Below are 69,928 nucleotides of genomic sequence, written 5' to 3'. Positions count from 1 at the left end.
GGCGGAGCCCACAATGAGCTCCGCCCAGGCGACAGAGGGAGAGAAAAAGAACACAAAGCAGAACTTCTCAGGAAACAACACAGACGCAGCCTCGACGAGGGGAGACAGAGCAGCTATGGACACAGAAACCATAGACAGAGAACTCTAACAAAGAAAGCAAAAGACCAGAAATGATCAATAATAATGTCACACTGCAAACTCTGGCTCGACGACCCAGGCACCTGAACAAATTTGACATGTTGATGAGTTTTGAGAATTGTAACTTTGCTTGACTTGATTTTGTTTGCATTCAGTCTGTGGATGTTTCTCACATGTGATCGTCTCTCTCCTCAGATGTTACCGTCTCCTGCAAAGTTTCACTACATCTTCAACCTGCGTGACCTCAGCAGAATCTGGCAGGTAGGAAAAATCACACATGGTTTTATTTCTTCTTCTTTTAATCCTGAATAAACGTTTTGTCCTTTTTCCTGAGACTTTCTCACTCGTACATTTATCCTGAAGCAACTCTCTGACCCGGCGATGTGAACGAGTCCCTGTGTGTTTCAGGGGATCCTCACGGTGAAGTCAGAGGTGTGTCAGAGCTCTGAGCTCCTCTCCGCTCTCTTCCATCACGAGTGCTGCAGAGCGATCGCCGATCGATTCGTCGACAGCGGCGACAGACGAGCGTTCGGCAGCATCGTGGAGGCGGTGTGTGCGCTCTGACATCAGCACTGTGGCCCTCAGTCACAGCTTACAGAACAGAAAGAACATGACCTGCTGCTTGTTTTGGCAAAGACTGAGTTTCCTTTTTACACTAAATAACTCAATAAATGTTAATAATACTGAAAACTAAGAGAAGGGGATTTCTGGGAGATATAGTTGATCCATTTTTAGGAAATTTGCTCGTCAAATAAAAGATTCCAAACTGGCAGCTTCATTAACCCTGGACGTGACAATAAATGATCCCAATCTCAAATATTTTGTTCTTTTACAGATGATTTGCTACCAGAGGAGCTTTGCATGAGTCACAGTTCAGAATAATCTTTATTTCTCTGATATCAGGCTTTTGTTCAGGAATGAAATCAGCAGCTATATGAACGTCATCGTTACATCTTTGGTCGGCTTCTGCCGGCTCTCGTGTTGCGTCTTTGTCACCCTTTGTGTTCTGTGTTTGTCTCTTTTTGTGTGTCTGCTTTTACTTCCTGTCGTTGTGTTTTTCCCGCCCTGATTGTTTCCACCTGACTCTGTGTTCAGTCATGTGTTTTACTTCCTGCTTCTGTTTTTTTGGTTTGATTCACGTTTTCTGTGTAAAACTGAATTTTCAGTGCAAAATAAAAACATTGTTGTCCAATAAACGTCTCTGGAATCAGAGCCGTCAGATTAAAGATGATACAGGAACTTATCTCATGAGACAACAACAACTTTTTATTTAAAGTGCGGCACAAACAGCAGTGAGTAAATCTTCTGGACTGTATCTAACGCTCCTCTCCCTCAGGTCACAGTGGAGGATCATGGGAGAGCTCTGACTGAGCATGCTCAGTGGAACAGCTGCTTTGTGGACTTCCTGCGTGAAGCCCCGGAGGCGACGGGAGATGAACCTGAAGACGCTGAGCTGGAGGCTCCGAAGGTCTCAGAATCTGATTTATTTTAATATTTTTATTAAAGTGAATTTTTTATTTAGTCGTAAGTTAAATAAAGTCCAGCAAAAATGAAAAGAGACTAAAGCTGTGTCCCAAAACGCCGGCTGCATCCTCCGGAGGCTGCGTTCGAAGGCCGATTACGTCACCGCCAGGCAGCGAAGGCTGTCCCAATTCGTCGACTCCTTCAAATGCGGCCTTCACTAAAGGATGGGTCGGGTTTGTCCTTCGTGGCCCACCATATCCCAGAATTCATAGCGCGGCCCAGCCAATTCCAGTTTCCAACAATGGCGGCCGCTGAGTTTTAATATTACTCTAATTAATCCACGTAGACCGCGAAGGCCGGGTCCTCCGAAGGATGGAGCCGACGTTTTGGGACACAGCTAAAGTCTTCAGGTCCCTCAGTGTTGGATAGTTTTCTGATGGTTTCTAAGTGTGGACACTGATATGATTGACAGGTGTACGAGCCAATCCCATCGCTGGACCTTCTGGCAGAGCGGCTGTCGGCTTTTCAGCAGCAGTACAACGAGGCGGTGAGAGGCGGAGCCATGGATCTGGTCTTCTTCAAGGTGATGATGACTCCTGTCACACTCTTCACCATGACCTTTGTTCATATCAGCTGATGGTGACCCTCTGTGTGTGGTCCAACGACAGGACGCGATGATCCACCTGATGAGGATCTCACGCATCCTGAGGACGCCACAAGGAAACGCCCTGCTGGTCGGGGTGGGCGGGTCGGGGAAGCAGAGCCTGACGAGGCTCGCGTCATTCATCGCAGGATACCAAACCTTCCAGATCACACTGAGCAGGTGAGTGCTTCCTGCGATTCATCGTGACCAACGGAAAATAAACACAAATAAGTCAGGTGTGAAAAACAAACTCACTGGGCAGAAGTCTAAACAGGTGGTGGGACACAGTCTCAGTGACCCACCACTCGTCCAATCAGCACTCGTCCAATCAGCACTCGTCCAATCAGCACTCGTCCAATCATAATCCAGTGTCCCTCATCCACAAGATATTCACACTCCTCCCTTTCAGGCAGAACTCCTCACAAACCCGCAGAAGAAAGTCTGTAAATGAAGTTCTGTGATAAACTATTTTATTTATATAGCAGCAAATTAAACAACAGCCGCCTCACTGTGTTTATACTGTAAGATAAAGACCCTACAATAACACCACCAATCAGACGACCCCCTGTGAACAAGCACTTGGTGACAGTGGGAAGGAAAAACTCCCTTTTAACAGGAAGAACAGAAGCAGAACCAGGCTCAGGGAGGGGCGGGGCCATCTGCCACCACCTGTTGGGGGTGACGGAGGAAGACATTCATTTACTTTTCGAACATTCTGCCCCCAACAAATATTTAACACAATAAAAAGGAATTTTCTTCCTGCTGAAAGGGAGTTTTTCCTTCAGAGGGGATCGTCTGAGTGTTGGGGTTTCTCTGTGTTACTTACAGTATAAGTGTGTGTGTGTGTGTGTGTGTGTGTGTGTGTGTGCGTGTGTGTGTGTGTGTGTGTGCGTGTGTGTGTGTGTGTGTGTGTGTGCTGCAGGTCGTACGGCAGCAGTAACCTGCTGGAGGATCTGAAGTCTCTGTATCGGATCGCCGGTCAGCGCGGGAAAGGCGTCACCTTCCTGTTCAGCGACAATGACATCAAAGAAGAAGCCTTCCTGGGTGCCAACGATCAGCTGACAGCTTTGATGATTCACAGATGATGAAACTCGCTCACGTCTTTAGTTTGCACCACAGCAGAACAAACATCAGCTCAAACTTTATCTGTTCATGTGAATCATCATGTGAAATATCAGGAAGTCTGAATGTAAAAGGAGGAAAACTGATTTTTTTACACTGTTTGTTTGTCCTGCTGATGGAAGCAAAGGTCAGAGGTCAGGAGGTCATGGGGTCAGGGCCCGTCTTGTTTTCTGACTCCTGTCTCCTCTCCTGCAGAATACATGAACAACGTCCTGGCGAGCGGTGAAGTTTCCAACCTGTTTGCTCGAGACGAGCTGGATGACATCACTCAGGACCTGATTCCCGTGATGAAGCGCCAGCATCCTCGCCGCCCGCCGACGCCTGAGAACCTCTACGACTTTTTCCTGTCCCGCGTGCGGAGCAACCTCCACGTGGTCCTCTGTTTCTCGCCTGTCGGGGAGAAGTTCCGCTCTCGTGCCTTAAAGGTGCGGCGAGGACTCAGGTTCACTGGTCACATGACCCTGATGATGCTGTAAGCTGGTGGAGCCAAAGGCTCCGTCCTCCTAAGAATTACTGTTTCTCATCAGTGACCTTTGACCTCTGCCCTGAACAGTTCCCAGGTCTGATTTCCGGCTGCACAGTGGACTGGTTCCAGCGTTGGCCTCAGGACGCCCTCATCGCTGTATCGCATCACTTCCTGTCTCAGTACCAGGACCTCCGCTGCTCAGAGGACATCAAGCAAAGCGTTGTGGTTACCATGGGAACCTTCCAGGTAGCGCTCCCACAATAATCTGGTAGCTTATAATTGCCAGCGTATTGAGCGGACTGATCACATGACCGAGATGTTCACAGGACCTGGTGGCAGAGAAGTGTGGCGAGTATTTCGAGCGTTTCCGCCGCCAGACGTTTGTGACGCCAAAGTCCTACCTGTCCTTCATCGACAGCTACAAGCTGGTCTACACGGAGAAGATCGCTCACGTCGGCACGCTGGCCGAGCGCATGCAGACAGGTGAGCATGGTTTGATGGGAGGGGCTAAACCGTCCTGTACTTCCTGTCTCAGGTGGAGATGGAGAGGCGAGCTGATGCTGCACATGCTTGTGTTGCTTCCTGCAGGTCTCTGTAAACTGATGGAGGCGGAGCAGTCGGTGTCTCAGCTCTCTGAGGAGTTGCTGGTGAAGGAGAAGGAGCTCGCCGTCGCCTCCCAGAGGGCAGACCAGGTCCTGCAGGAGGTCACGGCCAAAGCTCAGGCTGCCGAAAAGGTGAAAAAACATGTTTCCTGTTAGCGAGCGAGACGCGTCTGAAAGGTTTATTAGTCTGTTATGAAACATAAAGCTAACGTGAAGGAGCCTCAGACGCTGTTTGTCATCATGTTACTGAACAGAAGTGCAGAGCGACGAGGAAACAACATGTGAAACGTTGAGTGATGGTCACAGATGAGTCTGACTCTGGGGTGAACCTCTGACGTCCTCCGTTTGTGCTACACAGTCTTCATTGGCATTTTTCTTTTAATTACATGTAAACCGGGAGCTTTACAAGTGGGCGGAGTCAGCTAGCTGTTTAATGCCCCGCTCTGTGGTTACAGGTGAAGCAGCAGGTGCAGAAGGTGAAGGATAAAGCTCAGCTCATCGTGGACGAGATCGAAGCCGATAAAATGGCAGCAGAGTCCAAACTGGAGGCTGCGAAACCGGCTCTGCAGGCTGCTGAGGCTGCCCTACAGGTTACACTCAGTCCTCCATTGTATTTACACGTCCTCCACAGAGCGCTCAGGTCAGAGCGACGTAAGCTTCATCAGCAAATGGCGAGCGGCCGTGTGTCCGTCTGTTTGCTGTGACCACGTGGACTCGTCCACTGAGTCTTTACATGACTTTACACGAGCTTCAGGTGGGCGACAACAGAAGAGTCAAAGCTTCACTGGCTTCAGTTTGACTCAAACTGAACTAAAAACTGAAACAAAAGAAGAAGACGATCACAGAGAAACAATCTTAGCTGAAACGTCCGTGTGTGCTCACAGGTTTGAGGCCGTGTTCACTCATGTACACACTCAGTGTGTCTGCATGACAGTAAACAGAGCTGGTCCTGTGACACCTGCTCACAGTTACATCTGTGTTACAATAATAATACAAAGAACAAAAAGCAGCTGAAACTGTCCATGTTCTGCTGCTTCTCAGCAGCCACCTCCAAACCAGAGCAGCACCTGCATCCCTCAGGTGATGGAGCAGGCCGCCTCCGTCCACATGTTGAACGATGATAATGATAGAGTGTGTGATGGTGTCAGTGAGACTGGTCACCAGTGTCAGCTTCAATGGCGCAGTGTGTACTGGCTGGTAGTCCCACGGTGGAGGGCCCAGTGGACCGCTCTGAAACTAAGCTGCTAAAATCTGACCTGTAAAGTAAAAGCATGTGAAGCCGGCTCTGAGCACCGTTCATGAGAAAACCTCAGAGACCATCAAAGCTCCTGCAGACAAACAACAAGCGTTAAACGACCTGCCTGCATGTTTCTACCACACGCTGTCCTCCTGTGGTCTGAGTGAAGCTCAGACTCACATGTTGTCCCTGTGTGCTGTTTGCTCGTCATCATCATGTGTCACGTGTTCAGCCTCAGAGTTTGTCTCTGTGTGCAGACCATCAAACCAGCAGACATCTCCACGGTGAGGAAGCTGCAGAAGCCTCCTCATCTCATCATGAGGATCATGGACGCCGTGCTGCTGCTGTTCCAGAGAAAGGTCACAGTCGGAGCCTGAAACGTTCCCTCAGAGTCACGACATGCTTTATAAATCTGTCATCTTTCTCAGGTCGACGCCGTGACCTCTGACCCCGAACGACCTTGTCCCAGACCGTCGTGGGCCGAGGCGATGAAGCTGATGCAGAACTCGGCCTTCCTCAGCACCCTGCTCAACTTCAGCAAGGTCACAAACACACACACACACACACACACACACACACACACACAGACACACACACACACACACACACACACACACACAGACACACACACACACACACACAGACACACACACACACACACACAGACACACACACACACACACACACACACAGACACACACACAGACACACACACACACACACACACACACACACACACAGACACACACACACACACACACACACACACACACACACACACACACACACACACTGGTATTATTATACTTGTTCCAGCTGCAGCATAAACCTGAGTTTGAATGAGTCCTCATGTTCATGAAGCTTCACTCTTTTGAAGAAGTGTCAGATGGACACACGTTGACCTCACACACTCAGATGTGTGTGTGTGTGTGTGTGTGTGTGTGTGTGTGTGTGTGTGTGTTTGTGTGTGTGTGTGTGTGTGTGTGTTTGTGTGTGTGTGTGTGTGTGTGTGTGTGTCTGTGTGTGTGTGTGTGTGTCTGTGTGTGTGTGTGTGTGTGTGTGTGTGTGTGTGTGTGTGTGTGTGTGTGTGTGTGTGTGTTTGTGTGTGTGTGTGTCAGGGGGAAACTCCCCTCTCATGTTCTCATCACCTACTGTCTCTCTCCGTGTGTCACATACCTGCTAAGCTGTGGATCTCTGAGGTCGGCGCGCCGCCTGGAGAACCTCGGAGCGTCAGCTGATCCACCCGTCTGCTCTCTGTCATTATAAAGTCCTGCTTTATGTTTATGTTTATATTCTTATATTATCATAAGATTCTGTTTACTTTGACATGATCGTGATAAAACATAAAGACAGGAAATGCAGCAAGAAGCCAAACAGACATCCCGCTGCAGTAAAATGATTCTAAGTTGGTAGATCTGCACTGAGAGCAGATTTCATGAACGCATGAACTGAGGTGATGTTTGACGTCTCGGTGCTGCAGGACTCCATCACAGAGGAGGTGGTGGAGCTGCTCGCTCCTTACCTCCACATGGACGACTACAACATGGAGACGGCCAAGAGGATCTGTGGAAACGTGGCGGGGCTCTGCTCCTGGACTCAGGCCATGGTCGACTTCTTCAGCATCAACAAGGAGGTTCTTCCTCTGAAGGTGAACGCAGAGCTGTCAGTATCCATGAGAGCAGGAGCCAGCCTGACACAGGCGCTCATTATAGTGTGTGTGTGTGCGCGCAGGCTAACCTGGCCATGCAGGAGGCCCGTCTGCTGGTGGCTCAGGCTGAACTCACTAAGGCTCAGGAACAGCTGGATGCTAAACAGCTGGAGCTGGACGCGGTGCAGGTAAAGTGTGTTTGTGTTCCCGCTCTCAGACTGTCGTCTTTAATAAAGACTGAACTGAAGTCAGTCAAATCTCTAATCATGAGGCAGTTTCCTGTTTCACTGTCACTGCAGGTTTTCGACTCTCTTCAGTTTTATTTGGGTTCAAAGTCTTGTAGAGTTTCTGTGCACAGCAGCATTTCAGCCTTCCTCTGTTTTGGTGGTTAAACAGCAGCCGTAACAAGAAATGAGGGAAAATACAAACGTCATGGTCACTGGTTTGTTGTTTTTATGGTTTATTGAGTATTGAACCTTCTGAGAATCATGACCATCTGTAGTTCAGCAGTTTGCTATCAGTTAAATCTGTCTTTGTGAAACTCGCTGACTCGTTTGGACACTTTAGTTTTTCGTCTCCACTCATTTGGTACTCTCTCTTCTTTTTGCACTGATAACATTTTAATCGATTATTATGTTTAAAGTTTGGTAAATGTGTCTGATCTGGACCTTCAGGCGCTTTACGACGCTGCCATGAAGGAGAAGCAGGACCTGGAGGATGACGCCCAGGCCTGCCGCCGGAAGATGGCCAACGCTCGCGCTCTGATCGACGGCCTGGGAGGAGAAAAGGTCAGCTTCTACCTTTCATCCATCTAACGGTTCATTGGTCCGTCGTTCCTTCATCTCACACCTCGTCTTGTTGTGCCTCAGGTCCGTTGGACCGACAGCAGCGCGGGGTTTCAGACTCAGATCAAACACCTGGTGGGGGACGTCCTTCTGGCCACAGGCTTCCTGTCCTACGCCGGCCCCTTTAACCAGGAGTACCGCAGCCTGCTGCTGACGCTGTGGAGGAAAGAGATGGAGGAGAAGCTCCTCCCCTTCAGTCCCGTAAGATGTCACGGCTGAATGTTTATACAGAGAATCCACAGACAGTAGGAGTGTGTCCCAGAGACACAGATACCTGCAGCTCAGACAAAGCAGCCATATTATTGGTTAGATGATGAAACACATCACAGCCGCCTTGTTTCTGTTGGTTCTTAAACATGAGGAACCAAACCCTGCTGAACGAGCTCGTTCTGACCTGCTGATGATGTAACTCCGTTTCTCCTGCAGGAGCTGAACGTGATTGGTCTGCTGGTGGACAACGCCACAGTGAGCGAGTGGAACCTGCAGGGTTTACCCAGCGACGACCTGTCCATCCAGAACGGCATCGTGGTGACGAAGGCGTCCCGCTACCCACTGCTGATAGACCCCCAGGGCCAGGGCAAGACCTGGATCCAGAACAGAGAGCGAGACCAGCAGCTGCAGGTGAGAGCGTCAGCACGTGACTCAAAGTCCGAGCGCTTCGCTGACTGTTCGTGATTTTCTTCTTCTGTGGCTCAGGTGACGTCTTTGAACCACAAATACTTCCGTTCCCACCTGGAGGACAGCCTGTCTCTTGGGCGCCCCCTGCTGCTGGAGGACGTTGGTGAGGAACTGGACCCTGTCCTGGACAACATACTGGACAAAAACTACATCAAGTCTGGCTCCACTTACAAGGTAAAACAGCTGATCTGGACCGGAGGCTAAACGAGGAAGAAGACACAGTAACGGATGTTTCTCCTCCTCCTGCAGGTGAAGATTGGAGACAAGGAGGTGGATGTAATGAAGGGCTTCACGCTCTACATTACCACCAAGATGGCCAACCCAGCATACAGCCCTGAGGTCAGCGCCAGGACAGCCGTGGTGGACTTCACCGTCACTCAGAGAGGCCTGGAGGACCAGCTGCTGGGACGGGTCATCTTGCTGGAGAAGCAGGTCACTCCACCCGCCAGTTATCCAATCAGTGACGTAGTTAATGAGTTAGCTAGTTACATTTCCTACGGTATGTTTGAAGGCCATTGTAGCGCTCGGCACGTCCACATTAAGATGTTTTACACCACACACTCATGCTGTCTGCTTTATGTTGGTGGGAACGTCTGAACCCACGTGTCCGCCCAACATCTCAGCGGAGGCCAAACAGGCCACGAACAAAGATAACGTTTCTGTGCACTGAACTGAAGGTGGATTAAATATGCCTGCCCTCATTTTGAAACGATTCCCGTGTTCTGATGAAGGAGATGGAGGCAGAGCGAGTGAAGCTCCTGGAGGAGGTGACGTCCAACAAGAGGAAGATGCAGGAGCTGGAGGACAGCCTGCTGTTCAGGCTCACCAGCACACAGGGCTCGCTGGTGGAGGACCAGTCTCTGATCGAGGTGCTGAGCGTCACCAAGATCACCGCTCAGGAGGTACCAGCTGCTCCTTCACTGCGTCTCCTTAATTCAATTCAATTCAATTCAATTCAATTCAATTTTATTTATATAGCGCCAAATCACAACAAAAGTCACCTCAAGGCACTTCATAGATACAGAGAAAAACCCAACAATCATATGACCCCTTATGAGCAGCACTTTGGCGACAGTGGGAAGGAAAAACTCCCTTTTAACAGGAAGAAACCTCCAGCAGAACCAGGCTCAGGGAGGGGCGGGGCCATCTGCTGCGACCGGTTGGGGTGAGAGAAGGAAGACGGGATAAAAGTTATTGTCTGATGCATGTTTGTAATGTTCATCGAGGAAAACATTTAAAAATCATCAGCTGCACTCTATTAACGTCCAAGGATAAAAGTCTGCAGCTGGAATGTGAAGAATAAATCCGCTGTAAGGGTCACAAAATGGGGGGGGGGGGCGCCCCCTAGGGGAGGCGCAGAGCCCTTGCAGGGGGGCACAGTATGAATAAAATTAAATAAATTTTATAAATAAAATAAATGAATTTAAAAAAAGTGGGAGCAGCGCTGGGCTCTTCAAATCACGGACGAACAGTATCCCACATTCTTGATTTTTAGTTCACAAACACTTGTTGTAATGACTAACTACTCCTGACATGTTGGAGATGTTTGCTCTTTATACAGTAAAGTTACAGTGAGATACAAATAACATCAGGCTGATCCTGCCACGATTTGTTCCCCCGGTTCAAATCACAGACAAAAAGTATCCCACAGCTGTAGGTCCTGTCTGAGTCCTTTTATCTTCCAGGTAAGTGAGAAGCTGACGGTTGCCGCGGAGACAGAGGTGAAGATTAACCAGGCCAGGGAGGAGTACCGGCCAGTGGCCACCAGGGGGAGCATCCTCTACTTCCTGATTGTGGAGATGTCGCTGGTGAACGTCATGTACCAGACGTCGCTGTGGCAGTTCCTCGGGCTTTTTGATTCGTCCATGCAGAACTCGGCCAGGTCGCAGGTCACCTCCAAACGCATTAGCAACATCATCAGCTTCCTCACTTACCAGGTGCTCCTCATCAGCGCACACCTCAGGGCTGTCCTTTCTTTCCTGTAACGTGCACTCGAGTGGAGGTTCAGGATGTTTGTCTGTCCCTCAGGTGTACCGTTACACAGCCAGAGGTCTGTACGAGGAACACAAGCTGCTCTTCACTCTGCTGTTGGCTCTAAAGATTGACCTGCAGGCCCGAATCATCTCGCACGTGGAGGTGCTCACCTTCATCAAAGGTTACCTTCTCCTCCTCCTTTCTTCTCCTGCATCCTCCAGAGTCCTTTGAGAGTGAAAGTGGTTTCTCTCTCGGTGTAGGTGGAGCCTCTCTGGACCTGAACTCTGTAGAATCGAAGCCACGGCGCTGGATCCTGGACCAGACCTGGCTGAACCTGGTGCAGCTGTCCAGCCTGCCTGCGTTCTTCCAGATTCTGAACCAGGTGAACCAGAACGAGCGCGCCTGGAAAGCGTGGTTCGACCATCCAGCGCCAGAAGACGCCCCGCTGCCCGATGGCTACGAGGAGAAGCTCGACACCTTCCGGAAGCTTCTGCTCATCCGGAGCTGGTGCCCCGACCGGACCATCGCTCAGGTCTGACTGCTGATTTGATCTGACAGAGCAGACTGGTTAATGTGGAGGCTAACAGCTGATGGTTGCAGGCGCGGCGCTACATCTCAGATTCTCTGGGCCAACAGTACGCCGAAGGCACGGTCCTGGACTTGGACGCCATGTTGGCAGAGAGCAACAACCAAACGCCGATGGTGTGTCTGCTGTCGATGGGCTCCGACCCGACTGAGAACATCGAGAGATTAGCCAAGAATAAGGTGAGGGCGAGCAGTGAAAGGGCGGAGGTGAACGATGATGTAATAAAAAGGAAAAACATCGGAAACTACCGAAATAATTAATACTAAGTACGAATAATATAGTCATAAATCCTATTTAAGCAAGTGATCGGATATTTACTTTAAACCTAAAGAGTGCAGATGACCGGGGTACACAAGAAAATACAGAAATAATTTTTGTGTATTTATAGAAAAATTGCTGAAAGTATAGGAGCAAAAGCAAATTAAGGAAAAACACTGATTTATTTTGTTAAAGCCTAGATTTGATTTTTTTTGCTGCAGGGGGCGCCGTGCCGTCCCATCTCCATGGGTCAGGGCCAAGAGGTTCACGCTCGCAGGCTATTGGCCAACAGCATGCTGGACGGCGGCTGGCTCCTCCTCCAGAACTGCCACCTGGGACTGGACTTCCTGGATGAGCTGCTGGAGACGGTCACATCAGCCGTGCCGGAGAGCGTGCACAAAGATTTCCGAGTGTGGCTGACGACCGACGTGCACCCCAGGTAACAATGACGAGGTCTGAGGTCCTGCTTTAAGTCCTGGCGGCCCCTCTGCAGGTTCACTTTACGGCACATTTAGTCTCAGCTTAAACCAGCAGAGCTGCTTGACTGTGTTTGTGTTTGTGAGCAGGTTCCCCATCACCTTCCTTCAGTCCTCCATCAAGTTCACCAATGAACCTCCTCTTGGTAGGAGACATGATCCTGATGAACTCGTGAATTTTTATTGATCCTTCGCTGTCTTTCACTTTCCCACTTATTTTATTTTATCTGTCGGCATCAGGCATGAAAGCCGGTCTGAAGAGGACTTTTAATGGTGTCACTCAGGACCAGCTAGAGATCAGCAACCTGCCTCAGTGGAAGCCTCTGCTGTACGCTGTGGCCTTCCTCCACACCACCGTGCAGGTATCTGCCAACACCCACACGATCAGATTCATAAATCCACCATTTCTTTGTGGAAAACAGCTCCTGTAAGATCATTCTGATGTTATCATTTCTCCTTCTTCTTCTTTATCCCATCAGGAGCGTCGTAAGTTCGGTCCGCTCGGCTGGAACATCCCCTACGAGTTCAACCAGGCAGATTTTACCTCCAGCATCCAGTTTGTGCAGAACCACTTGGACAACCTGGACGTGAAGAGAGGCGTGAACTGGAGCTGTCTGCGCTACATGCTCGGTCAGTCTCTTTAAACCTGCTCTGTTCTTTCCACCGTAACGTTTCATCCATCAGATTATGAGAGAAACCTCCAGGTCTTCAGGTCTCTAGAAATCTTCCTGATTCTTTCTTCATGTCTGCTCTCCAGGTGAAGTCCAGTATGGCGGTCGGGTGACGGATGACTTGGACAAACGGCTCCTCAACACGTTCACGAGTGTCTGGTTCAGTGAGAGCACCTTCAGTGAAGCTTTCTGCTTCTTTAAGGGCTACAGCATCCCTGCCAAGGCCAAGAGCATCCAGGAGGTCCTGCAGCACATCGAGGGGCTGCCGCTGGTCGACTCACCGGAGGTCCGAGCACGCTCAGAGACGGGACGCGTCCACACCGAGGCAGTACTAGCCCAGTCACATGTCACATTTCTCCTGTTTGCAGGTGTTTGGACTCCACCCCAACGCTGACATCACCTACCAGACCAACCTGGCGAATGACACGCTGAGCACCATAATCAACATCCAACCGAAGGACACCGGAGGCGGGGCCGGGGAGACCAGGGAGGCCAGCGTGCAGAGACTAGCCAATGAGATGCTGGAGAAGCTGCCACCTGACTACATCCCACATGAGGTGTTTGTTTAGCACCGAACGGCCGACCCAAAACTCGACGAAGAACACAATCCCACCAGCTAGCTTAGCTTAGCATGAATACTGGAAACAGCTGAGCTGCTGTGTAAGCAACAAGCTGCCAAGTTAAAAACAAAAATGTGCTCATGTTCAAAGCAGCTTTGTTAGGCTCAAGAAACACATGCAGCTCTGTGCAGCTCAAACAAACAGTGTACTAATACACGAGTGTCAGAGATGCAGGTGAGCAGATTTGTGTACGTTTGGACCGAGCCGGGGTAGCTGTTTCCTGTCTCTAATGTTTATGCTAAGCTAACATTATTGAACTTTGACAGGAAGTGAAAAAGAATGCAGAGATAAATGTGACAATAAAGCACAGTGTGGTTGTACTCTAGAGCCCGGCTGCTAACCCCGACCGTCGCCCAGTGAATGATGGAAACGAGTGAATAGATTTCAGACAGCAGATTTGTCAGCGTCTGATTCTTTTAGATGAATTCAGACTTCAAATCATCAGCAGAATCTGGCATCTCTGAACCATCAAACACGAACACGTTCATGAGTCCTCTGGAGAAACATGATGCCTCTGTGTGTTTTGAAGGTCAAAGGTCAACTCCAGAAGATGGGTCCTCTTCAGCCAATGAACATCTTCCTCCGACAGGAGTTGGACCGAATGCAGCGTGTCATCAGCAGCGTACGGAGCACGCTCACTGACCTCAGACTGGCCATCGATGGTCAGTCACACACACACACACACACACACACACACACGTGTTCACTGACGCTCGATCTGACTCGTGCTTCCGCCGTTGCAGGGACCATCATCATGTCTGAAGACCTGCGCGACGCCCTCGACAGCATGTTCGATGCTCGGATCCCGCGCCTGTGGCTGAGGCTCAGCTGGCCGTCGGCCACGCTCGGCTTCTGGTTCAGCGAGCTGCTGGAGAGGAACCAGCAGCTCAGCGCGTGGATCAGCGCCGGCCGGCCCAACCAGTTCTGGCTCACCGGCTTCTTCAACCCGCAGGTTGGTTCGTTGTTCCGGAAATCTGGAGTTTTGGAATTCTTCAGTTTTCTTTCCGAATGTTTTTTGTTTCTTTAGGGTTTCCTGACCGCCATGCGCCAGGAGACGACACGCTCCAACCTGTCCAGGGGCTGGGCCTTGGACACGGTCACCCTTAGCAACGATGTCACCAAGATGATGAGGGAGGACGTCTCAGCTCCGCCCCCTGAAGATGTGGGTGGAGTCTATATCTATGGCCTCTTTCTGGATGGAGCGGGATGGGACAGACGTGGCGCCAAACTCGCTGAGGCTCCGCCCAAAGTTTGTCTTTTTAAAATCAGTGTTTTTTTACTTAAATTAAAATAATAAACTGAAGCTTTAAAAAACTTCAGCGTTCAAAAGTCCAACGTTTTACTGTTTCTGTATTTTTTTGTAAATTAACATAAAAACATTTTAAGAGTTTTTAAAAGATTCATCTAATGAAAAATTATGAATTATTAAATGATTCAGAAACTAAATCTAAACTAAAGTTTAGGAACTAAATGAAATCAAAGTATTTTTGTTTTTGCTCAGTAATAATAAGTTTGTCTCGGCCCCTCAGGTCCTCTTCACCCCCCTCCCTGTGGTCCACGTCTTCGCCGTCAGCTCAGCCAACACGGCCGACAGTAAGCGTCCCCCTGGCGGCGGGGGGGCGGTCAGCCTGTACTCGTGTCCCGTCTACAAGAAGCCTCGACGCACCGACCTGAACTTCATCTTCTCCCTGCAGCTGAGGAGCGTGCAGCCGCCCGAGCACTGGACGCTGCGAGGCGCCGCGCTGCTCTGCGACTGCAAGTGATCCAAACGTTGTTGTTCCACAGACACGGACAGACACTCACCGTGGGGCTCTGCTGCGTCTCACTCAGACCTCCCCACAGTTTCAGTTTGAGCTTTTTTATTCTGATGTTCTGATAGTTTCCATTTTTCTTCAGCACCAAACATGTTTGTAGGTTTTTAGTCTGTTAAATTTATGAAAATCAAAATGTTTCCACCTCTTCTCTCCGCAAGTCTCTAATAATAATAATAATAATATTAATAATAATAATAATAATAATAATAATAATAATAATAATAATAATAATAATAGTAACATTAATGATTTTGTATGTGACCTCACACAGTAAAGCTGATGTGAGGATCATCACAGTTTTGGTGATTGTCGAACTTAATGCATAAAATAATAATTTTCTTTAATTAAAAAACTTTCCATCTGTCATTTCCTGAGTGTTTCAAAATAAAAGTCCTGTCTTTCATGTTTTGAATGTGAGGCTGTTCCTGTGATGCCTTCAAATCTGGTTCAGTCTGCAGTTTTTTACAGTTCAGAGCCAAAGTGACTCAAACATTTACTTAAAAGAGGTTTTTGTTCGTCTGGGTTTTCCTGCTCAGCAGCGCTAAACAGGCAAAACACACAAACAGAAAGAAACAGGAAAATATGTGTTTCTGTGAACAACGCAGCAGCAAAATGAAAGACCAGGATTTATTTTTTAATGATTGACAAAAACATTAAATGATCATGTTTATTTTCACATAAATGTTCCATCGGTCCTTCTTTTAGAAGAAGTTTAGAAATTAAAAATACTAATAACACAGCAGGAAAAAGCCGACAGCACGAGTCCTGAAAGGCTTAAAGAGAAAATAAACGCACAAAGAATGAAACAAAAAGGCACAAAACCTCAAAACAAGAGTGAATTAAATCTGACCGACACACAAAGATGCTAAAAGCCCCAAACATGAACCTGTGAGGTCATTAATGCCTGTGTGTGTGTGGGTGTACATGTTTACATGTCTTTGTGGGGACCAAAATGCCCGTCCCCACAAGTTTGAAGACATTTTTGGGACTCAGGATGTGGTTTCAGTGTCAGGGACAGTCAGGTCAGGGTTAGGCATTCAGTCTTAATGGTTAGAGTAAAAGGCTGAGGAGAGCATGATGTCAAATAGATGTCCCCACAAGGATATGAAAACACAACCGTGTGTGTGTGTTACTGTGAATTTGTGAGACAAGTGAAGATTTCAGAATCAGTGAATCACCAATCACTTCCTGTTGGTGAAGAAGAGCAGACTCCTCTTCAGCCACAGAAATGAAGAAGCTTTTATTTTGACGAGCTCAGCCACGAGCAGAGGCGACCCTGCAGAGGTGAAGGTCACAGTCAGAATCAGCGCCAGAGAACCGCACGAGGACGGCCTCACTGGTCACGGCTGAGTTCATTATGTGATGGTAACAAGCTGATTATTACAGAACAGGAAACACACGTCTGCTCATCAAACACCAGCTGCTGCTGCTTTCATCAGTCTGCCAACAAAACCTCACAAGAAAGAAGTTTGTGTGAGTTTGCAGCGTTCCTCTAAACTGAAAACTAAAACAGACTGAAAATGGGAGCATGCAGCTGCACTCGAGAGTCAGGCAGCTTCAATGTGTTTGTCTTCATCTGTAGTTACTGTTGTGATATTTTGATACCATGGTAGCATTTACAGGATATTGTTTTGTAGTGATTTAATGATTTGAAAACTGTTACTCAATAAGGCCCATTTACTAGTTGTTTTTCTCTTTCTCTCTGACCCATGTATTGATGTGTAAGAATCACAGGCTGGTACCCCAAGGTCGAAAATACCACAGAGACGAGACCACTTCCTTACTCCCATCCTCCCTTCCTTATCTTTTAGAAAAGAGCTTGTTAAAAAGCCAGGTGGTTTGTTTCAGAATTCACTAATGAAAGAGCTCTGTATTCTATGTCTAGGAGTGTATTTTGCTGGGATGACCATAAATTGTAGCTGAAGAGATAAACTACACAAAGGATACTTCTTTGCTCAGAAGTCAGGAAGACGTTTCCTTATTTGGTCTGTACCGGTTTGAACTGAGAACCTGCTGACACACGAACCTTTTTTCCTCTATATAAGCTGTTATGTACTGAATAAACCTTTGAGTTGATTGTGGGAGAGCAACCTGAAACAGTCTATGTGTCACTTTGTTCTCCTAACTGCTCCCGGCGCTGTAACTAACCCGCTGAACGGCATACTTGAGTGTTACTTTGAATAATTAGGAATCTTATAAGGAAAGGGAAAAACTCTGCTTATCGCTCACGCCACGGAGGAAACCCGGGACGGCAATTTCCTTCAGTTACGTTTCATTGGCTGGAAATGTGCTAACTGGAATCCTTCATGAGTCCAGATGAACATAAACAAGTGTTTACTGCTCCACGCTGCACGAGTCAAAATCACTCGGACGCGCCCACGTAGGCATTCCGCTAAAACCATGTGACCACCTTTAAACCTGTCGTGAATATGATTTTAGACTCTTCACTTTATTTTGAAAGAACAGATTTGCAGGAAGTGCGGCTGCTGCAGAAACTCTTCACTTTTCACTGGCTTTAATCTTGAAGGTTTCTCCAGATGTGGAACATTCATGCTAAACATTCAACATCTGACGAGCGTCTCCGTGTAAAACACTGACAAACTCAAACTTTATACGGTAACTGACAGATTTATTCCTCCATTTTCAGGCATTTCACAATGAACTTGGATTAGTTTGATGCTTTTCTTCACGTTGGTGAATAAAACCAGCCAAGAGGCTGATTCCTGCAGAGGAGGAGGCAGAGTGGAGGAATCTGCAGGTCACTAACACACAACCAGAGCTTCAATCATAACGAGCACATAATAAAACCATGATCCCCCCGATCGACTCTTTCAGCCTGTTTCCTCTGGATCCAACAGGATCTAACAAACCCCAGCTTCTGCTGGGACACTGGTCATGATGGGAGGAAAAAGATGGCTGCTGTGTTGCTGTTTCCTGTCTTACACCAGGGTTATACTTCCTGTATCTGTTTTCAATCAGAGGATGAACTTAAAGCTTTCAGTCTGCTCTACAACCCACCACCTATCCACACGTCTGCTAAGTGACTGGAAATCAGTAAAACTTCTACCAGACTTTAGTAAATGTTGCATTAAGATGAGCAGACAGATTTTAATCTCAGCATCGCAGATTTTTCAGGACACTGGAAGAGTTCCTGCCATGGATTTAGATGTTAGTGTTGTGTGGATGATCCCATTCTGTGATCTTTGTGTTACTGATGCTTTTACACTTTAGGACCCTCGAGACCTCTGCTGCTCAGCCGTCCTGATCGCTGCCTCCACTTTAACCAGTGCCAGAGGCTGTAACCTCTGATCATTTCACCTGCACCGACAGTAAAACTCTTCTCCACAACCAAACGTGCCATAAACCCATCACAGCTTCATCATCAGCTCAGTGTCAGCAACATGCAGACGACCGAGCAGCAGAAACTCTGCAGGGAACGTCTGAAGTCTGTTCTTCAGTTTTCCCAGCTCACTGTTTATTGAACACGAGACAGAAAAATAACTTCACCTTTAATGTGAAACTTTTATCGCCTGTGACATGTTTGCAGGAAGTCTTCGTGCTGTGATTTAGTGTCACAGCCATAAATATCACACAAGGTAAAAACTACAAGTCCCAGCATCCTCTGTGTTTAGGGCAGAGCAGTGAAAGTGAAAGTGTTGATCCTCCGTTCAGCGCAGCAGGAGGAGGAAGGTGGAGCTGATGCAGGCGAGTGTCAACGTGAATATGTTTCTTCTTATGACATAAAATAATTCCACACTGTTCGTGTCTGTGGGTGAAACGTGAGGCCGGTCGGCTCCTCTGAGCGCTGGTTTCCTGTAAGTAGAGAGGAAGTGAGTTTAGCTGAGAGAGCAGGAGGAGAGTGAGAGCTGTGCTGAGGCAGCTGAGTGTAAACACCGCTCTGACATTACTGTGTCTCTGTGGCGGGAACAACAGGCTCCGTCAGTGGAGGCAAAAATAATCAGACTTTGGTTTTTCAAAGGAAACTACTTTATGTTGGGAGAAGCCGCGCGCTCATTGGATAACGACCTGTCAATCTGAAGTTATTAGCCAATGAGCGCGCAGGTTCACAGTAAGACCCGCCCCTATGACGGCATTTTTAAAAACTAAAATGGCGACAGAAACTCCGTCAGAGGAGTTCAGGCTGATTTTATGAAAGTGCGACGTTTGAGCCACTTCCTGTTCTCAGTCCCGGCGTCCTGATCACCGACGTTTCTGTTGCTCTGATATCTGATATTGATTATATCGGTAAACAGGCTGTAGCAGAAACATCAGGGCCCTGTTTCAGGAAGCCGGTTTAGAAAACTCAGAGTGAAAAACGATACTCAGGGTTGAGTAACCCCGAACTGTCCAACTCGGAATATTCGGTTTCAGAAAGGCTGATAACAAGTAGTTCAGTCAACGCGGAGTTGCTTTAACCCCAAGTGAAGCGCGCGGACGAGGATGCATAAAGCCCTGATAAGCGGAGCACAGATTAAGCGAGTCACCATGGAGACGGAGGGAAAGAAGGCGCGGTCAATGTATTTTACAGCGCTTGAGGCCGAAATTCTGATGGCAGCATATGCCGATAACATGCAAATTTTGCAGAAAAAAAGTAACACAGCCACAGCTGCAAAAGAAAGAGAGCATGCATGGCAAAACATAGCCGACAGAGTCAATGCGTGAGTGTTAATATAAACATTGATCTAGGGATTTCCACCCATTTAACACGTTATTTTATCATATGTTATTTTATTTGTTATTTTATACATTTTATTTTGTGATGTGATGTGAGCGCAGGTGCAACCCAACAGGCCCCAAACGTGCCTGGCAGCAAGTAAAAATGAAATATAAAAATATAGTCCAAACAGGTAAGGTGTAATTGTATTATGAGCCATAGTGCTTGGTCTGTTTGTCCGATGTAAATCAATTGCAGTTAGAGGCTACATTAATTTTCTTTCTGTAAGCACTTATTGAAATTATCTGAGCACATTACAAGTACATATTTGCTTACTCTGTATGCTCAAAGGTGACCCGTTATAGCCAACAGAAAAAAAGCGGAGGCCCGAAAAACAGGTGGGGGTCCTCCACCACCACCACCACTCACAGAGGCTGAGCAGTTGGCCCTCAGCCAAAACAGTGGGCGCCCTGTGGCCGAAGGCATCTCTGCGGGGACATCCTCTGAGTCAATAACCCCGCAAGACACAAGTGCCTACATAGGGGGTAAATTCAAAATAATACATGATGTGCATACATCCTTTCTTCACAGTCACCTTTGCAGTGCTACTCATTCATTTGATAAACTCTTTACCATAATGGATTATTTTGTAGTGAAGTTATTTTCCTACTGATTTTGCCTTCCCTCAGTCTTGGTTGTCTTTGAGAGCATAATGACAATGAAGTGTAAGGTGATTGGTATGTTTGTTAATTGCCATTTGGTCCCTTGTAAGTTATAAGTGACCTGTATAAACCTCATATTCTATCAGTTGATGGTGATGGTGTACTGCATCTGGTGCAGCCTCCTGTTGAGCCAGACCAACATGCAGTTGTGAGTAATACTCCACAGATTATATGAGTTTACAGTAGAACAGCAATGTTGTTTATTTCTTTACTACAGGAAAATAATGAAGAAACATTGACAGCTGTTACAGAGGAGGAAGCAACAGAGACACTTTATGAGGTTTACATCTTTTAATACTTTGTGTACAGGAAACACAGGCGACCAATAAAGCCAGTTGAACAAAAAATCTGTTTATTCTTCTTTCAACATGTTGAGGTGATGGGTCAAAGGAAATGATTGTGACATATGGTGTCTCTGACTGCGCTCCCATCTTGTATGTCCGTGGGAGGGTCAGGATGTTCATGGTTTGGATCACTGCTGATGTTTGGTTCAGAAGGACAGTGTTCTCCTCTAATTGTGGCAATGTTGTGAAGAATCACACATGCCACAATAATGTCACATGCCCTTTCTGGGGTGACCCTGAGTCTTTGCAGGCACTGGAACCGGGCCTTAAGCATTCCGATAGTCATTTCAACTCTGGCTCTTGTCCTGCAATTAGCCAGATTATATCGCTGCTGTGGGCCCGGTTCAGGGTCAGAGTAAGGGGTAAGCAAATAGGGTAAACATGGATACCCCCTATCACCAAGCAAGTAGCCAGTGAACTCTCCTAAGACAGAAGGATACACTTCAGTTCAAATGTCCCTGAAGCAATTGGTCTTTATATATTTTAAAGTATTCTCAACTCACCATGTCCAAATTTTGTGCTCAGTGTACATTCACGGAATATTTGTGAGTCATGGACAGAGCCTGGCCACTTGGCTTCCACATTTGTGATAATGTTGGCAGCATCACATATGATCTTCACAGTGCAGAGAACACAAATTAGCATCCATTACTATAATGAAATAATGTGTTAGTTTGAAATGCTACAGGGAACTATGTACCTGTACATTAATGCTGTGGAAAGACTTCCTGTTCACATAGTCTCCTTCATTTACTGAAGGAGCAATGATTGGAATGTGAGTGCCATCTGTACAGCCAATCACGCCTGGGAACCCTGAAAATAAATGTAAAATTTAAGTAGTAGTTCAAGTATCACCACATCATAAATTAAGTTTTGGTCATCCTGATACCTGCAATTTTGTGGCATCCCTCTTTGATAAATCTTGTGGGTCTATGACCGGGGAACACCACAAACAAGTACAGGAGACGTTTCAGTGCAACTGTAACATTCCTGACTGCCCGACAGACGGTAGCCTTGGAAACGTGCTCAGCGTCACCAATATTATACAGAAAGCTCCCGTTTGCAAAAAACCGAAGTGCAATACAAATAATATGTAATGAACTGAGAGGATGTCCGTGATGTGTCACATGAGCAATATTAGGCCTGAGGATGTTATCCAAATAAATTATAGATTGTGCTGAGAAACGGTAACGTTCACACAGGAAATCATCAGGAAATGATAAAATGTCCAAACGCGCTCTGATCACTCTCTCCCGGCGGAGAGCTCTGCGGAGAATTTGGGCTTCACGATCTACTGGCTCTTCAAGGAAGGGGCACGCCATGTCTGACACTTCCTACTGTCAGGTTTCTGACAAAGAGGCGGAGACAGTCAGGGTTAGTTGTAGTAAACCTGCTAGGGGGCAGGTTAGCTTCACGGAGTGTGTCGTCATAGTGACTCACTCAGGCTGCAGCTGAACTCGCTTTGTGAAACCGAAAACCCAGAGTTTTCGTTAACTCAGGGTATACTTACTCAGTTTTTCCACTAAACCGGCTTCCTGAAACAGGGCCCAGGGAAAAACTGAGTAAGTATACCCTGAGTTAACGAAAACTCTGGGTTTTCGGTTTCACAAAGCGAGTTCAGCTGCAGCCTGAGTGAGTCACTATGACGACACACTCCGTGAAGCTAACCTGCCCCCTAGCAGGTTTACTACAACTAACCCTGACTGTCTCCGCCCCTTTGTCGGAAACCTGACAGTAGGAAGTGTCGGACATGGCGTGCCTCTTCCTTGAAGAGCCAGTAGATCGTGAAGCCCAAATTCTCCGCAGAGCTCTCCGCCGGGAGAGAGTGATCAGAGCGCGTTTGGACATTTGATCATTTCCTGATGATTTTCTGTGCGAACGTTACCGTTTCTCAGCACAATCTATAATTTATTTGGATAACATCCTCAGGCCTAATATTGCTCATGTGACACATCGCGGACATGCTCTCAGTTCATTACATATTATTTGTATTGCACTTCGGTTTTTTGCAAACGGGAGCTTTCTGTATAATATTGGTGACGCTGAGCACGTTTCCAAGGCTACCGTCTGTCGGGCAGTCAGGAATGTTACAGTTGCACTGAAACGTCTCCTGTACTCGTTTGTGGTGTTCCCCGGTCATAGACCCACAAGATTCATCAAAGAGGGATGCCACAAAATTGCAGGTATCAGGATGACCAAAACTTAATTTATGATGTGGTGATACTTGAACTACTACTTAAATTTTACATTTATTCTCACGGTTCCCAGGCGTGATTGGCTGTATAGATGGCACTCACATTCCAATCATTGCTCCTTCAGTAAATGAAGGAGACTATGTGAACAGGAAGTCTTTCCACAGCATTAATGTACAGGTACATAGTTCCCTGTAGCATTTCAAACTAACAAATTATTTCATTATAGTAATGGATGCTAATTTGTGTTCTCTGCACTGTGAAGATCATATGTGATGCTGCCAACATTATCACAAATGTGGAAGCCAAGTGGCCAGGCTCTGTCCATGACTCACAAATATTCCGTGAATGTACACTGAGCACAAAATTTGGACATGGTGAGTTGAGAATACTTTAAAATATATAAAGACCAATTGCTTCAGGGACATTTGAACTGAAGTGTATCCTTCTGTCTTAGGAGAGTTCACTGGCTACTTGCTTGGTGATAGGGGGTATCCATGTTTACCCTATTTGCTTACCCCTTACTCTGACCCTGAACCGGGCCCACAGCAGCGATATAATCTGGCTAATTGCAGGACAAGAGCCAGAATTGAAATGACTATCGGAATGCTTAAGGCCCGGTTCCAGTGCCTGCAAAGACTCAGGGTCACCCCAGAAAGGGCATGTGACATTATTGTGGCATGTGTGATTCTTCACAACATTGCCACAATTAGAGGAGAACATTGTCCTTCTGAACCAAACATCAGCAGTGATCCAAACCATGAACATCCTGACCCTCCCACGGACATACAAGATGGAAGAGCAGTCAGAGACACCATATGTCACAATCATTTCTTTTGACCCATCACCTCAACATGTTGAAAGAAGAATAAACAGATTTTTTGTTCAACTGGCTTTATTGGTCGCCTGTGTTTCCTGTACACAAAGTATTAAAAGATGTAAACCTCATAAAGTGTCTCTGTTGCTTCCTCCTCTGTAACAGCTGTCAATGTTTCTTCATTATTTTCCTGTAGTAAAGAAATAAACAACATTGCTGTTCTACTGTAAACTCATATAATCTGTGGAGTATTACTCACAACTGCATGTTGGTCTGGCTCAACAGGAGGCTGCACCAGATGCAGTACACCATCACCATCAACTGATAGAATATGAGGTTTATACAGGTCACTTATAACTTACAAGGGACCAAATGGCAATTAACAAACATACCAATCACCTTACACTTCATTGTCATTATGCTCTCAAAGACAACCAAGACTGAGGGAAGGCAAAATCAGTAGGAAAATAACTTCACTACAAAATAATCCATTATGGTAAAGAGTTTATCAAATGAATGAGTAGCACTGCAAAGGTGACTGTGAAGAAAGGATGTATGCACATCATGTATTATTTTGAATTTACCCCCTATGTAGGCACTTGTGTCTTGCGGGGTTATTGACTCAGAGGATGTCCCCGCAGAGATGCCTTCAGCCACAGGGCGCCCACTGTTTTGGCTGAGGGCCAACTGCTCAGCCTCTGTGAGTGGTGGTGGTGGTGGAGGACCCCCACCTGTTTTTCGGGCCTCCGCTTTTTTTCTGTTGGCTATAACGGGTCACCTTTGAGCATACAGAGTAAGCAAATATGTACTTGTAATGTGCTCAGATAATTTCAATAAGTGCTTACAGAGGGGAAATTAATGTAGCCTCTAACTGCAATTGATTTACATCGGACAAACAGACCAAGCACTATGGCTCATAATACAATTACACCTTACCTGTTTGGACTATATTTTTATATTTCATTTTTACTTGCTGCCAGGCACGTTTGGGGCCTGTTGGGTTGCACCTGCGCTCACATCACATCACAAAATAAAATGTATAAAATAACAAATAAAATAACATATGATAAAATAACGTGTTAAATGGGTGGAAATCCCTAGATCAATGTTTATATTAACACTCACGCATTGACTCTGTCGGCTATGTTTTGCCGTGCATGCTTTTGCAGCTGAGGCTGTGTTACTTTTTTCCGCGGAATTTGCATGTTATCAGCATATGCTGCCATCAGAATTTCGGCCTCAAGCGCTGTAAAATACATTGACCGCGCCTTCTTTCCCTCCGTCTCCATGGTGACTCGCTTAATCTGTGCTCCGCTTATCAGGGCTTTATGCATCCTCGTCCGCGCGCTTCACTTGGGGTTAAAGCAACTCCGCGTTGACTGAACTAATTGTTATCAGCCTTTCTGAAACCGAATATTCCGAGTTGGACAGTTCGGGGTTACTCAACCGTGAGTGTCGTTTTTCACTCTGAGTTTTCCAAACCGGCTTCCTGAAACAGGGCCCAGGTCTGATCTGAAACAAACTTTAAGAGTTTTATGGCCGTGTGAGGCCGCACGCTGATTGGATAACCACCTGTCAGTCTCAGGGTATTAGCCAATGAGCGCGCAGATTCACAGTAAGACCTTATCACGTCATTCTTTTAAACTAACACATCGACAGTAAAACTGTAACGTGTCCTGTGATCTATAAACACTCTGTGATGAATAATCTGAAGTCATTTTGAGCCTGACAGTAGTTTCCTGTCACAGAGCAGAAGCTGCAGGCAGTTTTTGGCACCTTTATATTTAATTTATTCCAAAATAAATCAATAAAGGTAGAAAAGAACTCTCAGTGACATTAAAATCTATTTTAAAGACAGATGTGACCAAGTGCAACAAATATAAGATGACATGTTTACAGATATTTGAAGTATTGATCATGTGTAGAACACAGAGCAGGTCCAATAACAGAGTCATCCTGCTCACAAACAGCACTTTGGTTTCATGAGCTCACTTCCTGCAGTGATCCTCAGCTTCTCTCCAAAGGAGCCGTAACATGTGGGCTCCTCACCATGATGATGATCCAAACACACTGAGTTCCTTCATCATCATGTACTTATTAAATAATGTGATGGTTTTGGTGTTTTTAAAGACTTTGAGCCTCTAAACTAACTGGTTTGGACTTTAGGGCCAAAGCTCCAACATTAGAAAGCCGTCAGTGTGATGCTTCCAGTACAACAGCACCTCTGAGTGTGTGTGTTTACCTCTCAGACTAACTCCACCCTGACATCAAGAAGATGGAGGAAGAGGACGGAGCAGCATCTGCAGCATCCAGCTGTGTGTCTGTGAGGAGTGACGGGGTTACACAAACACCTCCACCTTACAGTCATGGACCTGCAGCAACAATGTAAGAACACTCCTAACTTTATTAGTCATTTCAACACAACCATGGCAGAATCATTGATCTGTGATTGGTTCAAACTGATCTGAGTTTGATTTTTATTGACTCGTTTTCTTGCTGAGATCTGAACTCTGTAAGTTTAATTGAAGTCAGTGCAGCAGAATCAGAGAGAAGAGCTGAGAACAAACTGAGTTCATTCAGAGACAGAAAGACTGGCTGATGATTGGCTGACCTGTCAGCCTTATGAAGCAGCCACAATATCACAGAGGGATCAGCTGATCATATGGCTGTCAGAGAGAACTGATCAGTTATTGATGTTTGTGTTTGCAGAGGTCAGAGGTCACAGTCTCCGGCATCCAGCTGTGTGTCTGTGAGGAGTGACTGGTCCAAAGACAGACCTCCACAATTTCATAATGAACCTGCACGGACAATGTAAGAAAACTGAACTTTAAAACTGTAAATTATTTCCCAGTTACATTAGAATTTGTGCGAATCTGTTTTATATGTTAGAATTTAGGCTACAATGTATAGATCTTTTTAAAGTGACAAACGTTATTCATTTGCCCTACTTCACTCTGAATGCGTCTGCAGCTGCAGGCCGTTCTCACTCCTGAGGCATAATATAGTGATGATTTGTCAAGACCCGAACATGATGCTTCATGCTGGGTTATGGATGAAATCCAGCAGAATGATGCTCCCGCGGCAATACACATTCCAGCCATGTATTCCAGCCCTAACCATAACCTTATCCCTAATTTTGACCAGCACTTTAATGACGTTAGATAGTGTTTTCCAAAGCGATTTTAGTGAAACGAACGTGCATGTGTAGATTCATTCTACACAGTTCTCATGTTTCCTCATTTTTCTGATCTCGTAATATAGGGACGTGTTGGGCGCCTGGAAGCGTAATATAATGACAACTTGTCACTTAGCGTAGAATTTTACGAGAATGGGTTGGCCTTTGATCAGTCACCTAGAAAATCTGTAATCTAATCTAAGAGAACTAGGAAACTATCACGTTATCTGTAGCAGCTGCAATGAGTGTGTTGAGAACTGCTTAAAAGAATTTCATCAGAGAATTTATGAGAGACTGATGGGATATGATCAGAAATGTATTTGTGTTTGCAGAGGTCAGAGGTCACAGTCTCCAACATCCAGCTGTATATCTATGAAGAGTGACTGGTCCAAAGACAGACCTCCACAATTCAGTAATGAACCTGGACCAACAACGTAAGAAAACTCAGTGTCAGTGTTTAAATGTTGTTTATGAATAAGGTATTCTATAACTGACATAAATTATTTGTAAACAGTCATTGCTCTTAAAATTGGAATAATTGCTTCTTTTTTTGCATAACTTCTACTATTGCACAGTTGTTAGTGAATGTCCCTGAGGATGTGGGTTTCAACGTTCTGGTTCTTAGACAATATGTGTTTACCTTCTTCTGACAGAGATGCCTTACTCAGCCGACCCCAACTCCAAGCACACCATCTTCTTGGCATGAATCCAGTTTGTAAATAGAGTGTTTGTTCATGACAGTACATCTGTTTCCATGAAACACGGCTGTAGCCCAGTTTCAACTGCATCTTAACCTCGCACATCTAAATGTGAATCCAAAGTCTTCTTCTGTGCAGAAGCAACATTGCAGCTGCAAAGGCAGAAGCTACTGCTTGCAGTAGCTTGTATAGAAGTAGCTCCACCCACCCGTCAGTGCCTGGTAGCAGGGACAAGCTTGATTGGTCTGCCTAACACAAACCCGCCGCTGGAACGAGAGAATTCAAATACAACAGCAAAAAGCTTTGAACACCAAGTAGTCAAAGTTCTTTATGCATGAGGGAGACCCGACCGGAGCCGAGTGTCGTTCAGCCCACTTGACCTCCGTCAGACTCTCGTCCGCTCCCTCGTAACACTGCTCTTTTATTGAGGTTACATGAATATGCATAGGTTCATTAACATAGGTACACATGTGAACAAAGAGTACCGTCTGTGTGTGTGTGGGGGGGGGGGGGGTTTCAAGATGTGACCCCATAAACGACTTCCCTAATCCTGCTGGTCTGGAAGTCCAGCAGTCCATCTAAACAGAAGGCACTTATACTAATACAGATATACGTGTGTTTGCCATTCCATGTATCAGCAAGAGAAGATATAACCTCTCTCATGACCTTAAGCTGTGTGAATGCCAGAACACTCTGGAATGCACACACAGTCTTTGCAGACTACTAAGGATCAGACCTCTATCAATATGACATTGATTATAAACTCTAAGCATATATGAGTAAATATTTCTAAGCATAAATGACAATCAACCATATAAACCTGACAAAGCTTGGTTCTGTGCACCTGCCTCCTAAAACCATTTAATGCGAAGCTGGAAATCAGTTGCTCTGCCATCTGATGTTTTCTATTCCTCCTTTCACAAAGTGCACAAGTAAGTTTGCACTGGGATGCCAGGTTCTTCTCTATCTGTCATTCGCAAATGCAGCAGCAAATTTCCTGATACAAGGATGCCCGGTTCTCATTTGCTAATGCAGAAGCAAGTTCTTTTACCACTGGGATGCCAGTTTCTCCCCATCTAATCTCCATATCCTAAGCTGCAGCCATTCTTTACGGCAGTGAGACATCAGGGTTTCTGGCTCCATCCCTTATTTGCAAATGCAGCAGAAAGCCTTTTTGCATCTGCACCAAGTTGCCAGTTATCACCCTACTATCCTTCCAGTGCCAGGTTCTGTCCTTTATCGCTCTTTTTAAAACATCCAAACTCTGCCATGTGCATAATTTCTCAAGGCATCCTTTCACTTCTCACGTGCTTTTACTAGCATCGCCTAAACCCGGGGTGGGCAACTCCAGGCCTCGAGGGCCAGTGTCCTGCAGGATATAGATATCATTATCAGATATCTATATCCTTTAGATATAGATTATTTTTGTTTAGAAATTAGCTGCCTAAGTATCTAAGAGGACTATTATTGATGGGAAACTATCACATGATCTGCAGCACCTGCAGCATGTGTGCTGCTTAAAAGAATTTCATCAGAGAATTTATCAGACTGATGCGATATGTTTGTGTTTGCAGAGGTCAGAGGTCACAGTCTCCAGTATTAGGCTGTCTGTCTATGAGGAGTGACTGGTCCAAAGACAGACCTCCACAATTCAGTAATGAACCTGGACCAACAACGTAAGAAAAAGTGAATGTATTGAATATAAACTGTAAATAATTCTGTCAAATTTTAATTTGTGAAAATCAGTTTTGTGTATCAGAATTTTAACTACAATTTATTTCCTGGCATTGAAAATCTTTTTATGACACATTTATTTGCCCCGTTTTCCTCTGATCATCTCTGCAGTTGTCTGATACCTAGAAAAACTGTAATATAATCTAAGAGCACTGTTACTGACAACAAAACATTTTCTGCAGTAGCTGCAGTTTGTGTGTTTAGAGCTAGACATTCATCAGAAAAGAGACTGATAGCCTACGATCACAAATATGTTTGTGTTAGCAGAAGTCAGAAGTTGCAGTCTACATTATCCAGCTGTCTATCTGTGAGCAGTGACTGGTCGAAAGACAGACCTCCACAATTCAGTCTTGGGCCTGGACCAGCAATGCTCTTCAATTATGGACCTGAACTGGCCTCGTAAGAGAACTGCTATTAACTCATTTATTGTGGTTTGGGATAGTTTGTGACTACTCTGCAATTTCAATGATTTTGGATGAATATGGTGTAAAACATGAGCTTTAAACCAAAATCAGATAAAAGGTTTTTAACTGTGATGTCTCTACAGGAAATGTTCTATTTTCTCTCATAGCAAACTGCAGACAGATCAGTTGCAGTTTAATAAGACAAGCAGACAAGAAAAAAGTTCATGGTGTTAATGAAATGAAAGGAATTATTTTTTTGATTCCAGAATTTAAACAGATAAGTAGCTAGACGTTTACTTTGTTCTGTGACCTTTAACGATTCTCCAATGTCATGAAATCTGGATCTTTTTTTACCAACAGTTTTCAAATGATTTTAGTGATAAAGAAATGTGTTCACAGAGGGAGGAAGAGGAGCGGTGTTCGTGTGGAGGAGCAGCTGTCCTGCTGTGCTTTGTGTCAGGACGTCCTGAAGGATCCAGTCTCTACCAGCTGTGGACACTGGTTCTGCAGACAGTGCATCTCCTCATACTGGGACCAGTCTGCTTCATCGGGAGACTCGTCCTGTCCCCAGTGTGGAAAAAGATCCAGAAGCAGAGCTGGACTGCAGACAGCCAGTCAGAGCAGCTGTGTACAAAGTAAGACTGAACATCTGTCTGCTGTTGGACTCATTTCTGAAAACTGGACTTCTGGTTGTTGTTCAGACATTGAAGAGTTTTCTTTCTCTTTTTCTTTCTGTCAGCAGATGTTGGTCTGCAGGAGGTTTTAGATGAACATAAGATCAATCTGAGGAGGAGATGTGAACGTGTGACTGAAGGAAGTGATGAAACAGGAAGTAGAACCCTCCTCAACACCATTTACACTGAGCTCTACATCACAGAGGGACAGAGTGAAGAGGTTCATACCCAACATGAGGTGAGGCAGCTGGAGACAGCTTCCAAGATGGACGCCCTCCATGACGCTCCAATCAGGTGCCAGGACATCTTTAAAGCCTTACCTGACCAACAGAGACCCATCAGAGTGGTTCTGACCAACGGCGTGGCTGGTGTTGGAAAAACCTTCTCAGTGCAGAAGTTCACTCTGGACTGGGCAGAGGGCTTGGAGAACCAACATGTCAGTGTGGTGGTTCTGCTTTCATTCAGGGAGCTGAACCTGATCAGAGATGAGCAGTACAGTCTTCTGGAGCTGCTCCATGTTTTCCATCCAACATTACAGAAGGTCACAGCAGAGAAGCTGGCTGTCTCTCAGCTTCTGTTCATCTTTGACGGCCTGGATGAAAGCAGACTTTCATTGGATTTCACCAACAGGAAGCTGCTGTCTGATGTCACACAGAAGTCATCAGTCAGCCAGCTGCTGACAAACCTCATCCAGGGGAATCTGCTTCCCTCGGCTCTCGTCTGGATAACTTCCCGACCCGCAGCAGCCAATCAGATCCCTCCTACATGTGTTGACAGGCTAACAGAAGTACGAGGCTTCACTGACGCCCAGAAGGAGGAGTACTTCAGGAAGAGATTCAGTGATGAAGAGCTGTCCAGCAGAATCATCTCCCACATGAAGACATCCAGGAGCCTCCACATCATGTGTAGTATCCCAGTCTTCTGCTGGATCACTGCTACAGTTCTGGAGCACATGTTGACTACAGAGCAGAGAGGAGAGCTGCCCAAGACCCTGACTGACATGTACTCACACTTCCTGCTGGTTCAGACAAAGAGGAAGAAGAACAAGTACCATGATGGACATGAGACGAGTCCACAGGAGCTGACGGAGGCTAACAGGGAAGTTCTTCTGAAGCTGGGGAGGCTGGCGTTTGAACATCTGGAGAAAGGAAACATCATGTTCTACCAAGAAGACCTGGAGCAGTGTGGCCTGGATGTGACAGAGGCCTCGGTGTACTCAGGAGTTTGTACAGAGATCTTCAAAAGAGAGTGTGTGATCTTCCAGAAACCAGTCTACTGCTTTGTTCATCTGAGCATTCAGGAGTTTCTGGCTGCAGTCTACATGTTCCACTGTCACATCAACAAGAAGACAGATGTGCTGAAGTATTTTCTTGGTGAAACCTGGGAGGATGATCATCATAATGATTATGATTATGATCTGTTTGATGATCCAGAAATGATTCTCCAGAGGAAATTATCTCTGAATGATTTGTGGGTGTCTCAGAAGCCTTATTCTACTCAGGCGCTTGCACAGAGATCTTCATCTCTGGATGATTTCCTGTGGAAAGTCATGGAGAAATCCTTCCAAAGTAGTAGTGGTCAGCTGGACCTGTTTGTCCGCTTCCTTCATGGCCTCTGTCTGGAGTCTAACCAGACACTCTTAGGAGGTCTGCTGGGTCAGACAGAGAACAGTCCAGAAAACCTCCAAAGTGTTATTGACAACCTGAAGTGGAAGAACGATAATGAAATCTCTCCTGAAAGAAGCATCAACATCTTCCACTGTCTGATGGAGATGAACGACCTCACAGTACATCAGGAGATCCAAGAGTTCCTGAAGTCAGAGAACAGATCAGAGAAGGAACTCTCTGAGATCCACTGCTCAGCTCTGGCCTACATGTTGCAGATGTCCGAGTTGGTTCTGGATGAGTTGGACCTGCAGAAGTACAACACATCATACCAGGGAAGACTGAGACTGATTCCAGCTGTGAAGAACTGCAGAAAGGCTCGGTGAGTGCAGATTAACATCAATAATCTGTGTAAATTATTACTTTTGTTCTTCAGATATATCCATCCATCTATTCATTCATTCAGCCATTCATTCTCTTCCAATTATCCGAGTCCAGCAGCAGTGAAGCCCATACCTCTTTCTCCCTAAGCACCTCCTCTAGCTTGTCTAGGGGAACACCAAGGCATTATCTCAAGGCAGATTGTATCGATACCAATTTGGCATCAGTATCGGATCGATACTAGCCTGGTGAGAGAGATTCTTTACTTTAAGTTCGGCTCTTGTTTGCAATACTGTGCTTTCGGCAAAGACAAAACGGCCAGGTTGCTGGACTCGCTGCTCCCGTGTCAGTGCAGAGCAGACACATTTTACTGCCCCTCCCCCCTCTTGTGCTTAGGTGTTGCGCTGTCATGTGACCTGACTTAGATGCTTTGGGGGTTGTTACATTCTTTACATATTAATTATATTTTCACCAGTTGTTTTTGTTGTTGAGAATTTTAATTGTAATTTTTTTTGTTATAGTTTCTCAACAGTACTTGTTTGTTTTAATTTGTTCATTGGTTTGCGTGCACTTTAAGATTTTTCTAAAATAACAAAAACAAAAAACAACTTGATAACTAAATCACCACCGCAGACCCAAAGACATATTCATGCTTCGCAGCATCATTTATTTTTCTAATAATCTCACAGTTGCTGTAACACTACATTCAACGGCTGCAGCTCTCCCGCTGCCAGCTGTACACATCACCACCAAAAACAACAACAACACAAGCAGAGCACAAGCCAGCAAGGCGTGATTGCAGATGCCGTGCGGGTGAGTCCATCTCACCTGAAGCAGCATCGCAGACCACACCCCACCACAATCATAAAGCATTTTGTATTTAATTATAAACTTTGTCCTAATTATGTCCTGGGTTTTAACTATTTAATAATAAAAAATGAAACATCACAAAAAACACTTAAGATCATGACGCATCCACCTTATTTATTGAAAGGTATTGGTATTGGCCATACTGGCCCGTATTTACTTGGTATTGGATCATACCAAATAAGCAGTATTACACACCACTAATATCGAAGAGAGAGCCCAGCCACCCTTTAGAGAAAGCTCATTTGTGCCACTTGTTTCTATGATCTTGCTCAGGTTTCTTTTCACCACGATGGACCGGTGCAGCATCTGCATCACTCCAGCCGCAACATCAACCCGTCATGACAGTGGGAACGAAAAACTCCCTTTTAACAGGAAGCAATCCCCAGTAAAACCAAGCTCAAGGAGCGACAGCCATTTGCTGCGACTGGTTGGGGTGAGAGGAGGAAGACACAAAAGGGAGTCTCGTGCTCCCCTCTCTCCTCACTCATGAAAATGACCCTGAGATAATTAAACCGCTCTACACAGGGTCAGGGACAAGTTGCTGTCCTAAGTGGGCATTCCACCTTTTTCCATCTGAGGACCATGGCCTCAGACTTGGAGGTATTCATTCTCATTCCCACCACATGACACGCGGCTGCAAACTGCTCCAGTGTAAGCTGGAGTCCACCTGTCATGTATTTATGGAGCAGATCCAAAAGCAGACACGGGATAAATGAACTAAGGTATAACAAAAAGCAAGCCTTTATTGTAGCTGATTACATAAACAGAAAACACAGCAAAATGAGGGAAAAACTGAACTAAACCTACACTGGGAGCAGCTAAGCAAATAGGATAATTAGAACATGAAACTGAACAGGAATATGTGAAACGTGAACGTGAAGAAAACTAAACCTGACCTGCACATGAACATGAACTTGAACAGTAGAAAACAAGACTCTGTGACCTGACCTGGCTTGGCATGACATAAACAGATGACCCGACAAAGAACAGAAGGAGACAGAGGACTTAAATACACAGGAGGCTAATGGGGAGACACACTTGACACAAATGAACATGATGCCACGGGGGAAGTAAAACAAAACACACTGAACATGGAAACACCAGACTCTTCAAAATAAAACAGAAAAAATGGAGAGATGTAGAATTGACACACAAGCTTGACAATGTGGACACAACAAATGTCATGGTCCTGGGTCATTTTGACCCAGTGTTCTTAGTTTCCTGTGGTTTTGTATTTTGTTCTTTATGTTCATAGGATTGTTTGGTTTGGTATTTGGATTCCCCCTGTGTCCGTGCTTATATTGTGGTGTTTGTTCTGTTACCGTGTTCTGTGTTCTCCTCATCCCCTCGTGTATTCCTTCTTGTTCTCTGCTTCTCTCTCTCTGCCTCTCTCTGTGCTCCTCTCTGTGTACTCTGTGTTGTGTTTAAGGTCCACATCTTGGTGTCAGTATTTTCAGTTTCGTGTCCTCCCTGCTCTGTCATGAGTAATTGTCCTCAGCTGTGCTCCCCATGTGTTCCCACTTCCCTCATTACCTTCTGTGTATTTATGTCACAGTATCCCTTTGTTCCGTGTTTCGTCGTCCCTCTAGGTTGTGTGCATTCCCTCGTGTCTTCCCAGCCTCCCCCAGCCTCAGCTTTAGTTTCTCCCAGTATAGTTTTGTATGACTTCTTATGTTCCTATTAATAAAGACCTGCCTTTCGAGTTTATCCCCGCATGTCTTGAGCCGTGCGTTTGGGTCCCCTCTTGCCTTCACAAGGCCGCCGCATGACAGAACGACGCAACCACGAAATGGACCCAGCAGGCTCTACCCGTGAGGAAGAAATTCTCCGTGTACAGAGTCTGGTTAGGCAAATAACCGGTCGGACTCATGGACAATTTCTGTCGGACTTAATGCCATGAGGGCAATAGTCGAGGGGAAACCCTTTCCTTCGCCAGCTCAGCTGGTATGAGGGCTTTATTGATGAACTGAGCCGAGCCAAGGAGGCGTCACAAGCTCGTGAGCTGGCAGACCGCGTCTTTTCCCGGGATTCCACGCCACAGTGATAGCAGACGGAGATCTCCGCCAGGCAGCCGCCGCAGCAGCAGCGAACAAAGCTCGCCGCGACAGTATTGCAGCAGCAGACGGGGCTTTCAGTAGCGCAACAGCAGCTGCTCCAACGAGAGAGTTTTTCGACGCCGCTGCCGCGGAGCCCTTCTCCATTCCCTCTCACTCTGTGACTCTTGCCTCAGGCCCTAAAGGCTCACAATCTGTAAATGTTGAATCTGAAGCTGAACTTCTTATGAACTGTTGTACTGCCCAGAGGGTCAACTCAGAGACCGTTTCTCCTACGTTTGGACTCATATTTGAGAAACATTATCCTTCGCTTGTGTTTCCTAAGTCTGAAAACTTGAAGTCAGCATTTTCTGAGTTAGAGATACCTCTTTCTGTGCCTTTTACCTGTGTGTCTGCTGAGGATGATTGTTTTGCAGTTAAGCTCACAACTGCGGCTTTAAAACCTGCCTCCTTAGATGTTAAAGCAGTAAAGTTAGAGACTATAAATGTTCCTGTGATAGCTCGACCCCAGCTTGTTACTTCTGAGCCATCACCCCAGGGGAAAGTCCATTCTGACGTGTCTATAATTCGAATGTTCTTAAGTCAGGGGACTCTATACCCACCACTGTTTTCCCTGGGTTTACTATTTCCAGCGATCCGGAGGCAAAAGACTTTGTTTCATCTGCCTTTCCAGTGCACGGGACTATGTTTACATCGGCTATTAACCCCTCCTCTGACAGTATAAGCATGGTTAGTTCCGAAGAAGGCAAGGCAAGGCATATTTATTTATAAAGAAAGAAGCTCAAAGACTGTTGGTGCATCAGCTGATCACACTTCTCTAGAGTTTGTAAACCCTGAAGGTGGTGCTCTAGTGCCTGTAAGCTACAGCTTTAGCACACTTAAATCTGCGAGGTCAGAGCACTGTTTCTCATCCGCTCACTCAGGGCAGGGAATTAATCTCTTGCAGACTGTTCTTTCTAGGGCCGCCTCCCAGGCCCCTTGTGCTCTAGGGATAGCTGCGGCCCAGCACTCCCCTGCACCTGCCTCAGTTCCCCAGGTGAGGAGGGCTGACACGCAGCTGGTCCCTGTTCCGGTTTCCGGGTCGGCTGAGGCTCTGCTGGTCCCTGCACTCGTATCAGCTCCTCGGGCGGGGACAGCAGCCGCCCAGTCCCTGCCGAAACCTGTGCCAACCCCTGAGGTGAGGCCTGCCAGGACCCAGCCGATATCTGCACCTGTACCTACTCCTCAGGTGGGAGCGACTGGTGTCCAGCAGGTGCCTGCACCCTTCATCCGCATTGCAGGCTCAGAGGAACCTACACCACCACCTGTCCTACATCCGGTCCCACAACCATCACTACACTCAGCTGCTCAGGATGCTCCTCAGTCAGTCATTCAGCCTTCTCCCCAGTGCACAGTCCAGCCTTCTCCCCAACCGCCATTACTACCACTAGTTCAGTTTGCTACCCAGTCTCCCTCAGTTCAATCTGTAGTTCCGTCTCCTGTGTCCCCCGCACCTCAGTCATCTACCCCACCACAAGCTCCATTTTCACCTCCACCATCACTTCAGTCATCAGTTCAAGTTCAAGTTCAAATTTTATTCGCCACAAGCAGGTTGCCCTGCAGTGGAATGAACCCGCCCCCGACCTTACACACACAACACAGACATCACATGGGGATACAAGTCAGAGAACGGTTGCATTACAGAAAAACCACTGAAATGTACACTACAATGGGAAAAGTACAAGAGGAAAAAAAGAGACCTCTACTCATGCTGGGCTACAGGAGGACAGCATAAGAACAGGAAACAAAGTCAAAGGAGCTTGCAAAGAAAAGCGTCTGGACTTCTTTAAGTTACTTGAAGACGTTTCACCTCTCATCCGGGAAGTTTCTTCAGTTCTAAGGTCAAATGGTGGAGAGTCCCAGATATAAACCTAGTGGGAGTTTCCCCCCACAGAGGGACAAAAGGACCCCCTGATGATCCTCTAATCGCCTGAGCCAAGGTGTGAAACTGGGTGTGGGCCCCAATCAGCCAGAGTTTCGGGTTTGTGATTGGGACCCACACCCAGTTTCACACTTTGGCTCAGAATAGGTTCGGTCTGTCACTCAGTTGCCCTTAGCTCCATCATCCACACTACCACCTGCTTCTCTTCCACCGCAACCATCACTACACTCAGCCATTCAGGCTGCTGCTCAGTCAGGCATTCAACCTGTAGTCCTGCCATTAATGCACTCTTTAGCTGACCCATTAGCTCAGTCACCATTAACTCAGTCGTCCACTCCACCACCTACTCCACTGTCACCACAACCGTTACTACAGCCATCAGTTCAGTCCCGTGTGCCAGTTCAGACTTTAGTGCAGTCCCCTGTAGCACTTCAGTTCCCTGGTCAGCTACACACTCACCCACCTAGTCAGCCTAATGTTCAGTCAGGGGTCCCCACACCCTCTAGCCCTACATCAGCTCCTGCTGGAAGCTTGGGTGAGCCCATCCAGGACTCTGCGGCTCCCACGCCGCCACCTTCCTCATCTGCTGGGCGTTCTGGAGAGCCAGGCCAGCCCTTCCTCCTGTCCGCTGGGGGTTCTGGAGAGCCCGGCCAGCACTTCCTCAACTCCACTGGGGGTTCTGGAGAGCCTGGCCAACACTTCCTTGTCTCCGCTGGGGGTTCTGGTGAGCCCGGCCAGCAACCTGTCTCCGCTGGAGGGTCCGTGGTCCAGCCTCTGCTTCTGCCTCGCCTGGTCCTGCGGTTGTTACACCGCCGTGCAAGGTACATCCAGCACCTCAGCGTTGCTGGCCACTTTCTGGGCCCCTAGCCGGATGTCATCGTTGTCGTGGGCGGCCTATGGATCAGCACTGTCGTCTCCTTCTCCTGCGTTGCCGCCGCTGCCTTCCCCACGGCCGACCTTCAGCTCTGTCGTCAGCTGTTTCCCCGCCACCGCCGTTGGCGTCCGCGCGGTTGGCCCCCTGAACTGTTTTCACGTCGCCGCCGTTGGCGTCCGCACGGTTGGCCCCCTGAACTGTTTTCATGTCGCCGCCGTTGCCGTCCACACGGTCGGCCTCCTGAACTGAACTGTTTCACACTATTGTGATGCCATCCTCCGGGTCGGCCTCCCGAACTGATTTTGATTTGCTGCCTGTGCTCCAGTTTTTGTGGTTATTTTGTTTTCGGACTCGAAAAACAAAATCACAAAATCAGAATATCCCTTTGTTCCATGTTGCGTCATCCCTCTAGGGCAGGGGTCGGCAGCCTGCGGCTCCGCGTGGTTTGGGAAAATAAATTAGAAGTATTTAGCTGAAGTGTATTTTATTTATATTAGTTCTTTTTTAACTTGTAGTTCTAAATTGGAAGATTAGTGTGATATTGAAATATAAAATAAAATTATATTCTATTATTTTTTCATCGCTCAAAATAAGTATCACACTCGCGGAAGCCCGTGTACCCGCCGAAATGCCATGCATTTATCGAGACTTTCAACCCCAGGTAGGCCAATTATGGATCTTCGGATCCACATTATGTCAGCAGCTGTTCTCCACCGTGAACTATGTTAAAAACAAACACCGCTCATGCCTCACAGACGACAGCTTACAGTCCTGCGTAAAGATGCAAGTGACTTCGTACAGCCCCGATTTGCAGACGCTGTGCGCAGAGGTTCAGGAGCAAAAGTCCCATTGTAAACATATCACGGCAGATCCAATGATGTTTCCATGATGATGTTTCTTTATAGGCCACTTTTCACACACGGTTGCTGTACACATACAGCCAGCTGTAGCTTTTCAGCTCACAGCCCGACACATACCAACACAACAGCACAGATAGCACAGACTTTAAGGCGGCATTTGGGTCCTCTCTTGCCTTCACACAGCCGCTGAATGACAACAAAGACATGAAACACATGTCTGGACAGGAAACATGACACCTAAACTAAGGAAGCAAAGATGAAACAAAATCTAGAATAATCCACAATTAAATCCTAACTAATACAAGAACTTATTATCACAAACTTAACATGAGAAACTCAAAATCACAAAATAAACTCAAAACACTAGGTCACAGACCTATCCCTGATAGCCACCACCTAAGGAAGACAACAGAACCACATCATCTGTCAATAGCAGAATTCTTCTGCTACAGTTCAGCCACTCTCCAGGAGACTGATTCCAGAGCCCATGCTCTGCATTGAGGTAGCCAACTGTATCTAGCCAGTACCTCTCAGTCTCACACACTAGCTCAGGCTCCCTCCACACCAGAGGTGATTTTCAAGGTTCAATCACCAGACTTGGTAGCTGGGGATTGTCTTCCAGGGTCTCTGCCCTTGACCACTACCCAAGACACACTGCACTTGACCCCTACAGCGACTCCTGTCGGTGGTGGGCTTACAGGGGCTGGGCTAATGCCCCTTTTTCAGGCTGTGACCAACCGGGCCACATTTGCTTCTTGAGGTAGTCACCTGAAATTGTTTTCCAATAGTCTTGAAGGAGTTCCCAGAGATGCTGATCACTTGTTGGTCATTTTGCCTTCACTCTGGGGTCCATCCCATCCTAAACCATCTCCATTGGATTTAGGTCAAGTCACTGTAGAGGCCAGGCCATCTTCAGGTGACTACATCATGAACCTCATTGAACCTCATTGAGAGAAGTGCTGTCAACAAAGCAAAGGGTGGCTAATAAATCTTAAATATAAAATATATTTAGCATTATTTATCAATTTCTTTTTTTTTTTGCTAAGTAATTCCATATATCTTGCTTCATATATTTGATGCCTTCTGTATGTATCTACAATGCTGAAAGTAGTAAAAATAAAGAAAAACATTAAATGAGAAGGTGTGTCCACACTTTTGACTTTAAGGGGCAATCATGGCTCAAGAGTTGGCAGTTCGTCTTGTAATCAGAAGGTTACCGGTTCGAGCCCGGCTCCCACAGTCTTGGTCGTTGTGTCCTTGGGCAAGACACTTCACCTGCACTTCGCCTTCTACTGGTGGTGGTGGTGTGGTGTGTACGAAACATTAATCTTTACATTACCTGTTATTTGTGATTTTTACTAGATATATGGCACATAATTCTTACGTGATAGAGTATTGTGATATCTGGCTTTTTTTCAGATTTTTACAATAATTGTTACTGTATGTGTACTTTAAATGAGTCATGGGTTTAAAATGGTGGTTAAAGGTGTTGGATTACTTTTTTGTTACAAAACCTTTAACAGTGAAGAGAAGCAGACTAGGAAATGGTTTGAAAGTGAAAGCTGGTGTACATTAGTCTGACTCAGTCATCATCAATTTTTTTCAGGCAATATAATGCATTTGCATATGTGTGTAGAGATGTGTTTGTTTGCATTTATATGATCATAGTCAATGTTTTTTACTTTACAATCTACTCATAATTACAGGACATGGATGTAAATACCTTTTATGGAAGGAAACTGTTACGGCCGAGAGGGCCCGGCTGTGGGTGTGGACTCAAATGCAGACACAGAGGGAGGCAAACGGGCGTGAACACAGTGCTTTATTTACAAGTGTCTAGTGAAATTACACAACAGGAGACTATGAATGCTATGAATTATGAAATGCTATGAACTGTGAACTGTGAGGCCAAACTGTGAACATGAAACTGAGTGCTATGGCTAGGTGCTGGATTTCACGGATGGAAAAAAGGGGCAGCGGCTTGGATGGAGGTACGCAGTCAGCGTTGCAGGTTTAAAGTGTCATGCGAGGAAGGGGTGTCCAGGGGGTTCCGGGTGAGGAGTGTCCAGAGAGGATCCAGAATATGCGTGGAGTGAGGGACTTGGCAGGGAGGCAGGCAGGTGTAGTCCGATGGTGGAGAGGAAGAAACCAGATGACAGAACCAGCGTCCAGGCGGAGATGAGAGTAGTTCGGGAAACGTGACTGCCAGGTGGGTCCTATGACAAAGAAAACACGGTGAGGGAAAAAGCAGTAGTTGAGGGTTCTCACAAGGGGTTCGCAGCCTAGCACTGACATGGGTTAGCAGAAGATCTGGCAGAGGTCTGTTGTGAATGCTGGTCTTATATGCAGGTGACTTGATTGGAACCAGGTGTGGAAGCTGATTGGAGTCTCTGCCTGAAGGTAGAACCCAGCGGAGTGGAAAAACCCCGTGCTCACCCGGACCATGACAGAAACCAAGGGAATGTGCACTTTCTGTCCTCAGAAAGTGAGGACAGTGAGCTTTCAGGGAGTGACAGTCAAATTTTATGATTGATATATTATCAGGGACCCTAAAGCTCCCCCAAAATAGGGAGAAATATTTTTTCCCCCAAAATTAAAAAGCCATGTAGTAGAGGGTTTTAAGGGCTTGTCCCAGGATGTTATCTGGTTCTGCTACCTTGCGGGGGTTGATCCTCCTCAGGGCTAAAACCCTGAAAATGTGAAAAAGAGTTGATGTAAGTTTAGATGAAACCTGGGGACTTATGTCTGCTAATTAATTTCAGCAGGTTGAATCATACATTGTTGTAAATATATTTACCTGTGACTCATAGCGCTATGGCTGAAAATGTTTTCCTTTATTCTGAAAGCAGTAAATGTACTTAATGCTAATGCTTTCCTGCATTTAACATCACACATTAATAAGAAGATTACTACCCTCACCCTCACAGACATAAACCTCAGTCAGAAACCCTCAGTCAGGAATGCCGAATCAGAATAATTAATTCTTTCAATTCTCAACATCAAGCAGTGTAAGCTGCTCTTATGTTTACGCTTGTTTACGCCTACAATGCTGCTACAGTGGAGTCTTTGTTTGGAAGGTGGTACTGGCAGAGAAAAGAGTGATGTTTCAAGTGCTTCAGCCATTGTCTGATTCACTTTTCTTCAACTTCTGCCTCACCATCAACATTTCTTATTTTGGTGCAGACTCTGACTCGTAAAATGGGATGGGTTTTCCTGGAAGCGTATTATACCGACGATTTGTCACCTAGCATAGAATGTTACGCTTTGGGAGTGAGAACGTGTTGCTGTAGTAGATGTCATGTTGCCTGGAAATCCTGCTGCAGTTCTGAACCAAGGTTTCTGAGTCATGATGGTTGTTTCTTTTGGTTCCTTTTTAGTCTGAAATCAGATATGATATCAGCACTTCTGAGTTCATCCATCATTATTGTCCAGTGATGAGATTACTGCTCCATTTGGTAACAGTCAGCAGATTTTTCCTGCGTGTCGACATGAAGAGTCGTATCTGACAGCAGCAGGCTTTATAATAACGCACATTATATTTTCTATAATCACAGACTGACCAATTGTCGACTCTCAGCGACTCACTGTAAAGTTGTGGCCTCAGCTCTGAAGTCCAACCCCTCCCATCTGACAGAGCTGGATATGAGTTACAACGACCTGCAGGATTCAGGAGCGAATCTTCTGTGTGCTGGACTGGAGAGTCCAAACTGTCGACTGGAGACTCTGAGGTGAGTTCACTGACTGCAGCTGTTGTTTTTCTATATTTCAAATCTTTGATTAATGTTTGAAACTGTCTTTAGTTCCTAATTGTTCAGAATGTCTCTAAAGACAAATGTGAAGAAGTTTGAGTGCTTTCAGAAATGTGGTGTCTTTATGAATGACTGAACAACAGTCTTCCCTTTTGGCTCCAAATAAAAGTGACAGACTTGAGCAGGGTTCACTTGAAGGCTGACAGAAGTGTAGTGGGGATGGGGAGATTTGGGAGGACAGTTTTTCAGCCTTCACAGGTTCATATTGTGCTCCATGAGTCAGTGAAGATGAAGTCAGTACTGATGAGGCTGTAGAGTGTATGAGGGATGTGAATAAGGCTGGTGAACACTGGCGCGACTTGCTGCCTCTACTCACCGCTAACCCTCTCGCTACTTTTCTTCGCTATTCCTGCTTTCTACCCATGCTACTTGCTTCTTGTTATTTCCTACTTGCCCCCTTGCTCTTGATACCCCTTGCTCCTGCTGATGTTATTGCTACTCACTGATATCCTCTACCGGCGTCCCGGCTTCTTCCATCCCCATCCTCCCCTCTTCCTGTCTGTACGGCCCACCAGTGTCTGCTCCTGTCCGCGATGTGGCCTCCCAGGATCTACACACAGTCTGTGTGAGTCTTTATCCTTGTGTCATCGATCTGTCGACCTGGTAATGGACTTCAATACACAGCCAATGAGCTCCTCCTACTCTGATTTTCCCTGGCTGCTCCACCGACGGCTGTTCTTCATCTCCACACGGATATCGTTTTCCTCCCTCGCCAAAAGTACATTTATCAGCTCTCCCGCCAGAATTTTCATCAGGATAATTCCAAGCCAATCCAATCCTTCTGGTCCACCTCTCGTCGCTCTCTGTGGAACCCTGGCAGGACTGTTAACCACAATGTTTTGGCTAACCTGACTTTGTTGGGTAACACTCTCATTCAGTCTGACAGTACCTGCATCAAATTGTAAATTGAGAGCTTCACTTTTACACTCAGCTCTCTCTTCACCACAACAGACCAGTACAGCGTCCGCATCACTGCAGCCGCTGCACCAATCCATCTGTCGATCTCCCACTCCCTTCTCCCATCACTCGTGAACAAGACCCCGAGATACTAAACTCCATTCGGATCAGGGTCTCGTCCCTGACCCAGAGTGGGCACTCCACCCTTTTCCGGCTGAGGACCATGGCCTCAGATTTGGAGGTGATGATTCTCATTTCCACCGCTTCACACTCGGCTGCGAACCTTTCCAAGGCGAGCTGGAGGCTATCACCTGATGAAGCCAACAGAACCACATCATCTGAAAAAAGTAGAGATGAGATCCTGAGACCACTGGAGTGAAAGCCTTCCGCCACTTGGCTACGCCTATCGTAGCCAAGTGGCAGAATTCTGAACAGAATCGGTGGCAAAGGGCAGTCCTGGCGGAATCCATCACGCACCAAGAACGAGTCCGTCTTATTGCCGGCAATGCGGACCAAGCTCTTGCAACGTATAATGACTGAGTGGCTCTTAGCAATGGGCCAGACACCCCATACTCTCGGAGCACCCCCCAAAGGACCCCCCGAGGGACACATTCAAATGCCTTCTCCAAGTCCACAAAACACATGTAGACTGGTTTGGCAAACTCCCATGCGCCCTTGAGTGTCCTTGAGAGGATAAAGAGCTCGTCCAGGGTTCCATGACCAGGACAAAAACCACATTGTTCCTCCTGTATCAGAGGTTCGACTAACGGACAAACTCTCCTCTCCAGCACCCTGGCATAGACTTTCCCAGGGAGACTGAGGAGTGTGATTCCCCTGTAGTTGGAACACACCCTCTGGTCCCCTTTCTTAAAGATGGGGACCACCACCCCGGTCTGCCAGTCCAGGGGTACTGCCCCTGATCTCCACGCAACATTATCCGCAAATCACTGTCTTATCATGGTGGAGGGGTTTGTGTGTCCAAGGGATCCCAGGGGCTATGTTGGTAGGGTCTCCCATGGCAAATTGGTCCTGGGTGAGGGACCAGAAAAAAAGCGATTCAGAAGACCAGGCCTTTGAGAGAAACCAATTGAGTCTAATAACAGATTAAATGCTGTGTTGAGGCTGTCAGTGGATGAAGTATATCCTTAACTAACTCAGGCAATTTGGTTGATTTAAACAAAAACAATCATCCTACTGTAGGTTTCTGCAACAAAGAAGTTACAGTTTCAACTCCTGGATTAAACCATGAAATTCTCCCTGCTTTTGCTTTCTGTGAGATTTGGATGAACCCACAGTCACTATTTTTTCCTTTCTTGTTTAGAAACATCAGGACTAAGTCATTGTCTCTTGGTGTTGATTTTTTTCAAGTGGGTTATTTTGAGAAGGAATTTTCTGAAAAAAGAAAATATGTTTGTTGTGTATGTACACACAGCACACAACAAGTTCAGATCTAAAATGTGTACAATTTTATGTGCCTTTTTTCAATGTCGTCGGTATGCAATGGTATTTAATTTGTAAAAATTAAATCCTCCAAACTATCAACGTGTCTTTTAGACCCCATTCCTACAAAACTGCTCAAAGAAGTCCTGCCATTAATTAATTCTTCGATCTTAAATATGATCAACCTATCTCTAATAATCGGCTATGTACCACAGGCCTTCAAGCTGGCTGTAGTTAAACCTTTACTCAAAAAGCATCTCTAGACCCAGCAGTCTTAGCTAAGTATAGGCCAATCTCCAACCTTTCATATCAAACATCCTTGAAAGAGTAGTTGTCAAACAGCTAACAGATCATCTGCAGAGGAATGGTTTATTTGAAGAGTTTCAGTCAGGTTTCAGAGCTCAGCACAGCACAGAAACAGCTTTAGTGAAGGTTACAAATGATCTTCTTATGGCCTCTGACAGTGGACTCATCTCTGTGCTTGTCCTGCTAGACCTCAGTGCAGCGTTCGATACTGTTGACCATAATATCCTATTAGAGCGATTAGAACATGCTGTAGGTATTACAGGTACTGCGCTGCAGTGGTTTGTATCATATCTATCTAATAGACTCCAATTTGTGCATGTAAATGGAGAGTCCTCTTCACACACTGAGGTCAGTTATGGAGTTCCACAGGGTTCAGTGCTAGGACCAATTCTGTTTACATTATACATGCTTCCCTTAGGCAGCATCATTAGAAGACATAGCATACATTTACACTGCTATGCAGATGACACCCAGCTCTATCTGTCCATGAAGCCAGATAACACACACCAATGAGTTAAACTGCAGGAATGTCTTAAAGACATAAAGACCTGGATGGCCGCTAACTTTCTGCTTCTTAATTCAGATCAAACTGAGGTTATTGTACTCGGCCCTGAAAAGCTTAGAAATATGGTATCTAACCAGATTCTTACTCTGGATGGCATTACCTTGGCCTCCAGTAACGCTGTGAGGAACCTTGGAGTCATTTTTGACCAGGACATGTCCTTCAATGCACATATTAAACAAATATGTAAGACTGCTTTCTTCCATTTGTGCAACATCTCTAAAGTTAGAAATATCCTGTCTCAGAGTGACGCTGAAAAACTAGTTCATGCATTTATTACTTCCAGGCTGGACGACTGTAATTCATTATTATCAGGATGTCCTAAAAAACTCGCTGAAAAGCCTTCAGCTGATCCAAAATGCTGCAGCAAGAGTCCTGACAGGGACTAGAAAGAGAGAGCAGATTTCTCCTGTTTTGGCTTCCTGTTAAATCCAGAATTGAATTCAAAATCCTGCTCCTCACATACAAGGTCTTAAATAATCAGGCCCCATCTTATCTTAATGACCTTGTAGTACCATATCAGCCTATTAGAGCACTTCGCTCTCGCTCTGCAGGCCTACTTGTTGTTCCTAGAGTATTTAAAAGTAGAATGGGAGGCAGAGACTTCAGTTTTCAGGCCCCTCTTCTGTGGAACCAGCTTCCAGTTTGGATTCGGGAGACAGACACTATCTCTACTTTCAAGATTAGGCTTCAAACTTTCCTTTTTGCTAAAGCATATAGTTAGGGCTGGACCAGGTGACCCTGAATCCTCCCTTAGTTATGCTGCAATAGATGTAGGCTGCCGGGGGATTCCCATGATGCACTGGGTGTTTCCTTTCCAGTCACCTTTCTCACTCACTATGTGTTAATAGACCTCTCTGCATTGAATCATATCTGTTATTAACCTCTGTCTCTCTTCCACAGCATGTCTTTATCCTGTCTTCCTTCTCTCACCCCAACCGGTCGCAGCAGATGGCCCCGCCCCTCCCTGAGCCTGGTTCTGCTGGAGGTTTCTTCCTGTTAAAAGGGAGTTTTTCCTTCCCACTGTCGCCAAAGTGCTTGCTCATAGGGGGTCATATGATTGTTGGGTTTTTCTCTGTATCTATGAAGCGCCTTGAGGCGACTTTTGTTGTGATTTGGCGCTATATAAATAAAATTGAATTGAATTGAATTGAAAATGGAAAATGCTTCAATAACTTGCTGCTAATACATAACATTCCATCATATTTCCTCATAACCCTCTTTTTTCTGACCATTTGAATTTGCAATAAGGGATCCACAGAGTTTGGTGACAATAATGACGGTAGATGTTTGTGTGAAAGTGCTGGAAGCAAACGAGTGTGTGATGTTCTTTCAGTGTTGCCCTTTGTAGACGCTCCCTGAGCACTGGTCTCACAGCCAGCTGCACATAGAGACCAGTGTTGTTAGTCCAGGTCAGAAGATGACTTGTTGGAATGAAAATGAGCTTGTAGTTTGTCTGCTTTAATAATGTGACTGGAAAAAGGTGTTGGACTTCAAATATGTCCGTTTCTTTCACACTTCACCTTTAAAAGTGAAGCCATGTGGTTCCTGGAAGGAAAAGCACGACTTTTTCAAGTCTTTGTCCTGTTTTTATGAGAGTTTCCATTTTCTAAACTTCTACATTCTGAACCTTCTTCAGCTCTGAACAGATGATGAAACACTGAATGATTTCAAGCACTTTGTCTAATAAACTTACATCTTTCATTCTTCATACAGATTGAAGCGCTGTGGTTTGTCAGATATCAGCTTTCTGGGGTTAGCATTGAAGTCCAACCCCTCCCATTTGAAACAATTCGACTTGAGCTCCAATAACAACCTGCAGGATCCAGGAGTGAAGCATCTGTGTGGTTTCCTGGAGAGTCCAGGATGTGGACTTGAAACTCTGAGGTCAGTCAGCATGTTTTAGTTGTGCTGAGATGAATATGATGTGAAAGTTGTGCTGACACTAAACTGCAGACATCAGGCTGATATTATACTGATCCACACTGAGGATGTTCATGGTAAAGTCTGTTTTCTTCTTCTCTGGTTTGACTGTAGCAGAACAATGTTCACATTCAAACCTTCAAACAGTGATACTTAACCATTTCCCACATGTGCCCCTTCACAGCGTGCCTTCCGGCTTACCTTTTCTAATTCAGCAAAAGGATACCCTGATTAACTGTGTACCATTCAAAAATTTAAAATTCATATCTGACTCTCGTTTGAAGTTCAATACTCAAACAGCAGTCTGTGAAACACAAAAAGTTTGTAACAGGAATGACTGCACATTAATGGCTTTTAGTGGCTCCTAAACAAAAGAGAGATGGAGGATAAAGAAACGAGCCAGAGATAAAGCAGAAGAACTTTTTCTCCAGATAGGAGCTGTGTTTGCTGTTTATGTAGTGACCAAAAATACAAAATAAACAGAGGCCTTGATCCTACTCACACAAACTTCCAGTCAAAAGATCTTGCAGGAATGAAAAACAAACAAACAAAAATAAAATAAATCCATGCCAGATAATTACAATACCTCCAGGACATGCATGCAACTGTTTCCCTAAACGCTTCCTACCACTGCAACTAAATTGTCTTAGACAAAGCAAATCACGTCATCATAGGTGCTCAAGCTAGTCCTTGTTTAGGTGTTTTTTACCCTTTTGATCCCCTAGGTTCTAAAGACCTTCCTTTTACATTAAGAAGTTTGTCACTTGTTTTTCACTCATTTCTGCTCACAGTGCTTCTGTTTGGGCGGGTCTTCTTCCTGATGTTGCTGTCAGTCGAAACCGCTACACCTATCTCTACATCCGTCTTCTTCTGTTTGTCTACCACCACGATGTCCGGTTGGTTAGCCACCACCATTTTGTCCGTCTGTATTTGTAAGTCTCACAGGATCATGGCCCTGTCATTCTACACCACCCTTGGGGGCGTCTTCCCCTTTTGACCTCGGGACTTCCAGGCTGTATTCGGCACAAATGTTTCTGTACACTATGCCGGCCACTTGGTTATGGTGCTCCATGTATGCCCTGCCTTAAAGCATCTTGCACCTTGCTGTTATGTGCTGGATTGTCTCAGGGGCATCTTTACACAGCCTGCACCTGGGGTCTTACCTGTTGTAATAGACCTTCCTAGCAGCCTCTTCATTGTTCCCATTTGCCAGTGGGATTTCCAGGCATTTGTAGCTGTCCTCTACGTCTGCAATGTTGCTTTTGGTAATTCAATCCCCTCAGTTCTAACTACCTTCCTTCTTTTTCTTATCATCCGACTAAATTTCTCCAGTCTGAATGACATTCTGATGTCATTGCTGGATATCCTGGTGGTGTGGATCAGTGAATCGATGTCTCATTCACTCTTGGCATACAGCTTGATGTCATCCATGTACAGGAGGTTGCTGACAAGTGCTCCCTTACGTAGTCGGTATTTGTAGCCAGTCTTGTTGGTGAGCTCACTCAAGTGGTTCATGCCTATGCAGAACAGCAGTGGGGACAAGGTCAAGGTAACTTTATTTATACCCAAAGGCAAGGTAAATTCGCTTTACAGAAAAATGACAGCATTTGGCATCCCTTCAAAAACACACATACCTAAAGATATAAACCTCACTGTGGCACATATATAGTAATTTAATATTTCAAATCAAAAAAACAGTTCTTATTTAATTCAGTGACAGCAACAGGGACAAAGCTATTTTTATAACGCTTTGTCCTGCATCTTGGAAATAGAAACCTCCGTCCTGAGGAAAGACGCTGAAATTCATCCCTTAGAGGATGGGAACCATTTTTAAGGATTGATAAAGCCATCCTCTGTACCTGCTCAGAGTACAGGGAGGCTAAACAAGACTGTAGCTCACCTATCAGACAACTGGACCATCTCACTATCTGATTTAGAGTTTTTCTCTGTGACAGAGGTCTGACCGAACCATGCCACCAAACAAAAGGATAAAACAGACTCAACAAAAGAACGATAAAACAAAGTTAAAATTTTTTGGTCAATGTGGAAATGAGCAAGTTTCCTAAGACAATAAAGGTGCTGGTGACCCTTTTTACAAACTGATTTGCAATTTTGATCAAAGTTCAGTTTTTCATTGATTATGGTCCCAAGATATTTATATGATTGTACTTGCTCTATTTTCGGACCTTTAATTAAAGTGACTGCGTACCCATTTTGTTGTTTCCTAAAGTCAACAACCATATCTTTTGTTTTAGATATGTTCAGCTGGAGATAAAACTCCACACACCACTGAACAAAGTCATCAATGACTGGACCGTGGTTAGTTTCACCCTCTTTCAGAAAGCTGACAATAACAGAGTCATCTGCATATTTAATAATGGCCCTGTTTTCATGTCTGCCCTGACACATGTTTGTATAGAGAGTGAATAATAAGGGCGATTTATTCTTTTTGTGACCTGTCAGTTAAATGATCTAAAATCCAGCAAACCAGGTTTTTCCTGATTTCAAACTGTTCCAAAAGTCTTTTAATTAAAATATGGGGCTGTATTGTATTAAAAGCCGAAGAAAAGTCAATGAAAAGAAGTCTTGCAAAACTCTCTTTACTCTCTACATGTTTAAGAATCAGATTTAGTAAAGTCAAAAATGCGTCCTCCACTCCTCTATTGGGCCTGTATATAAACTGCATTGGATCGAGCTGATGTTCAGCCTCTTTCATAATCACATTTCTGATGATTTTTTTCAGACACTTTCATTACAACTGAAGTGAGGCAACAGGCCTGAAGTCGTTTAGAATTTTTGGACGACTAGATTTAGGGACAGGAACCACGACTGCTTCTTTGCAAAGAGAGGGCACATGTTGTGTTTGCAAGGATTTATTAAAAATAACCTGAAATATAAGACTGAGTTCTTCAGCACAAGATTTAATTAGACGGCCACTAACATTATCAGGACCCTGGCTCTTGTTCACATTGACTGTATGAAAGGCCTTTTTAACATCACTGAGTTCAATAATAAAGTGCTGAGTATCTCTCAGTTTCTGTTTCAGTTCCAAAATATTCTCGCTAAAATCAGAAGAACTAAAACGAGCATAAAACACATTTAAAGCATTTAAATCTCTGTCTGAATTAAAACCATCTAAAATGACCTGACTGCTGCTCTGGGGATTTTGAAACCCTGCTATGGTTTTCATACAAGTCCAGGCAGACCCCAAATTTTTTGCAGCAAATTTGCTTTCAAGAAGGTTTTTGTAGCTCTGTTTTGCTTTCAAGATCTCAATTTTCATTTCCTTGGTGGCTGTCTGAAAATCGGTAACAGCCCCTCTTTAAAGGCCTGTCTCTTTTTACTTAAACAGGATTTGACGCTTTTAGTGACCCACGGCTTATTGTTAGCGTAATCTTTAACACGCTTACGGGGTATAATCATGTCTTTACAAAATACTGCATAAGAGCTAGTAACATCCACCAAAGTGTCGAGATCATCTCCACAAGACTGAATAAAACCTTCCCAATCTGTACACTTAAAACATTCCTGCAAGGTAAGCACAGATTCTTCTGACCATATGTCAACATCCTTAGTCTTTGTCTTCTCTCGTTTTAAGACAGTTTTATAGATGGGCAGAAGATGCACACAGTTATGGTCAGAAGATCCCAGAGGAGGAAGCGGGAGCGATTTATAAGCATTCTTCACCGATCCGTAACAAAGGTCCAACATTTTATCCCGTCTGGTAGGACAGGATACATATTGATACAGATTGCCCAAAGTTGATTTAAGGGAGACATGGTTAAAGTCCCCCATTATAAAGTTTGGTGCATCAGGAGAGAGCGCCTGCAGCTTCTGCACTATGTCTGAAATGATGCTGCAAGTGGAGGCGGGGTGAGCACTCAGGTGAATGTAAACTACGGTTATAAAAAGTTGTGGAAACTCACGAGGGAGATAAAAAGGGCGCAGTGACACAGATAGAAGTTCAACATCTGGTGTACAAATACACTCTCTAACAGTCACAGCGCTACAGTAACATTTGTTCACATACAAGCATACTCCCCCTCCTTGAGATTTCCCTGTTACCCGTGCATCCCGATCTCGGCGAAAGGGAGCTCAAAAACCGTCAATTGAAAAATCGGCATCCTGATCCAGCTCTGTCAGCCATGTCTCGGAAAAAGCCATTGCACAGCTGTCCCTGAAGTCTTTCTGGAACCTGACCTTTCCCTGGAGTTCATCCAGCTTGTTCCTAAGAGACTGAACATTTCCAAGGATAACAGACCGCAGGGGAAACCGACTGACCTTACCATCATACAGTAAGTTAAGTTGTAACAGTTCGTTGCGGGAGTAAACAATCCTCAGATGACTCACGGCCTCGCCCACATCATCGGAAACAAGCCAGCACAGTAGAAATCCAACCACAATGAAGAAAAAAGAATCCACGACGTTCTTACTGTTGTGGAGCCTGTGTCACTTTGTAAGAAAACTGTCACTTCCTTCAACCAAAACACATGCCATTGATAGAAACGAAAAGAAATGATAAGAACTTAAAAACTTAGGATACCAAGCTCTCACTCACTGCTGGTCGATGCGTGTGCATGCGCCTTGTCCTGACAGAGCATCTCCTTGATACATCCCACAATTGATGGGGACTTGCTCCTGGTGAAGGCATTCCAGGACCCAGGCATGGGACATTGAGTCATAGGCCTTCTTGTGATCAATTCAGGCAGTGCACGGGTTGATCAACCTGGTCTTGCAGTCTCAGCTGACTGTTCGATCTACTAGTAGCTGGTGTTTTGCACCTCTGGTATTCTTCCCAATTCCTTTCTGTGCTCCACTCATGTTTTGACCTATGGTTCTGTTCATCTGTGTCTGTGGTTTAAAGTGACAGTGTTTAGAATCCAGTATTTGTAGTGAGTGTGTAATGGTGTGTGTAAAATGTCAACAGTTCAAAAGCCTGATAGCTTGTGGGTAGAAACTGTCTCTGTGTCTGCTAGTGCAGGTCTGAATGTTCCTAATCTGCCTGCCGGATGGCAGGAGCATGAAACGTCTGTGGCTGGGATCAGAGAGGATCTGCTGCGTCTTGCTCATGCAGCGGTGTCTACAGAGATCCTGCATAGCTGGCAATTCAGTCCTGGTGATGCACTGTGCTCTCACCACCCTCTGCAGAGCTATGTGGTCCGGAACATTACAGCTGCCATACCAGGTGGTGAAGCAGCCAGTCAGAAAAGTTTCAATGGTGCATCGATAGAAGTTTGTAAGTGTTCTGGGATTCATGCCGAATCTTCTCAGGTGCAGAAAGAAGAGCACCTGTCTTGCTGCTTTTGTGATCACACCAACATGGTGTGACCAACTCAGATCCTGACTGATGTTGATGCCCAGGAAGCTGAACCATCTGACTCTCTCCACCTCTGCTCCATTGATTTGGATGGGGGTGTGGTCTCCTCTCTGCAGTCTCCTGTAATCCACAATGAGCTCCTTGGTTTTGCTGCCATTAAGCAGCAGGTTGTTGTCGCGGGACCATGATGTCAGGGCTCTCACCTCTGCCCTGTATGCTGTCCTGTCATGTGACGCATACAGGGCAAACCACAGTCACTACCCATTCCTTGACCATGAGGGCACAAAAAAGCAAAACACTGAAGATACATTTTAATATGGATTTGAACTTTTCTAAATTTAATTTTATATGAAGTGACTTCTAACATTACATCATTACATTTTTAACAAATTGAGTTTTGAACCTGGTTAAAGTAAGGACACATTTTATATTTTCTCCAATCACAGACTGGCTGATTGTCGTCTGTCAGAAACTCACTGTGAAGTTGTGGTCTCAGCACTGAAGTCCAAGTCCTCCCATCTGAAAGAGCTGGACATGAGTTACAATGATCTGCAGGATTCGGGAGTGAAGCTTCTGTGTGCTGTACTGGAGAGTCCAAACTGTCGACTGGAGACTCTGAGGTGTGTTCACTGACTGCAGCTGTTGTTGTGTCTTTCCAAATGACAACAAACTATTGTTGAATTCAAAATCCTGCTCCTCACATACAAGGTCTTAAATAATCAGGCCCCATCTTATCTTAATGACCTTGTAGTACCATATCACCCCATTAGAGCACTTCGCTCTCGCTCTGCAGGCCTACTTGTTGTTCCTAGAGTATTTAAAAGTAGAATGGGAGGCAGAGCCTTCAGTTTTCAGGCCCCTCTTCTGTGGAACCAGCTTCCAGTTTGGATATGGGAGACAAACACTTATCCTATTTTTAAGATGAGGCTTAAAAGTTTCCTTTTTGCTAAAGCATATAGTTAGGGCTGGATCAGGTGACCCTGAATCCTCCCTTAGTTATACTGGAATAGGTGACCACTGGGGGATTCCCATGATGCACTGGGTGTTTCTTCTACACTCAATCTCTGCACTGAATCATACTTGTTAATAATCTCTGACTCTATTCCACAGCATGTCTTTCATCCTGTTTTTCTTCTCTCATCCCAGCCGGTCGCGGCAGATGGCCACCTCTCTGAGCTCCCTGAGCTCCCTGAGCCTGGTACTGCCAGAGGTTTCTTCCTGTTAAAAGGGAGTTTTTCCTTCCCGCTAAAGTGCTTGCTCATAGATAAAATTGAATTGAATTGAGTTCTACAGGGTTTGGCACTGGAACCAATAAATCAAATGCATCCCAACAGCATTTTCAGGACTTCATTTGTTCCACATTTTGGGCTTTTTTGAGGTGAAAAATGAATTGTATAAATTTTGGAATAAGGCTATAACAAGACAAAACTGGAACAAGTGAGTACTGGGAATACTTTCTCGATGCACCATTCCTCCATTAGCTAGTAGTATTAGAAAATACACATATAGTTTTTATTTGAATCATTTATGATTTGAAATCCATCTACTCTAGGATTGATGCTAAAAAAGAGAGTTCAGGCATTCCTTCTTTATTATAGCCTTAGCGAGATGTCTTCAGATAATCCAAAATGCCGCTGTGAAAGTATTAACAGGGACCAGAGAGAGGGACCATATTTCCCTAATATTCACTTCACTGGCTCCCTGTTAAATCCAGAATTAAACTAAACTAAATTCGTAATGTCACATATAAATTTATCAGGTCCATCATAAAGACCTCTTTATATCATTGTACCATATTATCCTAACAGAGCATTTCATTCTCAGACTGCTTGCTTAAGGCTATTGGGGAAAAAAAATCATGAATTCACAAAGTGTTTAGGTGCAAATTTGCTATGTAAAGTATATACAGACCAAAACTGTTTGTCTACTCGTCCTCAAAAACACAGTGCAAAAAAAAAAATGTTATTCTGGATTCATCCAATCTTAACAAGAAGGCAACAGCATGGAGAATTCTGTGCTCATGCTTATTGTTCTTATTTAAAAGTAGAATAGGAGGCAGAGCTTTAGGAGCTTGGAAAGAAAGCACCTGGACTGCTGTGAGTCTGCACTGAAAATTTCTTTCTTGTCACTCAATTTTTAAAATTTTTTTATTTAAATACCACTACTGCATGTCATTAACTTTTGCTTACTTTCTCTTGTGGTTAGTTTTTCTCCTTGTCTCCTTTTCCCTCACTCATCGCCCTAAACCAATTGCAGTAGATTGCTAACCCTTCCTGACCTTTGTCTTTTTAGAGGTCTCTTCCTGTTAAAACTGCTTTTCTTTCTTTCTTGCTCATAGGGGATTTTCTGTAATATTGCAATGTCTTATCTTAACTAACTTGAGTTGAGTGGTGTCACCTGTTGATAATTGCCACTTTATAAATATAAATGCAGATTAACTGAATGGAAATATGGCATAGTCTTTGGGAAAAAAAGAAGAAGAAGAAATCATCATATTAAAACAGACCTTCAGTAAAGTGTTAACAGATGGATTTTCTTTTGTAGTCTGTCAGGCTGTCTAATCACAGAGGAAGGCTGTACTTCTCTGGCTGCAGCTCTGAACTCCAACCCCTCCCATCTGAGAGAGCTGGACCTAAGCTACAATCATCCAGGAGACTCAGGAATGAAGCTGCTGTTGGCTGGACAGAAGGATTCGCACTGGAGACTGGACACTCTCAGGTATGGAGAGAATGTCTGATAAAGGAGGAAACATGTTCTGTGTCTATCACTCAGTTGAATAATCTATTATTCAGTAATCCTTGTTTCTTCTTCTTGTTATAATAATAATAATAATAATAATAATAATAATAATAATAATAATACATTTTATTCGAAAGTGCCTTTCAGAACACTCAAGGACACTGTACACAGCAGAATAATAAAAGCAACATAAAAGCAAGCAGTTTACATAATCATAAAAGGATAAGACATAAAACAAATTTAAAGTAGCAGAGTGGAGAGGTTATGTGGGATAAGCTATTTTGAACAAGTGAGATTTGAGTTATAAAGAGAGAGAAGGAAATGATATTTCTTGAATCAGAAGGTCGGGAATTCCAGAGTCGGGGAGCAGAGCAGCTGAAAGCCCTGCTCCCCATGGTGGCAAGACTGGGGGAGGGGACGGAGAGAGAAAGAGAAGAAGAAGATCTAAGACACTGAGATGGGGCAGTGATCTGAGCCAGATCAGAGAGATATGGAGGAGAGAGAAGATGAATAGCCTTAAATGTGTAGAAGAGTATTTTGAAATTGATAAGATATTTGACAGGGAGCCAATGAAGCTGCTGCAGGACAGGAGTGATGTGATGGATAGAAGGGGTCCTGGTGATAGTACGGGCAGCAGAGTTCTGGACGGGTTGTGGATGGATTTTTGAGTAATGAATTAAAGTAATGGAGTCGGGAAGTAACAAGGCTGTGAACAAAGATGGCATGGTATGTGGGGTGAGAAAAGGACAGAGATGATTAATGTTGCACAATTGAAAATATGCAGACCGAGAGACATTATTAATGCGGGAATTAAAAGATAGAGTACTGTCGAAGATGACGCCCAAACTTTTTACAGCGGAAGAAACGGAGACCGGCAAGTTATTGATAGTAATAGAGAAACTGTTGGCTCTGGATAATGTTGATTTAGTGCCTACCAAGAGGAGCTTGGATTTGTTACTATTGAGTTTGAGAAAATTGGAAGAGAACCATGAATTTAGTTCGGCTAAGTAGAGGGTAAGGGAGGATGGGGGGAGAGCAGAATCAGGTTTAGTGGACAGATACAGCTGCGTGTCACCAGCATAACAGTGAAACTGTATATTATATTTACGAAAAATGTGTCCAAGCAGAAGAAGTTAGATAATGAAAAGAGGGGCCCCAGGACAGATCCCTGGGGCACGCCAGTGACCAGAGGAAAGGACTGAGAAGTAAAAGATTTGAGTCGAATAAACTGAGTGTGATCAGAAGGGAATGAGAAATAGTGTCGAAAGCAGCAGTCAGATCGAGGAGAATATGAATGGAAAGTAAAGTCAGTTGCCATAAGAAGTTCATAAAAGTTCACTTTTATGAACTTTAAAGACCATTACGAATGTTTGCCCAGTTAGATCAATGATAGACTTAGTTACATGTGACAATATTAAACTTGTTTGGCAGCCCTTAGATAATCCTGCTCATATTTCTTATTATTCACTTACATTGATAAATTCAAGTGTTCCTAAACCTGCTTCCTGTAACACATTCAAATATTTGTATTTGTGTTTTTGTTAATCCCAGAGCCCCGTAAGTGAAGGTTCAGAATGCCGTATCATCACATGATTTGTGCAGATTTCAGATAGTTCCTAAAGTGCTTAGCTTTAGTTAAGATTCAGTCTGAGGATTTAGGTCTTACCGCAAAATCTTCAGGCTCGTCAATCCTCCTATGGCCTCTCCTTTGGAAAAAACTGCTGATCTTAAACTGGACACAAAACACTACACACATGAAGGCTAATTTAAATCATGCTCTCAAAAACTGACATACTGTATTTGTAACTCTGTCTGTGAAAGTGGATTGGAGAAATATGTGCTTAAAGTTATGTTTTGAGAACATGGGATCTTTTGCAAGTACATAACGTTGAATCACTGGGATAGTTGGTTGTGGTGGCCAATAGACTTACATTCGTTTATGTTAGCACATTAGTGACAGAATAAATAACTCAGTGGAATGCAAGGGGCCTAAAACTAAAAAAATCAGTGTATCAGTGTTTTGTGCTGCCCCTGGCTGTAACATTGACTTATATGTTAAAACCAAGGATATACTGTCCACATATAAAATATGAAAACTACAGATCAAAATCATCAGCAGTTTGATCCATTTATCGATTGAAGTGTATTTGTAAAGATGTTGGACTGCTTCTTTATCAGTGTGTAACAGTGTGTGTGAGAGCCATGTAATGTCCATGTGTGCATGCTGACTGTGCTGCTCTGACCCCCCTCCTCCTTTCAGGGTGGAGCCTGCTGGAGTCCGATGGTTGAGACCAGGTCTGAGGAAGTGTAAGTGTGTTTTTAATGGGATTCATGAAAACAAAGCAGCACACATTCAACCATCTTCATCATGTCAGGAGTCATCATCAAAGTGTCAATCAATGAACAGATGATGGATCAATAACTGCAGCTGGATTGTGTTTGTTCTCTCCATCAGATTCCTGTCAACTCACAATCGACACAAACACAGTGAACACAAAGCTCCAACTGTCTGACAACAACAGGAAGGTGACACATGTGGAGGAGGTTCAGTCATATCCTGATCATCCAGACAGATTTGATGTTCGTCCTCAGCTGCTGTGTAGCAATAGTTTGACTGATCGCTGTTACTGGGAGGTTGAGTGGAGAGGAGAAGTTGAGATATCGGTGAGTTACAGAGGAATCAGAAGGAAAGGAGACGGTGATGACTGTTGGCTTGGACTGAATGATCAGTCCTGGAATCTGTACTGCTCTGATCGTGGTCCGGATTCTGTCTGGCACAATAACAAAGAAACAACCATATCCTCCTCCTCCTCCTCCTCCTCCTCCTCTGTCTCTAACAGAGTAGCAGTGTATGTGGACTGTCCTGCTGGCACTCTGTCCTTCTACAGAGTCTCCTCTGACACTCTGATCCACCTCCACACCTTCAACACCACATTCACTCAAACTCTTTACCCTGGATTTGGGTTTAGATCAGGTTCCTCAGTGTCCCTGTGCTGAGTTGAGTGTAAAGTGTGTTAGAGAAACACTCTGACTGTTGAACAGATAAAGTCTGTACATGTCTGTCTCTTGTTTTCAGATTCATGGAATGATTCAGTTGATCTTTTAAACTGTTCTAAATGATTCCTTGTAATCATCTTAGCTTTTTCAACCCTTTAAAAATGAAGAAGCTATTATTATTCCAGAATCCACATATTGTTTTTCTGGCTTTGTCATAAAATATAATCTAAAATATTAAAGATATTCATTATTGCTCATGTTTTTGTAATTTTATTTATTCATTTATTTATTTATTTAGGACAGTGCATGTTAATGAACATAAATGTAAAAAAAAAAAATTACATGAATGTAAACATGCCAGATTATAGCCAAAGGCTAATTTCCATCTGTTGTCCTTAAACATAAAAAAATTGACATAATAATTCATAAAAATTCATCATTCATTCATAATAAAAACTCCATCACCAAACTTACACATACACACCATTCTGTTCCCAAATAAAACATTAAAACTATACAACTCATACATGATCACACACTTGATTTGTCCATAACCAGTTTTTAACCTTTGCCTTAAACAAGTTGAATGCCGAGCTTTCTCTAATGGGTTGAGGAAGACTGTTCCACAGATGGCCTCCCTTGACAGAGAGGACGTTCTGCCCAAATGCTGTCCGTCTGTGGGGTATAAACAAGTCTCCTCGGATTGTAGCTCAAGTGGTCCTGTCTGAGCTTTCTTCATGCCTAATGAACTGCTTTAATGGTGGTGGAGCAAGGGAGTGTAAGACTTTATATATTAAACACACTCTTTTAAGTTTCACTAAGTTATTGAAGTTCAGTAATTTATGTTTTTTTAACACATGACAGTGGTGGTGGGAAGTCGGTTTTTTGTCAAGTAGTTTTAAACTTCTTTTATAAATGTTTTCAATAGTTTTACAGTGGGGCAAAAAAGTATTTGGTCAGCCACCGATTGTGCAAGTTCCCCCACTTAAAATGATGACAGAGGTCAGTAATTTGCACCAGAGGTACACTTCAACTGTGAGAGACAGAATGTGAAAAAAAAAAATCCATGAATCCACATGGTAGGATTTGTAAAGAATTTATTCGTAAATCAGGGTGGAAAATAAGTATTTGGTCACCTCAAACAAGGAAAATCTCTGGCTCTCACAGACCTGTAACGTCTTCTGTACGAAGCTTTTCTGTCCCCCACTCGTTACCTGTATGAAGGGCACCTGTTTGAACTCATCATCTGTATAAAAGACACCTGTCCACAGCCTCAAACAGTCAGACTCCAAACTCCGCCATGGCCAAGACCAAAGAGCTTTCAAAGGACACCAGGAAAAGTATTGTAGACCTGCACCAGACTGGGAAGAGTGAATCTACAATAGGCAAGCAGCTTGGTGTGAAAAAATCAACTGTGGGAGCAATCATCAGAAAATGGAAGACATACAAGACCACTGATAATCTCCCACGATCTGGGGCTCCACGCAAGATCTCATCCCGTGGGGTCAAAATGATCATGAGAACGGTGAGCAAAGATCCCAGAACCACACGGGGGGACCTGGTGAATGACCTGCAGAGAGCTGGGACCAAAGTAACAAAGGTCACCATCAGTAACACACTACAACGGCAGGGAATCAAATCCCGCAGTGCCAGACGTGTTCCGCTGCTGAAGCCAGTGCATGTCCAGGCCCGTCTGAAGTTTGCCAGAGAGCACATGGATGATACAGCAGAGGATTGGGAGAATGTCATGTGGTCAGATGAAACCAAAGTAGAACTTTTTGGTATAAACTCAACTCGTCGTGTTTGGAGGAAGAAGAATACTGAGTTGCATCCCAAGAACACCATACCTACTGTGAAGCATGGGGGTGGAAACATCATGCTATGGGGCTGTTTTTCTGCCAAGGGGACAGGACGACTGATCCGTGTTAAGGACAGAATGAATGGGGCCATGTATCGTGAGATTTTGAGCCAAAACCTCCTTCCATCAGTGAGAACTTTGAAGATGAAACGAGGCTGGGTCTTCCAACATGACAATGATCCAAAACACACCGCCCGGGCAACAAAGGGGTGGCTCCGTAAGAAGCATTTGAAAGTCCTGGAGTGGCCTAGCCAGTCTCCAGACCTCAACCCCATAGAAAATCTGTGGCGGGAGTTGAAAGTCCGTGTTGCTCGGCGACAGCCCCAAAACATCACTGCTCTCGAGAAGATCTGCATGGAGGAATGGGCCAAAATACCAGCTACTGTGTGTGCAAACCTGGTAAAGACCTATAGTAAACGTTTGACCTCTGTTATTGCCAACAAAGGTTATGTTACAAAGTATTGAGTTGTATTTTTGTTATTGACCAAATACTTATTTTCCACCCTGATTTACGAATAAATTCTTTACAAATCCTACCATGTGAATTCATGGATTTTTTTTTCACATTCTGTCTCTCACAGTTGAAGTGTACCTCTGGTGCAAATTACTGACCTCTGTCATCATTTTAGGTGGGGGAACTTGCACAATCGGTGGCTGACTAAATACTTTTTTGCCCCACTGTAAGTGTTGTTGGACAAGCAAGTGACCAGGACGTCAAACAATAGTCCATATGAGAGATGATCATTGAGTAAAAATAAGTTTTTGTAACATTCATATTTAAATTATTACGTATATGATTAAAATTTCGATTATTAAATTTAAGTACCTGGGACACTTTATTTATGTGACTCTTGAAGGATAATGTTGGGTCTAAAATGACCCCAAGATATTTAAATTCTGGAGCTAATTCAAGCTCTGCTCCATCCAGGAATATGTTTGACTACTTCAAGTTTAAGGGGCGTTTTGAAAAATACATACCGACAGTTTTTGAGGTGTTCAACATTAGGCATGAGTCCTCCAGCCAGCTATGCATTAATGCTAAAGCAGCTGTAAGATCTTTTGCCACCTGCTAGACACTATTTGCTTGCGTATATATAACTGCATCATCCGCATACATTTGAGCAAATATATTTGGACAGACTTCAGGTAAGTTATTGATAAAAAGAGAGAACAATAAGGGCCCAAGAACAGATCCTTGAGGAACCCCTGTATCACAGTCTAAATATGGAGATTTAACCCCATCCAACACCACACACTGTTTCCTGTGTGAGAGATATGAGGCAAACCACTGAAGAGCCTGACTGGAGATATTAAACTGAGTCAATCTGGACAACAATATATGATGGTTTACAGAGTCGAAAGCCTTCTTCAGATCTAAAAATACAGCTCCAACACAGGGACTCTTGTCCAGCAAGCTCTTCAAGTTCTCCACTAACATACACAGGGCAGTATCTGTGGAGTGATGTGCCCGAAAGTCTAACTGCAATGGATGTAATGAGGGTTGGGTGTTTTCTAGGTGAGCAGTGAGGAGTTTAACCACCCACTTCTCAGCTATTTTAGATACGACCGGGAGTATGCTTATGGGGCGATAATTAGCCATGTCAGTCTTCACACCTGCTTTGAAAATTGGTGTAACTGCAGCAATTTTCCAATCTGTTGGAACAATGGAGTGTTTGAAAGACATATTCAAAACATGAGTTGTTGGACGTACAAGCAAATCCATATGTTCCTTTAGGAAGTTTGTGTTAATACCATATACATCAAGTGCTTTTGATTGTTTTAAACCTGTAATTAGTTTAGCAACTTCAGTGTCTGAAATATGAGTGATGGTGAACAAATTTTGACCAACATCATTCACATTATCAGAGCATACGACTGAGTCAAAGCTCTGACTGATCTCCTTAACAGATGAAATAAAGAAAGTGTTTAAGTTACTGGCAATAGATAGAGGCTCTCTAACAATAGAGTTATTTACATAAAGTTCAATTGTATTTTTACTTTTGTTTGAATGACGGCTTAGTAATTTATTTAAGTGTTGCCAGATAGTTTTACCATTACCTTTGGCTCTTTCAATTATATTTATAAAAATTTTTGCTTTGGCCTGTCTCAAACTTCTTGTTACTTTATTCCGCATTGAAGTAAATCTCTGTCTGTCCAGAGTTAGACCTGTTTTCAGGAACTGCTTTAGTAATTGATCTCTTGTTTTCATTAAATTCTTGCACTCTTTGTTTAACCAGGGCAAATTAGATGTTGTCTTTATTTTTTGTCGACCTCTAATGGAGTATGAAGTGACTGCTGCAGAATTGTGGATCGATCATCACTACTCAATAAAGGCTCCCAGTTAGCTGATGCTAATGCTTCTTCTACATTTTGTCGCTGACTTCTTGGTATGAATTCATAAAAGGATCTCCTATTAGATGAACTTTGAAAGTCATTCTTAACCCGTGATTTTAAAAGTTTTCTAGAAAATAATATAAAATTGTGGTCTGAAATACCAGTGATAAAATTATAAGATTTAATAATTCGCTCGGGCTTATTACAGAAAACCAGATCTATTTTAGTTTTAGAGTGTCTTGTTATTCTTGTGGGTTGTTCAATGTGTTGAGTAAAGTTCAAAGTCTCCATTATGTCCTTGAGTGTTTTTCTGTCCTTTTCACAGTCCCAGTTGACATTAAAATCTCCCATTACAATTATTTCATTAGACTTATTATTTATAGCATGATATTTAAGTAATATCTGTAGTTGTTCATAAAAAATATTCTTTGCGGAAGGAGGGCAATATAAACAGATCAACGTAAATGACATTTCTGGGGAAAGAGTGATTTTAACAGAAATATGTTCTATTTCGACATCTATTGGTGAACTAAGTAAAGAGCAATCCAGGTGTTTCTTTACATGCACAAGTATTCCTCCTCCTCTTGTTTCAATTCTATCCCTTCTGAATACTGTGTACTCTGGAAAGACAACTGCAGACTCAGGAGAAGAACTTGTGAGCCAAGATTCAGAGATACCCAAAATAGAAATATTGGAATTGCTTAGAATATGTTCCAGTTGCTCATGCTTTGGTAACATACTGCGAATGTTAATGTGTCCACATAGAAGCCCCTTTGGTTTATTTTTAGTGTCCCAGATTACTTTAGCCTGATTAAATGTCTTGCAGATCTTTGTTCCTGTCATGGTCCTGCGTCCATGACTCAGTGATTTTGTGTTTGTGTTCTTTATTGTTATTATTCTCATTATTATTCGTGGGCTGTTTTGGGATGGTTTGTGTTTTGGGATTTTAGATACTGGGTTCTGGGTTTGTGCTCCCTCTATTGGTCCCTGGTGTTAGTGTTCCCCTGTCTCGTCAGGTTAATCAGGTCCAGCTGTGTCTCCCACCTGTGTGTGATTTCCCAGTGTCTCTCTGTGTACTTATGGTGTGTGCTTGCCTCTGTTCCTCGTCGCGTCGTCTGTGTTCATACTCTGTGAAATCCCCTGCGTGCTCTCCCTTCAATGTTCCGGTTTGCTACTCCTTGGTGTAGTTTCTCCCAGTTTAGTTCATCCTTAGTTCTGTTTTGCCATCTCCACTTTATGTTTGGTATTGTTAATAAATCGCCGTCACGTCTGAGTAAGTGCTGCATTTGAGTCCTCCTTTCCACTCTTCACACGGCCACTGACCCGAGCCGTGACAGTTCCTCTGTAAATTTTAATAGCAGGATTTCTTGTCCTTTTGTTGACAATACTATGAGAATTTAATGATGAGCCAACCATCCCTTTAACGTTAACTAGTAATGACTTCATGAACTTCTTCACAAATAACATTTTTATCATTAGAGAAAAAATTACCAATAATCATCCCACAGATGTAATATTATCTACAGCTACTCTTAGTACCATTGATGTTAAGTTAGACTCTTTTTCTCTAATTGATCTTTCTGAGTTAACTTCAATAATTACTTCCTCCAAACCTTCAACGTGTCTTTTAGACCCCATTCCTACAAAACTGCTCAAAGAAGTCCTGCCATTAATTAATTCTTCGATCTTAAATATGATCAACCTATCTCTAATGATCAGCTATGTACCACAGGCCTTCAAGCTGGCTGTAGTTAAACCTTTACTCAAAACGCATCTCTAGACCCAGCAGTCTTAGCTAATTATAGGCCAATCTCCAACCTTCCTTTCATATCAAAAATCCTTGAAAGAGTAGTTGTCAAACAGCTAACAGATCATCTGCAGAGGCTTATTTGAAGAGTTTCAGTCAGGTTTCAGAGCTCATCACAGCACAGAAACAGCTTTAGTGAAGGTTACAAATGATCTTCTTATGGCCTCTGACAGTGGACTCATCTCTGTGCTTGTCCTGCTAGACCTCAGTGCAGCATTCGATACTGTCGACCATAATATCCTATTAGAGCGATTAGAACATGCTGTAGGTATTACAGGTACTGCGCTGCAGTGGTTTGTATCATATCTATCTAATAGACTCCAATTTGTGCATGTAAATGGAGAGTCCTCTTCACACACTGAGGTTAATTATGGAGTTCCACAGGGTTCAGTGCTAGGACCAATTCTGTTTACATTATACATGCTTCCCTTAGGCAGCATCATTAGAAGACATAGCATACATTTACACTGCTATGCAGATGACACCCAGCTCTATCTGTCCATGAAGCCAGATAACACACACCAATGAGTTAAACTGCAGGAATGTCTTAAAGACATAAAGACCTGGATGGCCGCTAACTTTCTGCTTCTTAATTCAGATCAAACTGAGGTTATTGTACTCGGCCCTGAAAATCTTACAAATATGGTATCTAAGCAGATTCTTACTCTGGATGGCATTACCTTGGCCTCCAGTAACGCGGTGAGGAACCTTGGAGTCATTTTTGACCAGGACATGTCCTTCAAAGCACATATTAAACAAATATGTAAGACTGCGTTCTTCCATTTGTGCAACATCTCTAAAGTTAGAAATATCCTGTCTCAGAGTGACGCTGAAAAACTAGTTCATGCATTTATTACTTCCAGGCTGGACGACTGCAATTCATTATTATCAGGATGTCCTAAAAAACTCGCTGAAAAGCCTTCAGCTAATCCAAAATGCTGCAGCAAGAGTCCTGACAGGGACTAGAAAGAGAGAGCAGATTTCTCCTGTTTTGGCTTCCTGTTAAATCCAGAATTGAATTCAAAATCCTGCTCCTCACATACAAGGTCTTAAATAATCAGGCCCCATCTTATCTTAATGACCTTGTAGTACCATATCACCCTATTAGAGCGCTCCGCTCTCGCTCTGCAGGCCTACTTGTTGTTCCTAGAGTATTTAAAAGTAGAATGGGAGGCAGAGCCTTCAGTTTTCAGGCCCCTCTTCTGTGGAACCAGCTTCCAGTTTGGATTCGGGAGACAGACACTATCTCTACTTTCAAGATTAGGCTTCAAACTTTCCTTTTTGCTAAAGCATATAGCTAGGGCTGGACCAGGTGACCCTGAATCCTCCCTTAGTTATGCTGCAATAGACGTAAGCTGCCGGGGGATTCCCATGATGCATTGAGTTTTTCCTTTCCAGTCACCTTTCTCACTCACTATGTGTTAACAGACCTCTCTGCATTGAATCATATCTGTTATTAACCTCTGTCTCTCTTCCACAGCATGTCTTTATCCTGTCTTCCTTCTCTCACCCCAACCGGTCGCAGCAGATGGCCCCGCCCCTCCCTGAGCCTGGTTCTGCTGGAGGTTTCTTCCTGTTAAAAGGGAGTTTTTCCTTCCCACTGTTGCCAAAGTGCTTGCTCATAGGAGGTCATATGATTGTTGGGTTTTTCTCTGTATGTATGAAGCGCCTTCAGGCGACTTATGTTGTGATTTGGCGCTATATAAATAAAATTGAATTGAATTGAATTGAATTCTGTTTACTTTGACATGATTGTGATAAAACATAAAGACAGGAAATGCAGCAAGAAGCCAAACAGACATCCCGCTGCAGTAAAATGATTCTAAGTTGGTAGATCTGCACTGAGAGCAGATTTCATGAACGCATGAACTGAGGTGATGTTTGACGTCTCGGTGCTGCAGGACTCCATCACAGAGGAGGTGGTGGAGCTGCTCGCTCCTTACCTCCACATGGACGACTACAACATGGAGACGGCCAAGAGGATCTGTGGGAACGTGGCGGGGCTCTGCTCCTGGACTCAGGCCATGGTCGACTTCTTCAGCATCAACAAGGAGGTTCTTCCTCTGAAGGTGAACGCAGAGCTGTCAGTATCCATGAGAGCAGGAGCCAGCCTGACACAGGCGCTCATTATAGTGTGTGTGTGTGTGTGTGTGTGTGTGTGTGTGTGTGTGTGTGTGTGTGTGTGTGTGTGTGCGTGCGTGCGTGCGCAGGCTAACCTGGCCATGCAGGAGGCCCGTCTGCTGGTGGCTCAGGCTGAACTCACTAAGGCTCAGGAACAGCTGGATGCTAAACAGCTGGAGCTGGACGCGGTGCAGGTAAAGTGTGTTTGTGTTCCCGCTCTCAGACTGTCGTCTTTAATAAAGACTGAACTGAAGTCAGTCAAATCTCTAATCATGAGGCAGTTTCCTGTTTCACTGTCACTGCAGGTTTTCGACTCTCTTCAGTTTTATTTGGGTTCAAAGTCTTGTAGAGTTTCTGTGCACAGCAGCATTTCAGCCTTCCTCTGTTTTGGTGGTTAAACAGCAGCCGTAACAAGAAATGAGGGAAAATACAAACTTCGTGGTCACTGGTTTGTTGATTTTATGGTTTATTGAGTATTGAACCTTCTGAGAATCATGACCATCTGTAGTTCAGCAGTTTGCTATCAGTTAAATCTGTCTTTGTGAAACTCGCTGACTCGTTTGGACACTTTAGTTTTTCGTCTCCACTCATTTGGTACTCTCTCTTCTTTTTGCACTGATAACATTTTAATCGATTATTATGTTTAAAGTTTGGTAAATGTGTCTGATCTGGACCTTCAGGCGCTTTACGACGCTGCCATGAAGGAGAAGCAGGACCTGGAGGATGACGCCCAGGCCTGCCGCCGGAAGATGGCCAACGCTCGCGCTCTGATCGACGGCCTGGGAGGAGAAAAGGTCAGCTTCTACCTTCCATCCATCTAACGGTTCATTGGTCCATCGTTCCTTCATCTCACACCTCGTCTTGTTGTGCCTCAGGTCCGTTGGACCGACAGCAGCGCGGGGTTTCAGACTCAGATCAAACACCTGGTGGGGGACGTCCTTCTGGCCACAGGCTTCCTGTCCTACGCCGGCCCCTTTAACCAGGAGTACCGCAGCCTGCTGCTGACGCTGTGGAGGAAAGAGATGGAGGAGAAGCTCCTCCCCTTCAGTCCCGTAAGATGTCACAGCTGAACGTTTATACAGAGAATCCACAGACAGTAGGAGTGTGTCCCAGAGACACAGATACCTGCAGCTCAGACAAAGCAGCCATATTATTGGTTAGATGATGAAACACATCACAGCCGCCTTGTTTCTGTTGGTTCTTAAACACGAGGAACCAAACCCTGCTGAACGAGCTCGTTCTGACCTGCTGATGATGTAACTCCGTTTCTCCTGCAGGAGCTGAACGTGATTGGTCTGCTGGTGGACAACGCCACAGTGAGCGAGTGGAACCTGCAGGGTTTACCCAGCGACGACCTGTCCATCCAGAACGGCATCGTGGTGACGAAGGCGTCCCGCTACCCGCTGCTGATAGACCCCCAGGGCCAGGGCAAGACCTGGATCCAGAACAGAGAGCGAGACCAGCAGCTGCAGGTGAGAGCGTCAGCACGTGACTCAAAGTCCGAGCGCTTCGCTGACTGTTCGTGATTTTCTTCTTCTGTGGCTCAGGTGACGTCTTTGAACCACAAATACTTCCGTTCCCACCTGGAGGACAGCCTGTCTCTTGGGCGCCCCCTGCTGCTGGAGGACGTTGGTGAGGAACTGGACCCCGTCCTGGACAACATACTGGACAAAAACTACATCAAGTCTGGCTCCACTTACAAGGTAAAACAGCTGATCTGGACCGGAGGCTAAACGAGGAAGAAGACACAGTAACGGATGTTTCTCCTCCTCCTGCAGGTGAAGATTGGAGACAAGGAGGTGGATGTAATGAAGGGCTTCACGCTCTACATTACCACCAAGATGGCCAACCCAGCATACAGCCCTGAGGTCAGCGCCAGGACGGCCGTGGTGGACTTCACCGTCACTCAGAGAGGCCTGGAGGACCAGCTGCTGGGACGGGTCATCCTGCTGGAGAAGCAGGTCACTCCACCCGCCAGTTATCCAATCAGTGACGTAGTTAATGAGTTAGCTAGTTACATTTCCTACGGTATGTTTGAAGGCCATTGTAGCGCTCGGCACGTCCACATTAAGATGTTTTACACCACACACTCATGCTGTCTGCTTTATGTTGGTGGGAACGTCTGAACCCACGTGTCCGTCCAACATCTCAGCGGAGGCCAAACAGGCCACGAACAAAGATAAAGTTTCTGTGCACTGAACTGAAGGTGGATTAAATATGTCTGCCCTCATTTTGAAATGATTCCCGTGTTCTGATGAAGGAGATGGAGGCAGAGCGAGTGAAGCTCCTGGAGGAGGTGACGTCCAACAAGAGGAAGATGCAGGAGCTGGAGGACAGCCTGCTGTTCAGGCTCACCAGCACACAGGGCTCGCTGGTGGAGGACCAGTCTCTGATCGAGGTGCTGAGCGTCACCAAGATCACCGCTCAGGAGGTACCAGCTGCTCCTTCACTGCGTCTCCTTAATTCAATTCAATTCAATTCAATTCAATTTTATTTATATAGCGCCAAATCACAACAAAAGTCACCTCAAGGCGCTTCATAGATACAGAGAAAAACCCAACAATCATATGACCCCTTATGAGCAGCACTTTGGCGACA

At 44.8% G+C, this 69,928-nt stretch overlaps 3 protein-coding genes and 1 long non-coding RNA gene across 6 annotated transcripts in view; 3 read left to right on the top strand and 1 right to left on the bottom strand.

Annotated features, from left to right (window-relative positions):
- dnah5l (dynein, axonemal, heavy chain 5 like) overlaps nt 1-15,735 on the top strand; it is a 50,700-nt gene extending 34,965 nt beyond the window's left edge. The window contains exons 51-85 of the mRNA XM_076888595.1: nt 334-399; nt 547-687; nt 1,475-1,606; nt 2,075-2,185; nt 2,271-2,425; nt 3,168-3,289; nt 3,563-3,792; nt 3,921-4,079; nt 4,160-4,316; nt 4,422-4,567; nt 4,891-5,025; nt 5,930-6,031; nt 6,101-6,214; nt 7,153-7,320; nt 7,404-7,508; nt 7,995-8,108; nt 8,190-8,366; nt 8,592-8,786; nt 8,862-9,017; nt 9,093-9,275; nt 9,575-9,745; nt 10,529-10,780; nt 10,872-10,998; nt 11,078-11,349; nt 11,418-11,582; nt 11,883-12,100; nt 12,228-12,283; nt 12,378-12,499; nt 12,617-12,767; nt 12,895-13,094; nt 13,177-13,365; nt 13,958-14,090; nt 14,172-14,380; nt 14,456-14,677; nt 14,958-15,735. Of these exons, the coding sequence (XP_076744710.1) occupies nt 334-399; nt 547-687; nt 1,475-1,606; nt 2,075-2,185; nt 2,271-2,425; nt 3,168-3,289; nt 3,563-3,792; nt 3,921-4,079; nt 4,160-4,316; nt 4,422-4,567; nt 4,891-5,025; nt 5,930-6,031; nt 6,101-6,214; nt 7,153-7,320; nt 7,404-7,508; nt 7,995-8,108; nt 8,190-8,366; nt 8,592-8,786; nt 8,862-9,017; nt 9,093-9,275; nt 9,575-9,745; nt 10,529-10,780; nt 10,872-10,998; nt 11,078-11,349; nt 11,418-11,582; nt 11,883-12,100; nt 12,228-12,283; nt 12,378-12,499; nt 12,617-12,767; nt 12,895-13,094; nt 13,177-13,365; nt 13,958-14,090; nt 14,172-14,380; nt 14,456-14,677; nt 14,958-15,191 (5,589 nt within the window). The 3' untranslated portion in view covers nt 15,192-15,735. The remainder of the gene's footprint in view (nt 1-333; nt 400-546; nt 688-1,474; nt 1,607-2,074; nt 2,186-2,270; nt 2,426-3,167; nt 3,290-3,562; nt 3,793-3,920; nt 4,080-4,159; nt 4,317-4,421; nt 4,568-4,890; nt 5,026-5,929; nt 6,032-6,100; nt 6,215-7,152; nt 7,321-7,403; nt 7,509-7,994; nt 8,109-8,189; nt 8,367-8,591; nt 8,787-8,861; nt 9,018-9,092; nt 9,276-9,574; nt 9,746-10,528; nt 10,781-10,871; nt 10,999-11,077; nt 11,350-11,417; nt 11,583-11,882; nt 12,101-12,227; nt 12,284-12,377; nt 12,500-12,616; nt 12,768-12,894; nt 13,095-13,176; nt 13,366-13,957; nt 14,091-14,171; nt 14,381-14,455; nt 14,678-14,957) is intronic.
- A 3,138-nt stretch (nt 15,736-18,873) lies between these two features.
- On the top strand, nt 18,874-59,467 carry LOC101477850 (NACHT, LRR and PYD domains-containing protein 12). 3 transcript variants are annotated; one of them, XM_076888611.1, is made up of 14 exons: nt 18,874-18,947; nt 26,221-26,356; nt 26,681-26,782; nt 27,479-27,580; nt 29,419-29,520; nt 29,846-29,977; nt 30,382-30,617; nt 30,725-32,642; nt 42,775-42,948; nt 47,951-48,121; nt 53,921-54,094; nt 56,019-56,192; nt 58,474-58,520; nt 58,669-59,467. In XM_076888611.1, exons 2-14 carry the CDS (start codon nt 26,247-26,249, stop codon nt 59,208-59,210), a joined length of 3,984 nt encoding a protein of 1,327 aa, XP_076744726.1. In that variant the 5' UTR covers nt 18,874-18,947; nt 26,221-26,246; the 3' UTR covers nt 59,211-59,467. The 3 variants fall into 3 exon arrangements, with proteins under 3 accessions (XP_076744726.1, XP_076744725.1, XP_076744728.1); XM_076888610.1 differs by having other exon boundaries at nt 30,722-32,642; XM_076888613.1 differs by lacking the exon at nt 53,921-54,094 and having other exon boundaries at nt 30,722-32,642.
- LOC143420441 (uncharacterized) lies at nt 20,813-22,313 on the bottom strand. Its single transcript, XR_013100267.1, has 3 exons — nt 21,663-22,313; nt 21,466-21,577; nt 20,813-21,385 (listed from the first exon to the last, which is right to left on the bottom strand). It is a non-coding gene; the product is annotated as an uncharacterized LOC143420441 (long non-coding RNA).
- Nucleotides 59,468-67,059: 7,592 nt separating the features above from the next.
- LOC106675686 (dynein axonemal heavy chain 5) overlaps nt 67,060-69,928 on the top strand; it is a 9,502-nt gene continuing 6,633 nt past the window's right edge. Inside the window, exons 1-8 of the mRNA XM_076888614.1 lie at nt 67,060-67,278; nt 67,420-67,524; nt 68,011-68,124; nt 68,206-68,382; nt 68,608-68,802; nt 68,878-69,033; nt 69,109-69,291; nt 69,591-69,761. Of these exons, the coding sequence (XP_076744729.1) occupies nt 67,087-67,278; nt 67,420-67,524; nt 68,011-68,124; nt 68,206-68,382; nt 68,608-68,802; nt 68,878-69,033; nt 69,109-69,291; nt 69,591-69,761 (1,293 nt within the window). The 5' untranslated portion in view covers nt 67,060-67,086. The remainder of the gene's footprint in view (nt 67,279-67,419; nt 67,525-68,010; nt 68,125-68,205; nt 68,383-68,607; nt 68,803-68,877; nt 69,034-69,108; nt 69,292-69,590; nt 69,762-69,928) is intronic.

This window comes from Maylandia zebra, linkage group LG9 (assembly GCF_041146795.1).
Source record: "Maylandia zebra isolate NMK-2024a linkage group LG9, Mzebra_GT3a, whole genome shotgun sequence".
In the NCBI taxonomy this organism is placed as follows: Eukaryota; Metazoa; Chordata; class Actinopteri; order Cichliformes; family Cichlidae; genus Maylandia; species Maylandia zebra.
This window is presented reverse-complemented; position numbering and strand designations above follow the sequence as displayed.

Bases quoted from the DNA above. Each gene is read 5' to 3' on its own strand.
- LOC101477850 (XM_076888610.1), top strand. From the start codon at position 26,247: ATGGAGGAAGAGGACGGAGCAGCATCTGCAGCATCCAGCTGTGTGTCT. The intron at 56,193-58,473 runs GTATGGAGAGAA...TCCTCCTTTCAG, and splicing joins TGGAGACTGGACACTCTCAG to GGTGGAGCCTGCTGGAGTCC. The intron at 58,521-58,668 runs GTAAGTGTGTTT...TCTCTCCATCAG, and splicing joins GAGACCAGGTCTGAGGAAGT to ATTCCTGTCAACTCACAATC.